This window comes from Ipomoea triloba, chromosome 1 (genome assembly GCF_003576645.1).
Source record: "Ipomoea triloba cultivar NCNSP0323 chromosome 1, ASM357664v1".
Classification (NCBI taxonomy): domain Eukaryota; kingdom Viridiplantae; phylum Streptophyta; class Magnoliopsida; order Solanales; family Convolvulaceae; genus Ipomoea; species Ipomoea triloba.
Genome location: NC_044916.1, coordinates 36,854,213 through 36,922,625, shown reverse-complemented (window position 1 = coordinate 36,922,625; position 68,413 = coordinate 36,854,213). Strand labels below are relative to the sequence as shown.

The window sequence follows — 68,413 nt, the reverse complement described above, 5'->3', positions numbered from 1 at the left end:
TTTTTTTTTTTTTTTTTGTTAATTGTTGTGAATTTTATGGTGTTTTTGTGTGTGGTAGTGTGGGTGGGTGTAAGCATGAATAGGGTCATTGTTGTATGCTCATATCATATTTAGGGTCATTGTTGTTAATTATTGTGTATCTTTTGAGGAGTGAATTGATGAAGTAGTGCAGTAGTTTGTTTTATTTATAAGTGTGTGCACCAGTTTGTTTTATTTAGTTTCGCCAAATTTGTTCAGAGATTTTCCAGCATTAATAGAAATCCACACAGAATTCATTTTTTTGACGAGATTGAAATATTTTGTTATTGAAAATGTACTTGGTTGTTTGTTGTTAATTAGTGTTTAATCTGAATTGGCATGCTTAATCTAACTTTCTAGTTATTAATTCCATTTTTAAAGCAATTAGTTCTTAATAACATGTTTTTTTTTTGTTTGTGCATGAATGGTATGCAGTGTGTGCTTCGATACCCAACAGTATTTCGGTCTGTGCTCTTCATGTTAAAAGTGTGTGCAACAGTCTGATTTATTTAGTTTTGCCAAACTAAAAGCCAAACGCATCAATGCTTAATTCCATGAACACACAAACATTTACATTCAGTATGCACACACTAGACTACACGCACACACACACCGTCGGAACCCCTAACAATTTCGCAAAACCGCCCTAATCAAATTATGCCAATCTTTCGTTTGCCCCACACTAACAAATAACCAACGGAACCTACAACAATACAACCCTCATGCAAAACGCAATTTTTAGCATTAATAGAACTTTCCACGCTCAAGAAATCTAAACCGCACACTGCTTCTACAGAATGCACACACCATAATCAGACAACGCACACACCTGCGTAACCAAGTACATTATTAATAAAATTTGATTTACGTATCAACAATGTTGGTGGCCATGGAAGACTCCTGGATAACTGAAATTTATTTTCTTCCTTTTCTTACGATTTTTGTGTAAAAATAAGACAAAAGATCCCAAAACAACTTGTACTGGTTTACTATGATTATGATTTCTTAATATATGGAAATTATTTTGCATACAATTAATTTCCTTAATCATAGATCCTAATCAAATTACAAGTTTACAACTCTAACCTTTTCTTTTTATTTTGTCCTAATATAATTCATATTTCAATATCAATCATAACCATTCATTCTAATTTTATAGATGGCTAAGATGGGATCTCACGATCTCATCTTATAGGGTGATCTCATTGGATCCAGCCCCTATATATATATATATATATATATATATATATATATATATATAAAATCGATTATCGGTCACCGACCGAACCGAAAAAGTGAAAAATCAAAAGTTTTTTAAGATCGATAACCGAAAATAGACTTTTCCGATTTCTATTATGGATTATCAGGCGGCGGATATTTTGTTCACTCCTAGGATAAACTCAGGGCTGGGGTGACCCATTATGTAATCAGTTTTGGTTTGCTGTGAAAATGTGTGCAAATGTTAGAGATGCAGAGAATGATAACCCACTGTCATCGCTGGTTTCTGGGTTGACATGGACATCTTTCTGGCAACAAGTTTGGTCAAACAGAATGACAGTGAAATGAAAACTCCCAATGTGTTTAAACACTGCGAAATCTTTAAGAGCTATGCCATGTTGTCGGACAAATTCATCCCACCCCTCTGTGAAACAGAGCCTTTCATCTTTGCATTCGTGGATTTTAACTTTGAAGCTACCATTTTGGCCTGTTAACACAACTTCTTCTGGCTTCTTTTCGTTAAGCTTCGTACACATAATTGGTGGCAGTTTCTATGCAGCAAGTAAAATTTCCAAACAAAATGAAAATAAGTAAACATCACATAATAAGAAAATGAATGAAATAGGAGAGAGAACAGCATACGAGTCTGGTTTGGAACCCTGGCTTCATAACCTTGAAGAAGTGGCAACCAATTGGAAGATTGTGTTCCATTCCAGAAGGAGAGAAATTTGGTGCTTAGATATGGCTTCTCAAAGGTTATATTGCAATGGAAATATAAGGTCAACAAAATATAGATTAATGTATCAAGTAATCTAGCTTAGCTTGGAAGAGTAATCGCGACTTGACAAGCATTTGTTGTTCATTAAAGAAGACAGCTAGAACAGGTAAACAGGTAGCCACCAGATTTTCTGTCTCATCACTGTCAGTAACGTATTTATGGATTAATACAGAGTATTTTACGTTCAAAGAGCTTTGAGATGGTCCATGTTCTATGAACTCACTAATCTAATAAGCTCTAAAGTCATTAACACTAATAACTTGTGATGTAAATAATAATTTTTATTAATTTGGAGTAGATTAGGAAATTATTTATTTTGTTTTATTTTTTTAAAATTATGTTGTATTTTCTAATATCAATATTATGTCGTATATATTTTAATTTTTATTACGTTGTAGTTATGTTTGATGTATTTAAAATTATTAATGTGTATTCAATATTAGTCTTGTTTCAATTTTCCACATAGAAGGAGGAGGAGAATAGCAAGGGGCTGTTGGTGCGGTGCTTACTATACATATTATTCTTCTCTTTCCCAAATTGGTTATACATAATAATGATATAATTAAGATTGAATTCTGGAATGATAAATTAATTAATTGATAATGTATAAATATTTAAATTTCGAATTTATTACATTTATTTATTCAAGACAAACAAATTTTCATGTCTATGTCAAAGACCTTGGGGCCAAGCAGCATAACTGTGGCCCTCCCAAGTGAGGGGTAACAGATGTCCATCTTAATTGAATTAATATTGATGTTAGAATTTTAACTACTTAAATGTTTTGGGGTAATAAATTGAAGAATTTTGATATTATAAATTTAAAACAACTAAAATTTGAATGATATTATAAAATTTCATTCTAACAAAGATTTTTATTACAAATCAATTCGTAAATTTAAAAAATAAAAAATTCTAAATAATTATGAGTCATAAAATAGAAAAAATTAAACATAATTTATACCTCTTCACGATCTAGGTTGGGAGCTGAATGAATCACCGCGGTTGCAGAAGCAATGAAAATCTTTTTGTTTCTAGCCTTCATTTGTATATATAATAAAGGCGTAGAAAAAAAATATAGTAAACCAAAAACAATTAGCATAATAATGTCAGAAGTTCTATCATCATCAACACCATTTGACTTGATCAAGTTCCATGCTCACTCAACTACAATCTCGATGGAATACATAGAAAGAGTTGCTAACATAACACAACCACCAAATCCATAAAGTCTAGCTTCAGCCATACTTAAATTGCTTGCATCATCTCCTATCGCATCACGCCATATTCCGAGAAAAAATCGTTGGTTTACTTGACGAACACGTTGAAGTTGAGCAGCTGGAGATAACTCCTTAATTTCCCTCTCAACTTTAATGAGAAAAAAGATACTAATATACCATCCAATGGATATTAATAATAGGAGTGGTGTAAATATATACAAATCTATCGTAGTTGCTTTATGAACTACAAAAATGTCATAAATGTAAATACAGTTGCAATACGGACAATTAGAAGCAACAAAGTGTTAAATAACGTGGGGGGGGGGGGGGAGGACGAGGATTATATGCCATTGCACATGTAATATTTGATCTCTAACTTAATTCAAAGCTAACAATGATTTGATCAACTGCACAAAGGCTTTAAAAAGATAAGAAAAATTATTATTATTTCTGATAGGTTTAGGAATTGAATATATTTACTTTCGTAATCCTATTGTAATTCTATCTAACTAGATTTGGATTTTGGTTAGGAATGGAATATATTTACTTTCCTAATCATATACTCTCTCCGTCCCGAATTGGAATTAGGGGTGGGAATAGGCCAGGCCCCTTGTAGGGGCCTATGGCCCGGCCTAGTTAAAGCCTAGTTAGGCCTAGCTCGTTTAGTAAAAAGGCTAGGCTTGAGCCAATTTCAAAAGCCTATTAAACTAAACAGGCCAGGCCTATATATACCAGGCTCGGCCTTCAGGCCTACAAGCCTGGCCTATATATATATGTGTGTGTGTGTGTGTATTCTATTTTATACCTAATATATATTTTTATATTTACAATACAATCGCAAGTATATATAATTCCCAAACTCTAACTATCCACCTCCTAAATCGTATTCTAAATTATGATTCAACTATAAACATTGTTGCTAATCCTACTGTATGTATTCTTATTGTTTAATTTTTTTATTAACTGTTCTTACTGTCATAATATTTAATGAAATATCGCAATTTAATTATGTGAGTTGATTGTTTATTATTTATGATATTATATAGGATAACAAATAATAATACAATTGAACTTAGGTATTTTTTGTAAATTATTTACAGGTATACTTTAAAGGGCTTAAAAATGGAGGCCTTAAATAGGTTCAAAGTCTATATATTTATGATCTATTTTGAAACCTTTTTAAAAGCCTATATATTAAATAGGCTTTTAAAAAGGCTTCAGGGCAGGCCAGGCCACCTGTAGGCTCAAGCTTGAGCCTAAAAAAAAGCCTACATGCAGGCCCAGGCCTAGGCTCAGGCTCTAGATTTCCATAGCAGGCCCAGGCCTAAGTTTCTAAAGCTTGGCTCGGCCTAGCCTATTTCCATCCCTAATTGGAATTTTGAAAAAATGACAACATTTTGGGACAAACTAAAAAGGAAAGTAAGACATGTAAAATGAGAATGGGGGAGTAGTAATTTGAATTTGTTAAAACCACTAGTACATTAGAGCACTGTTTGGAGGAATTGATGAACATTAAGCCTGAAGTCATCTTGACTGGTTTTCTATCAAAGTATATATAGTCTTGCAAAAAATCAAAATATATATAGTTAGAGATCGATATGCAGCAGAGAGATTAAAGGTAACTAACTGGTCTCATGGGTGGCCTAGCTAGCTAGCATCTCTCAATAAAAGTTCCAGAATTGTCTCTAGCCCTATCAGCTAAGAAGAGCTTCCTATAGTCTGAAATTGATGTACCAGCAGGTCGCTTTCTTGAGGTTCCAGCAACGTTAGAAGGGGCTTGCTCGTTAATTTGCCCAGTAGAAAGGAATCTAGCAGCTTTCTTTCATGTTTGCAAAAATGATCCAAAAAACAAATGGTGCATTTGACAAGATGATTCAGAATGGACAAAAAAAGAGGTCAACTTGGATTAGTGTCAGAGCTAGTGAACTTATTAACAGGAAGGATCTTCTTCACATCCAACATGAAAGATCATAGTAAAAAGAATGAAATAGTAGGATAGAGAACTAATAACCTTAAATTATACAAAGAAATTGCAATCGTGAATACTGATTTCTTCCAAAATCCTTTTAAGTCTAACCACATCATTGAAATTGTAGAAATATTTACCAGAACCTGGATTCAAAGAAAGCCAAACAGTAAAAATACGAACAAGAAAATACAAACAAAAAATCAAAATGCAAAGCCCTGCAAATTCTAGATCTCCTGAGAATAACATGAAAATGAATAAAAACAAGACTCATTGGTCAAGGCTTTATGACCTATGTCCTTCTGTAGTTCTGTTCCAGCCTATAGTGGAGCTCTTGTCAACTACGATCCAAACTTCCAGCCCATTTTGCAAGGCCCATTAGAAATGAGACTTCAAAGTGAAACCAGCAGCGGGCAAATTATTGTGTGGACCATACCATGGTCCACACAGCTGTGTGGACCATAATAAAATGTACATTTTTAATGTACTAAATGTACATTATTTTTGTACTGAATGTACATTATTTTTGTACTAAATGTACATTATTTTTGTACTGAATGTACATTATTTTTATACTATAAAAATAATGTACATTCAGTACACAAATAGTATAAAAATAATGTACATTCAGTACACAAATAATGTACATCCCCTGAATATAATGTACATTATTTTTATACTGAATGTACATTATTTTTATATTAAATGTGCATTATTTGATAGTATGGTCTACACAGCTGTGTGAACCATGGTCCACACAATAATGATTGCCAGCAGCGGGCTTGAGCACAGGAAAAAGAGGAAAGGCATGAATGATTTTTTTTTTTTGGGTTTAGGAAAGAGAGGCTAAGCCTCAAATTTATCTGGTTCTAGGAGAACTTGCACCACCGGCATCCTGATCAAGAAGAATTGTCAGGTCTCTCGGAGGATCGTCCAAAACATACGTGCCCCAATGAATGATGATGCTGAACAGAACCATGATTTGGAAATGACAGATGTTGAAGCTTCCCCGAGTCTCTCAAACAACTTGTTAGAGGCGGGACCTACCTAAATCAATGAGTTTTATTTCTTGGAACTGTCTGAGGTTTGGTAACTCTACAACAGTTCAAGTCCTTGTGGAAATAGTTCACTCAACGAAGTTGGTTCTTTTTTTTTTTTTAATGGAAACTAAACTTGGTTCATATAAAATTGAAATCTTATTTAATTAAATACATAGAAAAATGGTTTGATAAAAAAGAAACATGAAAAATGATAAAACCTATAGAATATTCATTATTTATCTCTTGAACTTAACATAATATAATACTGTGCCATAGGCCATAGGGGAGGGTGTAATAAGTGTTTAGTTATGATCGTAACTAGCAGCCAAAAGAAAAGAAAAGGAATTAACAGCCAAGGTTGTTTTAAGCTCATTTGTCTAGGGAAAATATTATGTGTACTTTTATTTTATACATCTCATTTTTACTTATACATATGAAATTTTAATGTACATATTTGTATTGAGACTTACTGTGCCATAGGCCATAGGGGAGGGTGTAATAAGTGTTTAGTTATGAATGTAACTAGCAGCCAAAAGAAAAGAAAAGGAACTTACAGACAAGGTTGTTTTAAGCTCATTTGTTTAGGAAAAATAGTATGTGTACTTTTATTTTTTTTGAAGGGAAACGTAGCTATTCCATTAAATCATAACATAAAACGTTTACATCAACAACGATCAATGAAATGGTAAACCATTCCTTACAGTTAAACATAGAAACAACTTTTCTAACTATTCTATAGAAAACTTGAATCGCAGACTGTTTCATAACTAGGAAGCTATGTTCCTTCAATGAGCTTAAAACTATGTGTACTTTTATTTTATACATCTCACTTTTATTTATACATATGAAATTTTAATGTACATATTTGTATCGGGACTTACATGAAAAAAAAAAAAAGAAAAAAAAATATCAAGTCTACCATATCGAAGTAAGATTAAGGGAGCCACATAATTTAAAATTATATTATGTTTATTCTCTTTTTGTTATTGTTTCTCATTTGTATTTTTCTATGAGGGTTGCAAGAACTTCCAATACGTGTGACCAATGAGACAAAAGTTGACACTACTTTCATGCATGGCAGTCGTGAATAAGCACAATGAGGATTACGACAAAGAGGAGGGTTCAGAACATGTGCATTATCCAGGGGATATGAGATCTCTGCCTGGGAATACCAACTGGGTGCAGTAATATTTAATGAAAAGCAAACAACGGCAGAAACTCACTTAGAGCATCCTTATCAGTGGAGTTTTTTCACGGTTTTTAAGGGGTTTTTGTAAGTATGATTAGGAAAGAGAAAGTTGACAGAAAAAAAAAGGAAAAAAAAAATAAAATCTGACAGAAACAACAAAAAAATTAAAAATAAAAAATTTATGTGAAGTCAGAGTGGCCGCCAGCTGACGGCCACTCTAACGCGCCCCAGCGGGCGCGTGGACAACACGCGCCCGCTCGGGCGTAATGTTGCGCCCAACGTGCAATTTTAGCGACTCTTTTTTTTTTTTTTTCCCTTGACATGATACCACCATTTGCAGGAGAATTAACTCCTCCCATTTTAACCTTCACATAAGTTCATTGAAGCAAGCCAAAGATAATTCCCTGACATGAACTCCACAATCTCCACAGATGGAGATGCTATTAATAAGAAGAGAAAATTGGGCAGACTCAATGAAGCCTTAATCAGTGAGGATCAACTGTTGTTGGATCAACCCGGTCTAGTTTATGTGCCAAAAAACTTGTTAGAAACGGGTCTAGTTTCCAGGCCCGCCTACACCAATGAGTCTCTTATCTTGGAACTATCGAAGCTTAAGCAACCCTTCAATTCGACGGTTCAGGTGCTTGTGGACCTTGTCCACCGAAAAAAAAAAGAAGTCTATTTTAATTTTTCTTATGGGAACTCTTTAATCAGTTGTGCTCTGATTTCCTTGCCCTATTAGACACTCTTGCATGTGTATTGGTTATATATAATGATGATCTTAATATGATGATCTAATTAAGATTGAATTCTGGAATGATAAATTAATTAATATATAATGTATAAACATTGAAAATTTGAATTTATTACATTTATTTATTTAAGACAAAAAAAAAATTCATGTCCATCTTAATTGAATTAATATTAATTCATTTAATTTTGATTTCGTGTTTGATGTTAGTATCCCAACTAATTAAATTTTGATATTATAAATTTAAAAATTATTCAATCTTTTGATAACTGTTAAAAAAAGTACAACTCAAACCAAAATTTTAATGATATTATAAAATTTCATTCTAACAAAGATTCTTACAAATCAGTTTTTAAATTTAAAAAAAAAATTATAAATAATTATAATTCATAAAATAGAAAAAACTAAACATAATTTACACCTCTTAACAGTCTAGTTTGGGAGTTAGATGAATTGACACAGTGGTTACAGAAGCAATGAAAATCTTTTTATTTCACTTTTATTTGTGTATATAACAAATACGTGCTTAAACAAAACACTAATCTAAAAACTATTATAAGAATATATGCAGTTGCACATGTAATATATGATCTCTAACTTAACTCAAAGGCATGCACGCAAATAGTGATTTGATCAACTGCACAAGGCTTTTAAAAAGCTGATAAGAAATATTATTACTCCATTATTTATGATAGGTTTAGAAATTGATTTTGGTTAGGAAATTGAATATATAGTAATTCTACCTAGCTGAAATTTGGTTTTGGTTAGGCCCATGACACTCAAGGGCTGAGAAGCTAGTCCTTTGACTTATGGTCCGTTGTTGATTCCGTGTTAAGCCCAGAGGGAATAGACAGTTGACATGCGTGGAAAACTGGAAATAGCCCCTATTAAATGCCTCTGGGTATCTGTCTTTTGCAGTTCTGCTCCCTCTCTTGGCTAAGCCTAGGATAATACATGTTTTTCATATTCATAGGAATTTTTACACAAGAGCAGGCTGGTACTATTTCACAGCATAGGTATTGACTATCCTTTTTTGCACAGTAGCTTAGATTGTTAAATTGATTTATTCCAACCATATAAATAATAGTTAAGAAATTTATATTTAGAAATCAAAATATGTAAATTTTAAATTCATAATAGTTTATTTAGACAATAATCCAAGGGCAATATATACAAAGTCCATTCAATCCATCTTGAAGAACAATTTCAGAATTTCAAATCTAAAGTATTTTCTTTAATGAACAGGAAAAGACTTAGTATTATATACGGTAATACGGAGCATATATATATTTCTCACTTGAAATTTAAGTTTTTATTTATTTTGACTTTAATTAAAAACTTATTTTTTCTAAAAGATTTTGCTTTTCATTTCTCACTTGCCGTTCTACTCTTTGTCTCTTTCCGAGTGTCCTCGTGTACGTTGGTAGGAGCGGGATCCGTAGTCGGTACCCACCATAGCAGTGTCCTGGGGTGCCAGGGTTGTGGTAGGACGATTTGTCCTATCTGTCACCAGCCATCTGTTGGGTGTGGAAGGTGTAAGATTTTGGGATACATAAAGTGGTTACAGACTCTCCATCTCCATTATATGCAACTGAATCACCCATATCCGGTTAGAGTGTACGTACGCCAGCCACCTCCTGACCTTATGTTTGTTTCCTTCCTTATTTGTGTCTGACCCAGCTGATACGTATAAAAGCTTTCCAGCTGGTTTCATGAAATTGTGGTGTGTTAACTTGATCTCTCCTAATATCAACTTAATAACAGCTATATATGCAGTCACAGGTTATTACTGTAACTTGTTCATGGATTAATACACATTGTTTTATCATTTCCAAAGAGTAAAATAACTTTTTTTTTTTCTATTTTTATAGGACAAATTTATAAAAATAAATATTTCACAATGTCAATAAAAATTCTACATCAAATGTTGATTATAACCATTTCATAATAAATATGAAATAATATGTAAATATGAAATAATATATAAGCATAAACACCTTCATTAACATTCAAACATTAATTTTAAACATTACAGTCGTAAGTTAGTAATAGTCTGCCGTAGGGATGACAATTTCAATCCGCCCCGCGGATATCCACCCGAATCCACCCCGCATGGGTCGGGTTTTTTTGGGTGATAGTGGGTGGTGGGAGGCGTATTATCCCAAACCATGGAGGAATTATGTCAGTTAACAAAACCATCAAATAAAGTATCAACCCCACAATGATGTTCAGAATTAGTATGAAATCAATAACTTGTGGTGGGATGTATGCAAATATCATGCAAAAGCCTATTGCTAAAGAAGTTGCACCAACCGGGGTTTTTAGGCGATATATCACCTTGTGGTTTGGGTCTTTTAGTCCGCTAAAAGTTCTCAAAGGGAAACAACAACCCCATAAACATCTGCAGCTATAGGAGAAGGAGTGGCCATGATGAATACTTGGAAAAAAATTGAATGTGTATTGAAGAACATATATATATATATATATATATATATATATATATATATATATATATATATATATATATGGCTCTGATACCAAATTGAAACATGCGCTATGATAGTTGGACTGCACATTTATGTTTATATTATATGACATTTAGCATGACTCTGATACCAAATTGAAGCATGTGCTCTAATAGTTCGACTGCACATTTATGTTTATATTATATGACATTTAGCATGACTCTGATACCAAATTGAAGAATGTGCTCTAATAGTTGGACTGCACATTTATGTTTATATTATATGACATTTAGCATGACTCTAATACCAAATTGAAGCATGTGCTGCTCTGATAGTTGGACGGCAAATTTATGTTTATATTATATGACCTTTAGCATGGCTCTTAACTTTTAAAAACAAAATAAAATGCCAGAGAATAAACAAAATAAAATCCCAGATAATAAAAGTCTAACTTTAATAGTCTGCTGGAACAATTTCAACGGCATTCAAACATTACAGTCAACAAGTTAGGTCTAACAATACCAAAAAAAACCCCTAACTTTCAAAACAAAATAAAATGCCAGAAAGGAATAAAAGCCTAACTCTAATCGTCGGCTGGAACAATTTATCAGCCTGCATATGCATTTTGAGGCTCAGAGAGGATGATGAGATCGTCAGCAGCAGGGGCAGCTTCATCTGCGTTGACATCCTCAGCTTGGTGGGGTTGAAGAAGAGAAGGAGGCATCATTTGCAACCACTCCTGGAAGCGGCCTGCATAGAAACCAACTAACATCCCCAAAAGCATGCTTTGTAAGGAGAATTTTTGTTTATGGCCTTCCACCTTAGTAGTTCGAAGGTAAGTGTTTCCAACAGTGACAAATATATTTATAAGAACTAGAGTTTCTACGATTGGGAGACGTATTTGTTGCGCCCGCGGAAGTGGGATAGATCAGATTGCAACAATAATTTGAGAAAGAAAAAATAAATGAGGCACAGATTTTACGTGGAAAACCCCTAAACAAATTAGGGTAAAAACCACGGGCAAGGGTAGAAGAATTTCACTATGAGAAAATAGGAGTTACAACCACTCTCTAACTAACAAGGAGAAAACAAGGATAATTCTCTCTTGCTAGGAAGGAGAAATACACTCAACAAACTCTCTAATATCTCTAGTATATGAGGGAAGAATAGAATGATTTGGGATGACTAGAATGACAAATGACCTCCCTATTTATAGTTGTAGATTTGGGGTCATTTTGTAATTAGCCTAAAATGTAAGGACCAAACAATAAATATTTTGTTCAACAAAGTTTGGCTACCTAACATTCTTGTTCAAAGTTGGTAACTTCCTAATTTGGCTGCTGCATGGATGTTGCCTAACTCCATTTGCCGACAATCTCCCACTTGAAGATCAGATTGTAACAATCATATCTTCACACCATTCTTTCTACCTTGCACTTTCCATGTCGCTTACGTCTCTATCAGGCCACAGGAAGATCGACACCAAGTAAACTTATCAACATTGATTACCTTTGTTAGGAAATCTGCTACGTTGTCCGTGGTATGGATTTTCTGCAAATCTACTGTCCCTTCTTCCACCTTCTCTCGAATGAAATGGTACTGCACTCGTATGTGTTTCGTCCTTGAATGAAATGCAGGATTCCTTGCTAGATGCAAGGCACTCTGACTGTCACAAAACAAAGAGACAAACTCTTGTTTGTGCCCGAGCTCCTCCAATAGCATTTTCAACCAAATTGCTTCTTTGCTGGCTTGTGTAGCTGCTACGTATTCTGCTTCTGTTGTTGACGTAGCCACAACTGCTTGCAGTTTTGAAACCCAGCTTACAGCTCCACCAGCAACTTTGAACACATATCCTGTCGTAGATTTACTTTTATCCAAATCCCCTGCATAGTCAGAATCCACATACTCGTTGATAATAAAGTCTGATCCTCCATAACATAATGCAACATCTGAGGTCCCCTTGATGTATCTTAGGATCCTCTTCACACAGTTCCAATGCTCTCTGCCTGGATTCGCCATGTACCGACTAACTACTCCCACTGCTTGCGCAATGTCTGGTTTTGTACATATCATAGCGAACATTAGACTCCCCACCGCTGATGCATACGGTACTCGAGACATCTCCATCCTCCCTTCTTCATTGCTAGGACTCATACTTGAGGATACTTTGAGATTAATAGGAAGAGGGGTAGAAATTGGCTTACAANAATGTCTGGTTTTGTACATATCATAGCGAACATTAGACTCCCCACCGCTGATGCATACGGTACTCGAGACATCTCCATCCTCCCTTCTTCATTGCTAGGACTCATACTTGAGGATACTTTGAGATTAATAGGAAGAGGGGTAGAAATTGGCTTACAATCTTGCATGCTGAAACGTGACAAGATTTTCTTTAAATAATTCTTTTGAGAAAGCCAAATCTTCCTATTACCTCTGTCTCGGTGAATTTGCATCCCTAGAATCTTGTTTGCTGGTCCCAAGTCCTTCATTTCGAATTCCCTAGCCAGTTGTGCCTTCAATTCATCAATGTGATCTTTGTTGGGGCCTGCGACCAACATGTCATCTACATACAACAGCAATATAACAAAGTTATTTTTTCCAAACCTCTTGAAATATGCACAAGGGTCTGCATTCAGTCTGTTGTATCCAAGGCACATGATGAAGGAATCAAATCTCTTATACCAACACCTTGGCGCCTGCTTTAAACCGTACAGAGATTTGTTCAACCTGCAAACCAAGTTCTGATTCTCTTTGTCTTCAAATCCTTCAGGCTGGAGCATATATATCTCTTCTTCAAGATCTCCATGAAGAAAAGCCGTTTTCACATCTAGCTGCTCTAGATGTAAGTTGAATGTAGCACACATCGCCAAAACTACACGAACTGTTGTTAGTCGAACCACAGGTGAAAATATTTCATTGAAATCAATACCTTCTTTCTGAGCATATCCCTTCACCACCAGTCTTGCACGATACCGCTCCACTTGATCGTCACCATTCCTTTTGATTTTGAAGACCCATTTGTTACCAATTGTCTTCCTTCCTTGTGGTAGTGGCACAAGTTCCCATGTATTATTTTTATGGAGAGCTTCTATTTCTTCCTGCATTGCTGCCGTCCATTGAGAAACATCTGAGCTGTTTATCGCCTCCTGAAAGGTTGATGGCTCACCATCCTCTGTTAGAAGGCAGTATGCAACATTCCCTTCCATAACATAATCTGAGTGCCAAGTGGGACGTCTTCTTTCACGGTCTGATTGACGAGTTGTTGGAGCTCTAGAGCGTTCTGGTTCTGGTTCCTCGTGCGCCGGTTCTGCTTCAGAAGAATCTTGTTCAAATTCCTCCTCTACCTGTATCTGAGTAGTTTCTGGCTTCTCCTTTTCCGTGCTATCATCAACTTCTCCTCTTTGTAGCTTGTCCTCTACAAAGATAACATCCCTGCTGATGACAACTTTGTGGGCAGTGGGATCCCACAAGCGATACCCCTTTACTCCATCAGCATACCCCAAGAATCTACATTTCCTGGACTTTGGATCCAACTTTGTAATTTCCTGGGCATTGTACATTGCATACACAATGCTTCCAAATATATGGAGGTCTGAATAATTAACTGGCTTACCAGTCCACATCTCCATTGGTGTTTTCAGCTCGATTGCAGTTGATAGAGCTCGATTCACCAAATAACAGGCGGTATTGACTGCTTCTGCCCAGAATGATTTTTCTAAGCCCGCAGCCCTCAACATTGCTCTTGTCCTTTCCAGCAAGGTTCTGTTCATCCGCTCTGCCACTCCATTTTGTTGAGGAGTGTATGCCACCGTGAACTGCCTTTTGATGCCTTCCTTCTTGCAGAAGTCATCAAATTCCTCACTTGTATATTCCCCTCCATTATCTGTCCTGAAACACTTGATCTTCTTCCCGGAATCAAGTTCCACCCGTGCTTTGAAGGCTTTGAAAGTCGCAAACACATCTGACTTTCTCTTGACAGGGTACACCCAGCATCTCCTAGAGTAATCGTCGATGAATGAGACAAAATACTTTGCCCCTCCTAGGGATGGAACCGGTGCTTGCCACACATCAGAGTGAACCAATTCTAGAACAACCTTGCCTCTAGAATTTGATGTGCTGAATTTAAGACGGTGCTGCTTACTTGTTATACAATGCTCACACAAAGGAAGTGATACCTTTGTTAACCCCGGAAGTAGCTTTTGCTCCACAAGAATCTTCATTCCTTGTTCTGACATGTGCCCAAGTTTCTGATGCCATAGCAGCGTAGAGTCTGGACTACATGCGGCAACCGATGCCTCTGCTTCTTGCAAAGTCTCTCCCTTCAGCATGTATAGATTTGCAGCTATCTTCTCCCCTTTCATCACCACAAGCGCTCCTTGGAAAATCTTCATGACTCCTTTCTGTGTTTCAATCTTGGTTGCACTATTATCCAATATTCCATAGGATAATAGATTTTTCTTCAGGCCCTTCACGTGCCGCACATCCTGAACAGTTTGGACTGTTCCATCGTACATCTTCAGCTTGATGGTTCCAATGCCGATAATCTCCAAGGCATGATCGTCGCAGCTGTACACAGATCCTCCTGAGATTGGTTCATAATGATGGAACCATTCTCTCCTTGAGGTCATATGATATGTGGCTCCCGAGTCTATAAGCCATATATCCGCGAACCTTTTTCTGCCTTCCCTGGCTATTGGTGCTTCGCAACAAAGAGCACTTCCATCATCCCTGGCTATTGGTGCTTCGCAACAAAGAGCACTTCCATCATCCCTGGCTATTGGTGCTTCGCAACAAAGAGCACTTCCATCATCTGAGGTACTTGCAACATTTCCTCAAAGAGCACTTCCATCATCTGAGGTACTTGCAACATTTCCTCGAGGATTGGAATTTTGAGGTAAATTCCAACAATCTTTCTTCAGGTGACCCTTCTTTCCACAATTGTAACACTTTAAATTCTTCTTACTTGATTTTGATCTACCACGACCACTGCTTTGGCCACGTTCTGTTGACCTTCCTCTCATCACCGTTAACGCCTCTGCTTGTTGCAGATTGACTTGTCTGTCCTCCTTGTTCTTGCGCCGACTTTCTTCTTCAAGAACCGCAGCTGCAACATCATCGAAGACTAGATATTCTGTAAGGATGTTGTTTGTTAAGTTGATGATGAGTTGATCATACGAATCAGGTAGACTCTGAAGTAGAAATTCCGCACGCTCCTGTGGCTCTATTTTACAGCTTAGAGATGTAAGCTGGGAAAATAGAGTATTCAGCGTATTTAAGTGTTCCGTCACTGAAGTAGATTCTGACATACGAAGAGTATATAATTTCCTCTTAAGGAAAATTTTGTTGTGCAGTGACTTGGCCTCGTACAACCGGTTGAGGTGATCCCAAATCTCCTTGGCCGTCTTCTTCTCCTCGATGCTTGACAATACTCCATCTGCTATTGATAGGTATAGATCCGCCATAGCATCCTCGTTCATCTCGCTCCATTTTTTGTCATCAGTAAAATCCACCAGCCTTTCACTAATAGCTGCTAGACAGTTGTCTTTCCTCAGGATAGCCTTCACCTTCAATTTCCACAATGAGAAATTTTTCCCATTGAATTTTTCAATCTCAAATTTCGCTGCCATATTGTTCTTGAAACAAATTCTGAACAATATATCTGAAGGCTCTGATACCAATTGTTGCGCCCGCGGAAGTGGGATAGATCAGATTGCAACAATAATTTGAGAAAGAAAAAATAAATGAGGCACAGATTTTACGTGGAAAACCCCTAAACAAATTAGGGTAAAAACCACGGGCAAGGGTAGAAGAATTTCACTATGAGAAAATAGGAGTTACAACCACTCTCTAACTAACAAGGAGAAAACAAGGATAATTCTCTCTTGCTAGGAAGGAGAAATACACTCAACAAACTCTCTAATATCTCTAGTATATGAGGGAAGAATAGAATGATTTGGGATGACTAGAATGACAAATGACCTCCCTATTTATAGTTGTAGATTTGGGGTCATTTTGTAATTAGCCTAAAATGTAAGGACCAAACAATAAATATTTTGTTCAACAAAGTTTGGCTACCTAACATTCTTGTTCAAAGTTGGCAACTTCCTAATTTGGCTGCTGCATGGATGTTGCCTAACTCCATTTGCCGACAGTATTATCCCAAACCATGGAGGAATTCTGTCCGTTAACAAAACCATCAAATAAAGTATCAACCCCAAAATGATGTTCAGAATTAGTATGAAATCAATGATTTGTGGTGGGATGTACGCAAATATCATGCAAAAGCCTATTGCTAAAGAAGTTGCGCCAACCGGGTTTTTAGGCGATATATCACCTTGGGGTTTGGGTCTTTTAGTCCGCTAAAAGTTTTCAAAGGGAAGCAACAACCCCATAAACATTTGCAGCTATGAGGCGGTAGTGTTCCATTTTTTTAAATATCTAGTTAGTTTTAATCTTTCGCTTCCACGGGAAAAGATTTCTGGATCCACCCTGTAATCTCACCCATTAATATAATAATGGAGAAAAGAAATGCATGTGATTTTTTTCTTAATTTTATTAAAATAAATGGTCGAGTATTTAGTTATTTTAATGAAAGTATATGAAGCACACCAACCACCAAGATTTTGTGATGGAAAAACACATGCTGCATTTGCCAAGATTCAAAATGGACAAATTAAAAAAAGATGTTCACATTAATGATATTATAAAATTTCATTCTAACAAAGATTTTTACAAATCAATTTGTAAATTTAAAAAATAATAATAAATTCTAAATAATTATGATACATAAAATAGAAAAAACTAAACATAATTTATACCTCTTCACAATCTAGTTTTGGAGGTAGATGAGTTGACATAGCGGTTATAGAAGCAATGAAAATCTTTTTATTTCGAACCTTCGTTCGTGTATATAACAAATACATGCTTAAACCAAACACTAATCTAACAACAATTATAAAAATATATGCCATTACACATGTAATATCTGATCTCTAACTTAACTCAAAGGCATATGCACCCAAATAATGATTTGATCAACTGCACAAGGCTTTTAAAAAGCTGATAAGAAATATTATTATTATTTATGATTGGTTTAGAAATTGATTTTGGTTAGGAATTTAATATATAGTAATTCTACCTAGCTGAAATTTGGTTTTGCTTAGGCCCATGACACTCAAGGGCTGAGAAGTGCTTTGACTAATGGTCCGTTGCTGATTTCGTGTTAACTCCGTTGACCTTAACTCGAGCCGTTTGACATTGACCCGACTAGAAAATGAGAGTGTGGACGTACCAGGAGATAGAAGCGGAGAATATTCCCTATAGATGATAAGCCAAAAACTAGTGTACTGTAATAAATGCTAAAAAGAAAAGCTGCACATTGATATGTATACATGCGTTTCATATTCATAGGAATTAACTATTGTACTGTAATCAAGAACTTGTTCGTCCGGTACGTCCACGCTCATTGGTCTTGGCGGGCCTGGGGTCCAGGTCCCGCCTCCAGCAAGTTTTTTGGCTCAGTAGACTGAAAAGAGAAGTCCATACCCATATTATCTTCGTTTGTGGACTCTTCATGGGTTCGGCCCACTTTCCGTTCCCTTTGCTCCAAGAGATTTGATCCATAAGTGAATTGAGAAAGGTCCAAGTTTGAACTTGACTCTGTGAGCATTAAATGGTTGGTCGGCTCCTTATGTTTTTTTTTGGGTAAATGTAAATATTTATATATACCCAAATACGGAATACAAATACGCATGACATACCCTAGGGAATACAATGGTGCACTAAAGGTGCAGGATAATGTAAATCAAGCATGAATCACGAACAATTATGGCCTAAAACCAAACAGAATCAAGGAACGGTCCTAACTACTATACAGAGGATGGCAACAAGCCTCTACAAAGGATAGTGGATCATCCTATATAAGGACTCCACTATGAGCAATAAAACTAACCAAACCAACCATTCACAAAAAGAGGTTGGTCAGCTCCTTATGCTTTTCATTTAATGTTGCAGCACTCTGAACAAAGTCAGCTTGGTTGCTTTGATCTGCTGGATAATGCCCTTCCTCTGACCTGTTCTTTTTGTCTGAATCTTCTCTCTGTCCATGCTCTTGATTAGCGTTCCCAAAAGTGATTCATGTATCTCCCACATTGGTCGACCGTCGGGGAAGTTCCTGTATGAATATGAAACGCATGCATCAATCCATGAACAAGCTTTTCTTTATCCATGAATTAACTATACATGCGTTTCATATTCATAGGAAAAGCTGCCGGGTTTGGTTGCTTGTCCCAAGGGATATCTGATCCGATCAACTACGTAAGCTGTAGCGCGCATACTCTTCCTTTTTATTTTATTAATTAATGAAAAGCTGCACATTGATATGTATACATGCGTTTCATATAATAGGAATTTTTACACAGGAGCAGGCCGTACTATTTGGCAGCATAGGCCTTGACTATCCATTTATGCACATTAGCTTAGATTGTTAAATTGATTTATTCCAACCATATAAATAATAGTTAAGAAAATTATATTTAGAAATCAAAATACGTAAATTTTAAATTCATAATAATTTATTTAGACGATAATCAAAGGGCAATATATACAAAGTCCATATATTATTATTCAATCCATCTTGAAGAACAATTTCATAATTTCAAAACTAAAGTATTTTTCTTTAATGGACAAGGAAAAGACTTAGTATAATATTCGGAGCATATATATATTTCTCACTTGAAAATTTAAGTTTTTATTTATTTTGACTTTAATTAAAAACTTATTTTTTCTAAAAGATTTTGCTTTTCATTTGTCTTAATTACTTGATGTGAAATATACAGGTTTAGGTTATTAGCTTTTTGTAAACAAAACATTATTGTTTCATATATTTATTATTGTATGAATTGAATGTTAAAATTATAATTGAAACATAAAAAGAAAATGTTCAAAGAAAAATTATTTGCATTTGCTATCTACTAAATTTAATACATTTTTAAAAAGTAATTTATTCTAAATATAATAATCTTTTTTATTATCATCTCCTAATAGTTAGCTAAACTCAAATATCTTAATGATATGGTACATATTTAATTAGCTAAGGTATTTATATATGTATTATAAAATGAACAAAACACTAGAGAACTCATGAGTACTTTCATTAATAAAAGGGATAAGGGTCAAATAGACCCTCAAACTATACTCCATTGTGCAATTAGGCCCTTCAACTTTAAAAAGCTTCAATTAGACCCTTAAACTTGTTATTTTGAAACAAATCAACCCTTTAACTTATTTGTTACTTGTGGTTGCAGGTCAATTAAAATTCCAACCAACTTCGACGAACCTCCTGCGAGCATTAGTCCAAATTCCAGTTACCAATTAAGTAAAAACAGGGCTGGCCGCCATCTCCAGTTCGGAGACCGCGACCGTCGGTCGCCATTCTCCGGGCGGATGCAACCGGCCCTGTTTTGACTTAATTGGTCGCCGAAATTTGGTCTGATGCTAGTTGGAGGTTCGTCGGAATTTTAATTAACCTGCAATCACAGGTCACAAATAAGTTAGAAGGTTTATTTGTTCCAAAATAACAAGTTTGAGGGCTTAATTGGAGCTTTTTTAAGTTGAAGGACGTAATTGCACATGGAGTATAGTTTGAGGGTCTATTTGGTAACTGATACATGCTCATTTTAGTTATGATTCCTAAGGTGTAAACCCATGAACCAAACACATCCTTAACTATTTAAATGAGGATGGTAATAAACAAAAAAATTTTGATATATTAAAAATTATTCAAATTCTTTTGATATACTAAAAAATAAAAAAATAATAATAACAAAGGAAAATTGTAATCCCAACTAATATTTAATGATATTGTAAAATATCACCATAACAAAAATTCTTTTAAAAGAATGGACAATAAGTCATTTTAAACAAATAAAAAGTTCTAAATAATTACTATAAATAAAATGAAAGGCTAATATGTTGAAATTTTTAACGCGAACACAACACGAATGTAAAAGGAGTAAACAGATTGACACGTTCTGTGAACAAATTTTGAGTTGTGTCAACACGATATAACACGAAACATATTTCAACCCGCTAAACCTATTAATACTTTTTTAAAAATAATAAAATTTGATATAAAGTTATACAAAAAAATATTATTCAATCCATCAAAAAAAACTAAAAATTATTCAAATCATACATTTATAAAACAATAAAATAACATCTACGAATAATAATTTAAAAAGTTCATAATAGTTTTTTAGAATAAAATTGTATACAATAAAATTTCAAATTTCATATTGTTGAAGATGTAGGATTTTGGCATGATTCATCCGTGTTCTTAGCGGGTGGTGCCTGGTAGATGCATATATGCATCCATTGGTTGAAGATCCTTCATTAATAAATGCTCCTGAATAGTGGATACCCATAGGCCCCATATCGTTATGCCAGCCACCTTTGCAGGCCAGGCATGCTCTCTTTTGTTTCCATAAATTGGAGTCCTCTTGATCTTGGGAGTCTTTTGTAGTGATGAAAGTATATTTGTTTCCTTCCTCATTTGTGTCTCATATTTTAGGTCGATCTATCTAGATAGCCCAGCCTCTTGGAGGTTGCACCTTCATAGGACGAGTAATGTTTAATCTGACCCAACTTATACGTATAAAACTTATTTTAAGTAGACATAGCAATTCCTGTATACAAGTTTGGTTAATGGGTCGACACGATAACGTTACGAACATGATAAGACTAGACACAAACACGACACATTAAGGTTAATATATAGGTTGAAATTCTAAACGCGAACCCAACACGAATGTAAAAGGAGTAAACAAATTGACATGATAGACACGCTCTATGAACAGATTTCGAGTTGTGTTGACACAATATAACACCAAACCTATTTAAACCCGCTAAACCTATTAATAGTTTTTTTTTTAAAATTAAAATTTGATATACAAAAAAAATTACTATGCAATCCATCAAACAAACTAAAAAAAAAAAATCAATTCATAATATTCATAAAATGATAAAATAACATCTACAAATCATTAATTTAAAAAGTTCATTATAGTTTTTTTTAGAATAAAATTGTATACAATAAAATTTCAAATTTCAGTTGAAGGTGTAGGATTTTGGAATGGTTCATCCTTGTTCTTAGGATTTTAGCAGGTGGTGCCTGGAGATGCATGTACCCATTGGATTTTAGCATGGTTCTCCGCTGTACCCATTGGATTTTAGCATGGTTCTCCGCCCTTCATTAAATGCTCTGAAAAGTGAATACCATATCTCTTGGTCAGTGTACCACGCCAGCCACCTTTATATTCTCCATTAATGGTGGAGATGTTGTCCATTGCATACATTTGTACTGTACTGTGTACCCTAATTTCTGGCAGCATTCTATACACAAAGAAGTAAAGAAACATCAGCTATACGTATACTGATATAAACGCATGCATACATACATATTATATATATATATCTACACCTCCTCAGATAACCTTCATTTTAGTTTGCATCGTTTTCAAAACTCCTAGTTCACACTCATTTTACCTTGCTTCAGTTTCAAAACTTTTCCACCCAAAAAAAACTATGGATCCTCAAAGGCAAGTTCCTGTTCCTTACCGCCGGTTCTTCCCATTGGAAGCTATTGGACCAGTGGAAAACCCCATATGTTTGTATTGGTTGAAGGTAATTTATATAATATTAGGTGGATTTTCCCTAGGAATGAGCTTCACTCTTATGTTTGCTTCCATCCCCAAAGAGCCATTGCGTGTAATACTATTTACGAACTTGGGAGCCGGAGCTGGGCTTTATATTATAGTCCATTTGTCCGATACCATTCCTCTAATCCCTTTATTCATAGGGAGATTCAGTTTACCACTACTTGAGAGTCTAGTTTTTTTTTAATTTATTTGCCAGTACTCTGAATATTCACAATCGATTGAAAAAGGATGATGACTTCAAGCCCGTATTTTCTCTTCAAAGTATGTGTCTTGGGATGTCGTTGGCCTTATATACAGCTAGATTTCAAGAATGGCTGCGTTTGGTTCCTCCCGGTCAAGCTCCACCTCCTCAAAATGGAAATGTCCATCGCCCTGCTGCTGCAGGTGCTCAAGCTGGTCAAAATGTAGATGGCTCTAGCGCTGCAGGTGATCAACCTCTTCAAAATGTCGGCGCTCCCCCTGCTCAACTTCAAAATGAATATGATCCTCTTCTTGAGGATGAAGATAACGCTGTGGATCAACTCGCTGTGGAAAGGGAAGTTGCTGCTCCATCAGATTATGCTGCCTTTGAGATTGAAAATTAGGCTTTGTTTCAATTTCTTGCTTTGTTTTCAATTCCTTGCTTCTTGTTTTTTGTTCTTCGACTTTCCCCTGTTTATCTTTGTTATCTTGTTTATTTTGTTATTGACCGTATTAATGAAGACTTTTTTTTTTTTAATCTGTTTATTAAGATTGAATTTTATGATATCATTAAAATATTAGTTGAAATTATCATATGGCTTATTGATGTAGCCTTTTATCTTCTTTTTATATGAGTTCTTGTCATTTTATTAATATATTGAGTTTGTTCTCCTGATTTGTATCCACATTTACTATTTTAATGAGAAGTTTGTTTCTGAAAAAAAAAAATGTATGCTAATATTTTATGTCTCAAATAAATAAATTTAATGTCTTATTGAAATTTAGAATATAAATTGTATTCATTATCATTGGGATAAATTTTAGTGTATTATTGGATTAACAAACAATATAATATTAAGTAAATTATTCGAATTTGTAATTTTCATATAACTTTCAAAAATTATTATAATCCCACTCGTACATTAATTAGATATTAGATTTGATAAAAATTGATCAAATAATTTTTGTATGAATACAATGTTTTTTTTTTCTTTTTCTTTTTGGGGTTAGATCATGCACGAAGTGTCGGATCATAATTATAAGAGACATTTTAAGCCCCTATCATACTGGACTAAACAACTAAATAATTATGAATTACCAAATGTTAGCTTTGGATGAATTCGTAAAACTTGCTTTTCAATGATGGATCACATTTACAATCTTAAAGCAGTACTCCCTCCATTAAATGCATTTCTGCGACGGGTCAGCCACCTCTTTGCCCCTGCTGCTAACATACTGAAGCCTGCGGATGAATTGTTTAGATGTTACCTTAAACTTGGAATGCTTTGCAGCCAGAGCATCAGTGTTGGTAAAGGTCAACTGTGATGTTTCTTCTTTCGTGTTTGGCTGCTAGTTCTTTTTCTTTTCTTTTGGCTGCTACTTCATGAGTATAATACTCTCTTCTTCTTCTTTTTTTTTTCTTTTTGAAAACTTGAGTATAATACTTATTACAACTCCCCTCTGGCACAACATTATATTATGTCAAGTTCAAGAGATAAATAATAAATATTTCACAGGTTTTATCATTTTTCATGTATTTAAGAGTTAATTCCACCAGAAATCTTGTCTTTGGGGCAATTATAAATTTAGTCCCAAACTGTGGTTGTTGTGTGAAGGGAGATTAAAAAAAAAGAGTTATTTTTTTTTAGTATTACTGACTCTGTTACAATGTAGTATCTGTTCATAGCTATTTTCTCAACCTATTGAAGCACAAAGAGTCAACAGTTGCCTCCACTGAGGCTCGAACCCACTCTCATTATTCATGTGGGAGTGTAAACTCTTTGAAAATGAGATGTGTATTAATCCATGGTGGATGTGAAGATCCCATCCTTCTTTTTTTGGTGAGAGAAGATCCATCCTTCTTGTTTATTAATTTGCATGGATGCGAACATCTTTTTTAATTTGACCATTTTGAATCTTGGCAAATGCAGCATGTGTTTTTAGGTTAGTCGTATGTTTTTTTTTTTTTATCATTTTGTTTTATTCATTTTGAAATGTCTTTCTTTCCAAATGGTTGTTTCCGGCTTGTCAATTATTAAAAGCTGCAGTAAACCAAAATTTATCCATATGTATACTAGTTAAAAACAAGTATAATATGCAATTGAAAAATGTCAAATGCACAAAAAACATAATAAAATCAATGATTGAAATGAATTAAAAAAATTATTAGTTAGCATAAATTTAATTAAACATGTATTAAAAAATATTATTTAGCATAATAATTAAATATATGAAACAACAACTTTTTGTTTACAAAAAGTCAATAATACATATATTTTACATCAAGTAAGAAACAAATGAGAAATAAAACTCTTTCAGAAACAAAAAATAAGTTTTTAATTAAAGTAAAAATTAATAAATATGTAACTCATCACACTCCTGGATCTTTGGTCTTTGTTTCTAAACTTTACTCACCAACTGAACTGCCTATATGAGGTTATTATTACCAAGTAACCTTAGTCCTATTAATGGTATAGTTACTCAAGTTTGGAAAAATTACTATATAATTAGGAAATTAAATATATTCAATTCCTAAATAAAATCAAATTCTATGTTTGTTAGAATTACTATGTGATTAGGAAAGTAAATATATTCAATTTCTAACCAAAATCAAATCCTAAACTTATCACGAATAATAAACAATAATATTAATATTTCCTATCTTTTTTAAAGCCTTTGTGCGGTTGATACTGATCAAACCATTATTTGTGGAAAAATAATGCTTGTACTCCCAACTTTTACTCTCTCCTACAAAATTTTCACTAACATCATGGAGTAAGAGTGAGGAAGTAGAAATAGATAGTCCAGATATTGCATTTACAATGGCTTCAGAATTGAAGCATCCTCCTCCTCAGCCTTCTCCCATCACCCGTTTATTGTGTGCAGTCGGCTCTATTGCATTTGCAAATACATGTGTTTTAATGAATGAGATTATTTGGGTGCCACTTGATGAAGAAAGTATAATTTTTAGTCTTCCCCTATCATTATTTTGTATTGGATGGTATATTACTCTATATTTTACCCTTAAATATAGGAGGGAAATTAAGGAGTTACCTCCGATTTCTCAAATTCAACATTGTCAACGAACAAACCTACTTTTTGTTGTTGGTGGATGGTGTTGTATACCAGAAGATGATGCACTCAATTTAAGTTTGACTGAAGCTAGACTTTATGGACTTGGTGTTTGTGTTTTTTTCGCACCTATTTCTGTGATGTCCCTCTTGAGTATGACTACCTTAACATGGGGCTTGATCAAATCAAATGCTGATAGAACTTCTAACGTTATTTCTCTAATTTGCTCTAGTTTAGTATTTTTTACAAGCACACCTTTATTATATATACAAATGAAGAATCGGAACAAAAAGATTTCTATTGCTTCTGCAGCCGCTGCTTCAATTTATTCCGCTCCCAAGTTAGATTGTGAAGAGGGTTGTGAAGATGTATAGATTATGTTTGATTTTTTCTATTTTATTTATAGTACGGAATAATTATTTAGAATTATTTAGTTTTTTAGGTTTTTTTTTAAATCAGTTTATTAAGATTGAATTTTATGATATCATTAAAATATTGGTTGGAATTGTCATGGCTGATTGTCGTAACCTTTTATCTCCATTTCGAACTTATTAACAGATCAGCAAACAAGGAGTTTGTTCCCCAGTTTTTGCATGCAACATTTACTATCTTAATGAGAAGTTTGTTTCTATTAAAAAAAATGTATGTGAATTTTATGTCTTAAATAAATAAATGTAATGTCTTATTGAAATTTAAAACATAAATTGTATTCATTATCATTGAGATAGCATTAACAAACAATATAATATTACAAAAGTAAATTAAATTTCATAATTTTTCAAACATCATATTAATTACCACTAGTATTTTTTTGTAATAATTGGTAAGTTTAGTGGCAGGGTAATTGGGTACCCGACCCGGAACCCTTGTCATGACCAAGGGAGTTGCCGTTCAAACTACCCAAGACACCTCACTCCTCAGCATCAATGCGCAACGGTCCAACTCCTCAGCACAACTCCTCAGCCTTGATGACATGCGCAACGGTCCAACTCCTCAGCACAACTCCTCAGCCTTGATGACAGACGTTCAGCTCCTCAGCATTCAACACCTCAGGTATTGATGTCCAACGGTCAACTCCTCATCAATGCTCCGTTACTGAGCTGAAAGGAATAAAAAGACTCACAACCACATAGTGAGGGGGGGAACTCACTTGCACTACGCTCAACATTGTATTCAAACATTCAAATACTCAAATAATATATCCGGTAACACATTATTACCGTCATTGGTGCTTTCATTGAGAGCCAAGATCATATCTCAGGCTAAAATCACAAAATCAAAAAACCACTCAGTTCATCTCATCACTATCAATAGCATCTGGATCCAGCAGCTCGCACACACCTAGTCAGGTGAACAAGGGTCACCCCTCGGGTGATCTTCGTGAGCAGCTCAACAGTAACCATGGAGGTGACCTTCGCAGCCAACTCAACAACAACAACCGCAGAGAAGGTGATCTCCGTACCCAACTCAACAACAACCATGGTGGTGGCCGCACTAGCCAACTCAACGACAACCATGGTGGTGGCTGTACTCCCCTCCCAGCAACTGCTGCTCCCGCCCAGGTGGTGGACCTTCAGGCAGCAGCGCAGGTAATCCAACAGGCGGCGGTGACGATGGCCCAACTAGTCGCAGGAATGCAAGGCCAGATCTTACCGCCACCACCCCCTCTGGAGGAAGAAGTGCAATCTCCGAGGCAAAACAGAACTCAACGACAGGAAGGTGGAACTCAACCAGTTTCCAGATCTGTTCGAGAACGACCGGAGGCTTCTAGATCTATCCAAGATCGGCTGGGGGTGCAAGGATCCTCCAATAGAGGTCCCCGTGCCCAAGCAGGAAAGGCAGTAACCAAACGACCATCCGGAGAAAGGATGGGCGAATCTGGTGGATTGGCTCCGCGTCACTCCACTAGACACAAAACACCACAGGAAGGCCTGATGGAAAGACTCCAAAGGCAGATAGATGATTTGGAAAAGAAAGTAGAAGCAAGAGAACACTCACCAGAACCGGAGGTGAGAATGGCCGCTCCATTCTCTCCTGACATAATGGAAGTTCCTCTTCCAAAAGACTTTCGACTACCCACCATCAAGGCCTACACTGGCACTTCAGATCCGCGTACCCATATGACAAGATACAAGGCAGCCATAGTCATGATTGGGGCAAGCGATGCCATAATGTGCAGAGCGTTCTTGTCCACTTTGGACGGGACTGCTCAAGATTGGTTTAACACAATCCCAGACGGATCAGTTCAGACTTTTGCAGAGCTATCCAAAAGTTTCTTGTCTTATTTCTCAGGGAGTATACAACATAAGAAACCATTCTCACATCTCGGTGGGGTAAAGCAGGATAAGGGAGAAAGCATGCGAGACTTCTTAAGCAAATGGAAAAAAGAAGTCAACAACGTATATGACTTCGATTCGAAGGCAGCAATTCTCATCTTCATCCAAGCACTGAGGTCAGGCGATTTCCACAAACAACTGAACACCCACCACCCACGCTCTTATGAAGAACTCATGAGAACGGCCAACCGATACGCAGACGCAGAAGAGGCTAACAGGAGAAAGAAGGATGAGGAGGAAGGACGAAAGAGTGAGCGACCTGATAAAGCTGGTCCGCCCAGCCAGGCACCACGACCAAACCAACCACCCTCAACGAAGGGAACAGATGAGCGACCTCATCTCGCCCCACCGCGGCACTTAACACCGCTTACTCACCCGGTTAGCGTGATTCTAAGTCACGCTGAGGAAATGGGAATGGTGCATTTTCCCTCAGCACCAGCATTCGTTGAGTGTCCGGGACAGTACCAGCATCAACAAAGCCTACCCGACAATGTGTAGCGAAAGGAAGAAGATCCTGAGCCTTCAGCTTCCAACACCAAGAAGAGGAGGTGCGACCTGGGCGAGGAAGCAAGAAATAGTGAACTAGAGGAAAAGTCCGTGCAACGCAAAAAACATGTAATTCGCTGATGGTCGGTCAAAAACTCTCCAATTTGGCCGAAGTCAGTCCTCGGCCAAGTTTTCGGCCAAGTTTGGCCGAGGTCAGTCTTCGTCCAAAATTTAAAACAAAAAAAAACAATAATAATAATATAATTGGCCGAGGTCAGTCCTCGGCCAACACTTGGTCGAGGCCTGACCTCGGCCAACACTTGGTTTGAAGTCGGCCACCTCATCAAGTGGCTCCTAAAGTAGCGTCACCTCATCAAGCTGGTGTCACCTCATCAAGTGGCGCTGCTCCTCATCAAATAAAAAACTCTATTCCCTTATGGCCGGCACGAGATCCGATCTTGCTAGCTACCTGACGGGAGAGTGTTTTCCTAGGTCAAGCCAGATGCTTGATTTCAAAAACACCACACTCTAGTCCCTTAGAGCTGGCACGAGATCCGATCTCACTAGCTACCTGACGGGAGAGCTGACCTTTGACCGAGCCTACGGCTGATCGAAGTGAACTCACACATAGAGCGACAAAAAAAAAAAACAAAAAAAAAAAAAACAAACAAAAAAAACGCACGGTCACGTACAGCGTGACTTCGGCCCAGCGCCGAGGTCACGCGACCTCGGCCCCGCGCCGAAGTAGTTCTTATATTTTTTTTTCCCCTTTTATTTTTTTTCATTTTTTTTTTGTTTTAATTTTGATTTTGATTTTTATTTATATAAATACTATTATTAGAGTTAATTATATTTTTGATCATAGATTTATAGACGATAGTCCACTTTTTGTTCTTTTTTAAGAGAGCATTCACTTTTGGTCCTAGTATGATTGTGACATGACTATTTTTGGTCATCTATCAATAAAATAGTCTAAATGTCGTTAAATACAAATGTATTTTGGTCTTTAATTGTGATTTTTTTTTAAAATAAACATAATAAATATAGTGGGTCAAACACTATGTTGTTTTTATTATTATTATTATTATTATTATTATTATTATTGTTGTTGTTGTTGTTGTTGTTGTTGTTGTTGTTGTTGTTATTGTTATGTATACCTATCTAGGTCATTTTACATGTATGTTAACCGCTAACCTAAACAGCTAATTTTACCAAACATTATTTTACAAAACGTTAATGCAATTCGCTGGTCAAACCCGCTAATACAATCTGGTAGTTAAATAAAACCGTTGTCTAAATTAAACACGAGTGCACAAAGACAACGTTTTTAATAAACCGTTGTCTTTGAAGTGTTGTCTATTCAAGTGTGTTTAAAGACAACACACAAACGACAACGGTTAAATAAAACCGTTGTCTTTTATTTAAACAAAAAACATACAAAGACAACAGTTTTAAAAAATCGTTGTCTTTGTAGTGTTGTCTATTCAAGTGTGTTTAAAGACAACACACAAATGACAACGGTCAAATGAAACCGTTGTCTAAATAAACAAAAGGGCTTACTTCAATGTATTCGCCAAGTAAGCCAACAATTTCTTTTTGGCGGAGTATGGTGTGATGTGGTAGAAGATGGTGCAGACAATTTAAGTATGACTGAAGCTAGACTTTATGGACTTGCTTTTTGTGTTGTATTTGCAACTGTTTCTCTGTTGTCCCTCTTGACCATGGTTCGCTTAGCATGGCACTTGATCAAATCAAATGTTGATAGAACTTCTAACATTATTTGTCTAATTGTTGTTAGTTCACTATTTTTTCAAGCACGCTTTTTTTATATATACAAATGAAGGATCGGAACAAAAAGATTTCCATTGCTTCCGCTGCTGTTGCATCAATTTATCCAGCTCCCAAGTTAGATTGTGAAGAAGTATAGATTATGTTTGTTTTTTTTATATTATTTTATTTATAGGATGGAGTAATTATTTAGAATTATTTAGTTTTCTTAGGTTTTCTTATTTATTTATGAATTTGTTTATTAAGATGGAATTTTATGATATCATTAAAATATTGGTTATTGGTAGCCTTTTGTCTTATTTCCTTATGAGTTCTTCTCATTTTACATGTCAACAAGTAGACTCATGTCTTAGCTAGTTAATTTGGCTCTCAGTTTGATCCTTCTTTTTCAGAGTTTGTTCCCCTGTTTTACATTCAATTATCTTGACAAATAAAATGGATGTGAATATTTTATGTCTCAAATAAATACTTGTAATGTCTTATTGAAATTTAGAACATAAATTGTATTCATTATCATTGAGATAAATTTTATTGAATTATTTCATTAACAAACAATATAATATTACACAAATAAATTATTACATATTTTAACATTGAGTAAATATTTGATGCACCGTCGATGTATAGATGTTATATACTGGCGGTTAATGAGAAGATGTCACATCATTGAAAAACAAAGTCAATATTAATCAGGTCATTTTTTGCAAAATATCTTAGATTTGTATTTTATTAGGAAACTTTTTATATCAAAGAAAAGTAACAGATTATGTACAATATAATTACTCGTTTGTATATATACACACATGTTTATTTTGACAGTGTTAAAATTGTAATATATACAATAGTAAACCACCAATTTGGTCCATATATATGCCATTATCATCTTGTCTTGTGAAATTTCCTTTATCAGACCGTCTCATGGTGAGACGGGTTGGGTCGGGTCAAGATGCAAATGTAACACTTATATGCACAAATATCATACTTATATGCTCAAATGTAATACTAATCAGGAATAAAATTTTTGTTACTTATAAGGGTAAATGTAATACTTTTAAGTGAAAATACAATACTTTTACATTTCGATTTAAAAGTATTACATTTGCCATCAAAAGTATTATATTTACCCTTATAAGTAAGGAGCACTTGTTAACATTACTTATTATGAAAAATGTATTACTTTTTCTCTTATAAATAACAAAAATTGTATTATTGATTAGTGTTATATTTGAGCATATAAGTATGACATTTGCACATATAAGTATGACATTTGCATGGTGCTTTGACCCGACTCGACCCGTCTCACGAACAAGGATCCGTGAGACAGTCTCACCCAAGTGTGACCCTTATCTTATTTAAAATTTTTGGTCTCATCCCAATGTTTTCATTTCAACCCTATCCAAATATGTATATTTTTAACTTAACTATTCTATATTATTATTCTAACCAACGACATATAACATTATTAAAAAAAAAAAAAAAAGCTCTTATGGTTATCTAGCAGCCCATAACATTTCTCCGTGTTGAAAAAGTAAACATTTTTTATTTTGTTTATATTTATATAGTTGACATATTAAAATATAATGGTTACATTGAAGGATAAAAAAAATCAAAGTTGTTTAAATGGATTATTAAATCAATAACAAGCCGGTTAAATTTATTGGGATATTTTGCAAAAAAAGCTTCCTAATGAAATACAATACAAATCTTAGATATTAATCCATATTATTATACTATACAAATCTTAGATATTAATCCATATTATTATACTATAAGAGTTGTATTATAATATTAATCCATATAGTAATAAAAAGGTTTCCTAATAAAATACAAATCTTAGATATTTTGGAAAAAAAAAAAAAGACCCGGTTAATATTAACTTTATTTTTTTAATGATGTGGCATCTTCTCATTAACCGCCGGTGTATAGCATCTATACATCGGCGGTGCATCAAATATTAATCCTTTAACTTTTATATGACTTTCAAACATTATATTAATCACCACTACATTGATGGGATTTTAGATTGTTAAAAATTGATTAAATAATTTTTTTATGAATACAGTCTGACACTATCTATAGTAGTTGATGAACCTGAAAGTTTGAGACCTGTAAACTTTATTTTTATTTTTTGGGTTAGACCATGAAGTGTCATGAGGAAACCATAACTGTAAGAGGCACTTTAAGTCCGTACCATACACACTGGTATAGTTACTCCTATTAATGGTATAGTTACTAAAGTTTGGAAAATTTACTATATAATTCGGGAATTAAATATATTCAATTCCTAAATAAAATCAAATTCTGTGTTTGGTAGAATTATTATGTGATTAGGAAAGTAAATATATTCAATTTCTAACCATAATCAAATCCTAATCTTATCACGAATAATAAATAATAAATAATATTATTAATATTTCCTATCTTTTTAAAGCCTTTGTGCGGCTGATACTGATCAAACCATTATTTGTGGAAAAATAACGCTTGTACTCCCAACTTTTACTCTCTTTCACAAAATTTTCCTTACATCAGGGAGTAGAAATAGATAGTCCAGGTAGATATTGCAGGCACAATGGCAGCAGAATTGAAGCATCCTCCTCCACAGCCTTCTCCCATCACCCGTTTATTGTGTGCAGTTGTCTCTATGGCATTTGCAAGTACATGTGTTTTGATGAATGAGATTATTTGGGTGCCAGATGAAGAAACTATAATTTTTAGTCTTCCTCTATCATTATTTTGTATTGGATGGTATATTAGTCTATATTTTACCCTTAAATATAGGAGGGAAATTAAGGAGTTACCTCCGATTTCCCAAATTCAACGTGGTCAACGAACAAACCTACTTTTTATTGTTGGTGGATGGTCTTGTATACCAGAAGATGATGCACTCAATTTAAGTTTGACTGAAGCTAGACTTTATGGACTTGGTTTTTGTGTTTTTTTCGCAACTATTTCTTTGATGTCCCTCTCGAGTATGACTACCTTAACATGGGGCTTGATCAAATCAAATGCTGGTAGAACTTTTAACATTATTTCTCTAATTATTTCTATTTTAGTATTTTTTACAAGCACGCCTTTTTTTTATATACAAATGAAGAATCGGAACAAAAAGATTTCCATTGCTTCTGCAGCCGCTGCTTCAATTTATTCCGCTCCCAAGTTAGATTGTGAAGAGGGTTGTGAAGATGTATAGATTATGTTTGGTTTTTTCTATTTTATTTATAGTACGGAGTAATTATTTAGTTTTTTAGGTTTTTTTATGAATCAGTTTATTAAGATTGAATTTTATGATATCATTAAAATATTGGTTGGAATTGTCATGGCTGATTGTCGTAGCTTTTTATTTCCATTAGTTTGTTCCCCAGTTTTTGCATCTAACATTTACGAGAAGTTTGTTTTTATTAAAAAAAATGTATGTGAATTTTATGTCTTAAATAAATAAATGTAATGTCTTATTGAAATTTAGAACATAAATTGTATTCATTATCATTGAGATAAATTTTAGTGTATTATTGCATTAACAAACAATATAATATTACAAAAGTAAATTTTATAATTTTTCAAACATTATATTAATTACCACTAATTTTTTCGTAATAATTGGTAAGTTTAGTTTTAAGTTTGTAACACAAATTTTAACTTTCACTTCAAAGTATGTGTATGTATTTTGGGATATCATTAGCCTTATATACAGCTAGGTTCTAAGAGGTTCCAGATCAAGCTCCTCGGGATAACCTCCGTCTTAGAAAGGAGGGAATAACCTCCCTCTTAGAAAGGAGGGAAGCTGCTTCCAGATTATGCAGTTTCGAAAGAAAGTTAGGGGCTTCCAGATTATGCAGTTTTGAAAGAAAGTTAGGTTTTAATTCCTTGCTTGTTATTTTTGTTCTTAGACTTTCACTTGTTTATCTTTGTTATTGACGGTATTAATGAAGACCAGTGTTTATGTTTATAAATTATGTGAGTTTTCAAAGACAACGGATATTTGGTGGAATTAACTCTGAATTATATTTGAATATTTATTTCGTTTTTATTACTTCAACTAATCAAAAAATGTAATATAATTCTATGAAATTAATTCTTTCTTTTTAATTTTGTATAAAATAGATTTGGTCATTCTTTTGCTAGAGACACCGTGGAGCGTGCCTGCCGTAATACCACATATGTAGTAGGAACTTTTCATGTTTTATAATTTTATTTTTTAAAGAAAGAAAATAAATTGAATTTTCTACCATATGTTTTCTATCTTTAGCGAACTATATATATCACAGATATACTATAAATTCAGTTAAGAGATTGGTGCCTAAGAACCCATAAAACATTTTCCAGCAGAAGTCATTTTCCTGCTTTCCAAACGCACCCTAAATATATTCAATTCTGTGTTTGGTAGAATTACTATATGATTAGGAAAGTAAATATATTCAATTCTTAACCAAAATCAAATCCTAAACTTATCACGAATAATAATAATATTTCCCATCTTTTTAAAGCCTTAGCTTTGTGCGGCTGATGTTGATCAAACCATTATTTGAGTGCCTTTGAGTAAGTTAAAGATATTGCATGTACAATGGCAGCAGAATTGAAGCATCCTCCTCAGCCTTCTCCCATCACATCTCAATATGAAGATTCTCCTACCGAATTATTTAACCCTTTATTGTCTATGGTTGTCTCTGGTGTATTTGTAAGTACATGTTCAGTGATGCTTTTCATAATTTGGGCGCCAGTTGATAAAGAAAGAATGATAAATTTGTATCCTCCAGTATCATTATTTTGTATTGGATGGTATATTAGTCTATATTTTACCCTTAAATTGGGAGGGAAATTAAGATGTTATCTCCAACTTCCCAACTTCAACGTATTCGCCAAATAAGCCAACAATTTCTTCTTGGCGGAATATGGTGTGATGTGGTAGAAGATGGTGCAGACAATTTAACCATGACTGAAGCTAGACTTTATGGACTTGGTTTTTGTGTTGTATTTGCAACTGTTTCTCTGTTGTCCCTCTTAACCATGGTTCTCTTAGCATGGCACTTGATCAAATCAAATGTTGATAGAACTTCTAACATTATTTCTCTAATTGTTATTAGTTCACTATTTTTTTTAAGCACCTTTTTTTATATATACAAATGAAGGATCGGAACAAAAAGATTTCCATTGCTTCTGCCGCTGCTTCAATTTATCCAGCTCCCAAGTTAGATTGTGAAGACGTATAGATTATGTTTGATTTTCTTTATTTTATTTATAGGACGGAGTAATTATTTAGAATTATTTAGTTTTTTTTTAAAGGTTTTCTTATTTATTTATGAATATGTTTATTAAGATGGAATTTTATGATATCATTAAAATATTGGTTATTGGTAGCCTTTTGTCTTATTTCCTTATGAGTTCTTCTTATTTTACATATCAACGAGTAGATGAAAGGTTTTGTCTAATAAGGAGATGAAAAGTTTTGTCTAATAAAACATAAAATAGGGTTTTCATCTGACATATTCCAAACCTGTCATTTTCATTTGGGAGACAAAACATTTGTGGTGCAAACAGTACTACTGTAGGAAGACATTTGGGGTTTCTGCTGCAATGATGGTTTGCAGCTATTTAAGGTCCTTCACCTCTCACTGCTCAAAACATTCAGTCTCATACACCATCCAGAGAGTATAGAGTAGAAGTGAGAGAAAAATCAGTTCATTTAAGCAAGCAGTTCAAATAGTTCAGAATGATTCAAACTACAACATCAACTATGGCTGGAGGTTAGATCCTATATGTTTCAGTTTTATTCTTACAGTTGGTATCAGAGCAAAAATATAATCTCTGCCTAGTTATTTGTTTGAATATGTATGCAGTTGAATATTATTATTCTGTTAAATGCATACATATATTTATGCTTTGCGATTTTTCCGTATGTACATATATATCTGGATTTCATATGTGTATATACATACACGAATTATTTTTTTTTCGAAATATAAAGAAAAATAATTTTGAAATAAAGTTATAAAAATAAATCTACTGCCTTCCCTTCATCGGAGTGTTCGTCGGATCTTTTGGTTGTTATCGACGTGCCGGCAACCTCTGTAGTCGACGGTGGCTGGAGTCACGAACGGCGACGGCGGATCTGGTTTTGGCGACGAAGTTGCTCTCCGTGGTCGGTGGTGGTGTGCGTCGGCAGTGGCGACGGCGGTGGCGCTGGCCGGCGGCCTCTTCCTCCGCGTCTCTCTCTCCCTCTCCGTTTTTCTTTTCTGTTGAAAGCTGCTGCAGTGCTGCGTATTGTTAATCATTTAGGAATGCTAGCCTGCTAGGTTTGCTTCTGGCAGATGGAGTATTATGGCTGAATTGAAGATGGAGAACAAGATATTAAGGTTTATGGGCTTGGGCCAATATTATAATGGCCTATTTTTATGGTTTATAGGCTTGGGCCTATTTATTATTGAACTAGATGAAGAAAATGATGATGGATTATAATTGATTGGGCTTTCTTTTATAATTTTATGGGCCTATTTGGACTATTTATGCTTGTTGTAAATTTTGGGCCCATCTAATTTGAGGATTGGATTAATTTTCCCAATTTCTTGGACGAACCTAATTTCTAAAATTCTTATTATAATTGGGCCCATTTGGTTTGTGTAAGACATTTGGTTTTGTTTTATATTTTGTGCTCATTATAATTATAAAAGGGCCTATATTTGTTGTTTGGCTAAATTAAGTGAACAAGATTGTTGGATTATTTATCTTGGACCAAATTAGACCCATTTCGGTCAATCCATCAACTATTAAAAATTGTTTAGGCCTATTTAGTTTATTTAAAGTATATGGATCGACTTTAAATTCTAGGCCTATATAATTTTGAGTTATTTGGACTTTTTGTTCTTGGGTTACTTATATATTTACCTACATCATTTGGACTTCTTCTATCCTTAATTGTTTAAAATTAATTCCTTTTTAATTTATTATTAAATTATATTCAATTTTGAGCAAATATTAAGTTTACATTTGCGATGTGAATTTTAATTTAATATTGAGAGTTATATTAAATTGCTTTCAGTATTGCAATTTAATTATGAAGTATGAGTTGATAATATGCATAATCTGAGCATGCTATAAGTATATTTGTTGCAATAATTATTTGACTGTTATAATTATTCCTTTAGAAAAGCATGTTCTTTAAGGATGAATTTAGAGCCTTCTAGGTCTGAATTAAATGTTTATTATGCATGATTTAGTGCCTTTTAGGTGAATTTAGTGCATTTAAGGATAGATTAAGCATATTATTACTCTCCAGTTGTGTCTATTTAAAGGGCACATTAAAGAACCCAAGAAAGTTCACCCCATTAAAAGCCTTATCCATAGGTGAACTCACAATCTTATAGATCTCTCAAACGATTTTACTTCAAATATGAGAACGCATGAATTAGGGAAGTTTCTTGGGGAGGAATACTAGTTATATGGCCCTGGCTTAAAACGCCTTGCTGGCTGAAACTGCCATAGTGCCTTCAGCCATATTGCTACTAGTCCCCTTGCGACGCTACTCTGTCTAAGGAGTTGGTTTTTAAAGGAGCCTTAGCACCTACCAACTTTCCTGGGAGTATACCTAATGATTGTCTATCATAATTTGGTTTAATTGGTTTGTTAGGCTCTTGATTAATTAAAGAGTAGCCACAGCATCTTTAATTGACTAAAAATTATTAAGTTTAATCACATAAAGATCGGCAATAATACGTCTAGTGATCTTATAATTTTAATTAATTGAGGAGTAGCCACAGCATCCTTGATCAATTAAATTTATATATTAAGTTGTTAGATCACATAAAGTTTTAGACGTATCAATTGTGATTAATTATATGTAATATAATGAAATTTAGCCCACAGGCAATTTTGTTATATTTATATGGTTAATCAGGATAAAATATCAAGTTATGATCATAATTTCGCCCACAGGCAATTATGTATCGGCATATAGTTTGATAGTTTTGTTATTAAGGGTGGAAAAATCGAATCAAAATCGTACCCATTCTGTTTCCACCATTCAGCCTGATGGATTCATTGTGCGTAAAAATTTTGCCCACAGGCAATTTTTATGGCATACGAATCTATCTTTTGCATAACTTACATTGGTAACAATATGCACTTCAGTCTCTCTCTCTCTCTCTATATTTTGCCTCGAAAATTTTAACCAAGCCTTTATTTCCTTACAGCATCTCAATCTCTTAATCATACAAATCTGAACATTGAAGTTCCAAAACTTAGGGGTTACAATTATAAAATATGGAAAGAAAGAATTCTCCTTAATTTAGGGTGGAATGACTTAGACTATGCTATACATAATGAGAAACCACCGGTCCCCACTAAAGACAGTACCCAAGATGACATTGTGTTATATGAGCGATGGGATATGTCCAATTCGCTCAGTACAATGTATATCAAGGTGAAAATATCTGATGGGATTCGAGGTTTTATTAGTGAAAAGCATAAATATGTCCGAGCATTACTTAAAACTATTGACGACCAGTTCGTCACTTTAGAAAAGTTTTTCGCTAGCACCCTTATTATGAGATTTTCTTCTCTCCGCCTCACTTCCGTTAAAGGTGTGCGTGAGCACATCATAGAATTACAGGACATCGTGGCTCAACTCAAAACTCTTGGGGTAGACATGGCAAATGATTTCGTGGTGTAGTATGCTTTGAATACCCTACCATCACCATATCAACCCTTTAAAATTTCTTATCACACACATAAGGGAAAATGGTCTATTTCTGATTTAATGACCATGTGTGCTCAAGAAGAAATAAGATTGGTGAATGAAATGGGTGATAGTACCATGCTGGCTACAGCACACAAGAAATCTAAATCTGGCAAATCTTTGGGTTCCACTTCAAAAGCTAAGCGGAAAAACAAAATTCCTTCTCAAGATAGCATAAAGAAGGTGCATAAGTGTTTCTTCTGTAAAAGGAAGGGGCACATGAAGAAAAATTGCATCAAGTGGATCAAGAAGAAAGGTAATCTATCCTCATTCGTATGTCATGAATCTAGTATGTCAAATGTTAATACTAATTCATTGGTGGATTGATTATGGTTAAACTATCCACATTGCAAATTCTTTACAAGATATGCAAAATTTGAAACAACCAATGGGAAGTAAGTGAACCATCTTATATGGAAACAAGATGGGCTCACCAGTTGAAGCAATTAGGACTTATACTTTAGTATTAAGAAAATGGATTTGTTTTGTAAATGGTTTGATTAGACCTTTTATATATCTAGTTTCTCTAGAAACTTGGTTTCAGTTTCAAGCCTTGTACCATTTTGATTCCAATTTAAGTTTCACAGCAAGTATTTTCAATTGTTTCACAATTCTACTTGTATTGGAAAAGGTACATTGTTTAATGGTCTTTATCATATTCTCTTACAAAACAATCCAATTTACAATTCCTTAAATGCTGAAACTACTACCAAACGTTGTAGTATTAACAAAAATTCCTCAATGTTATGACATCGGAGATTATGATATATCTCCCTTGAGCTTATTAAAAGATTAGTAAAGGATGGAGTACTTTCTACTCTAGACTATACTAATTTTGAGACTTGTATTGACTACATTAAGTGTAAGCAGAAAAACAAGTCAAAGAAAGATGCCAATAGAAGTTCAACATTGTTGGAAATTATACATACTGACATATATTGTCATGATATGGATATTCATAGTCAGAAATATTTCATCTACTTCATTGATAAACTTTTAAGATTTACTTATGTGTATTTACTTCATAAATAAGTATGAAGCATTGGATGTCTTTAAATTGTTTAAAGCTTAAATTGAAAACCAATGCGAGAAGCAAATACAAATAGTTAGATCTGATGAGGGATGTAAATATTATGGTAGATACACAGAAACTTAACCCAAAGACAATTAGTGCTTTCTTTTTTGGATAAGCACAATCTTCTAAGGGTTATAAGTTTTATTGTCCATCACATACTACTAGAATTGTGGAATCAATTAAGAAGTGCTTAAGTTTCTTGAAGATGACTTAATTAGTGGGAGAGATCAATTTAAGAACTTAGTTCCTACTTTCGATCATTTCGCCTCTCACCCTTTATGCCATCCAATAGAGTTGTACTTATGCGCAGTATTCCTTCATTATCTTTTGCGGTCATAAAACTCACTATTGATATTCCACAAGTTGTTGAAACTCAATCAATTCAGGATTTATAGTAAGTTCCTGAACCGATGTAGATTTAACCAATTCAAGAACTGTCCTCAGTTCCTGAAGAGGTAGTTGCCCCGCGAACTTTTTCAAGGTTTCAGTGGTTCAATATTAAAGATAATCTAATCGGGTATGACGTTAAACATTACCTAGTTACTATGTACCGTATCTACAATAATTTGACATTAGAGCCGAAAATGATCCTGAAATATTTTCACCAATCATGAATTATTCATAATCTAATTTGTGATAAGAAGCCGTGAAAGATGAAATGAATTTCATCAAGAGTAACGAAGTTTGGGATCTTGTTAAGTTACCTAATGGGGCTAAGGCTATTGCTTAAAAGAGATTCATTAGGTAAATTAAGAGATACAAGACCAGGCTTGTTGCTAAGGGATTCACTCATAAAGAAGGTATCGATTACAAGGAGACTTTTTCTCCTTTATCAAAGAAAGATTCTCTTCGAATTATTTTGGCTTTAGTTGCACATTTTAATCTTAAGTTGCAACAAATGGATGTGAAAATTATATCTAGAATAGGAAGTTTTATGTAACAATCTATAGGTTTATCTTCTAGAGGTGGTGAGAATTTAGTATGTAAGCTTAATAAATCCATATATGGCTTAAAACAAACCTCCCGCCAATGGTACATTAAGTTTAATAGGGTTATTTCTTCATTTGGTTTTGTTGAAGATCCCTTTAATCATTATATATACCAAAAGGTCAGTGGGAGTAAAATTTGGTTCCTTATTTTATACGTGGATAATATCTTACCTGCTACTGGAGATAGGGAATACTTCATGACGTGAAACAATTTCTTTCTAAGAACTTTGATATGAAGGATATGGGTAATGCATTTTATGTCATTTGCATGAAAATTCATAAGGATAGATCCCGGGACATAGTGATCTATCGCAAGAAACCCATATAGACAAAGTTTGGGAAAGATTCAGATTTAGAATTGTTCACCAACTCTAGCTCCCATAACAAAAGGAGATAAATTAAGTTTGAATCAATGTTCTAAAATTGACCTGGAGAAGTCCATGAAGGACATTCCATATGCTGAAGCAGTTGGGTGTCTTGGATACATTCAAGTATGTACAAGACCGAACATTGCTTTTGGAATGTTATGACGATACCTGCATAATCCAGGCATAGACCACTAGAAAGCTGTAAAGGAATTTTAAGATATCTCAAAGATACTAATATATATATATAAGCTTGGGTTTAGGAAGACGAATATCTTAAAGATGTCATTGGATATTCTAATGCGAACTTTGCTGGCTATGTTGATTCTCAAAAAAAAAAAAAAAAAAAAAAAAAAAAAAAAATCAACTTTAGGGTACATATTTATTATGGTCGGTAAGGCTATATCATGGAAAAGTGTTAAACAGTCTTTAATAATTACTTCTACCATGAAAGCCAAGTTCGTTTTCATATTTTGAGGCCATTTCATAAGGTGTATGGCTTAAGAATTTCTTCTCTAGGCTTAGAATTTTTGGATTTTGTATCTAAGCCATTAAGAATCTACTGCGACAACTCAACTACAGTTTTCCTAACTAAGAACGACAAAAGTGAGAGTCGAATTAAGCACATCGACATAAAGTTCTTAGCTATAAGGAAGCGTGTTAAAAAGTGAATTGTGGTCATTGAGCACATCAGTACTGAGTTGGTAATAACATATTCCTTGACTAAAGGCATGCCTACAGTTAAATTCAAGGATATTGCTGAAAGATGGGACTTTCACCCATTTTGTAATATTGTATATACATACAGTTTTAATGAATGAAATTCTTTCGCATTCAGAAATTTTCTCATAAAGTGTGTACACTCTAAATTCATTGAGAAAATATTTCAGTTGGACTTGAAATAAACATATGGTTTATTTCATAAAGTTTTTTAGTTTCCTAATTAAGAGCTTGAAGGCAGTTTGCATTTGATCATAATGGATATTATTCGCACTAATGAAAACATATCATTATGGTTGGTGTTATTCTATTCTTTAAGTTTAATGTTTGCACCAAGTGGGAGAATGAAAGGTTTTGTCTAATAAGGAGATGAAAAGTTTTGTCTAATAAAACATAAAATAGGGTTTTCATCTGACATATTCCAAACCTGTCATTTTCATTTGGGAGACAAAACATTTGTGGTGCAAACAGTACTACTGTAGGAAGACATTTGGGGTTTCTGCTGCAATGATGGTTTGCAGCTATTTAAGGTCCTTCACCTCTCACTGCTCAAAACATTCAGTCTCATACACCATCCAGAGAGTATAGAGTAGAAGTGAGAGAAAAATCAGTTCATTTAAGCAAGCAGTTCAAATAGTTCAGAATGATTCAAACTACAACATCAACTATGGCTGGAGGTTAGATCCTATATGTTTCAGTTTTATTCTTACAGTAGACTCATGTCTTAGCTAGTTAATTTGGCTCTCAGTTTGATCCTTCTTTTTCAGAGTTCGTTCCCCTGTTTTACATTCAACTATCTTGACAAATAAAATGGATGTGAATATTTTATGTCTCAAATAAATACTTGTAATGTCTTATTGAAATTTAGAACATAAATTGTATTCATTATCATTTGAGATAAATTTTATTGAATTATTGCATTAACAAACAATATAATATTAGACAAATAGATTATTACATTTTTAACTTTGAGTAAATATTTGATGCACCGCAGATGTATAGATGCTATACACCGGCAGTTAATGAGAAGATGTCATATCATTGAAAAACAAAGTCAATATTAACCAAGTCCTTTTTTTGCAAAAAAATCTAAGATTTGTATTTTATTATAAAACTTTTTTATATCAAAGAAAAGTAACACAATTATGTATAATATAATTACTCGTTTGTATATATACACACATGTTTATTTTGACGTGTTAAAATTGTAATATATACAATAGTAAACGGTCAATTTGGTCCATTTATATGCCATTATCATCTTGTCTTGTCAAATTTCCTTTATCTTATTTAAAATTTTTGGTCTCATCCCAATGTTTTCATTTCAACCCTATCCAAATATGTATTCATTATCATTGAGATAAATTTTAGTGTACTATTGCATTAACAAACTGGAATTTTATGATATCATTAAAATATTAGTTATTGGTAGCCTTTTGTCTTCTTACCTTATGAATTCTTGTCATTTTACATATCAGCCAGCAAGGTAGACTCATGTCTTAGCTAGTTAATTTGGCTCTCAGTTTAATCCTTCTTTTTCAGAGTTTGTTCCCCTAATTTACATTCAACTATCTTGACAAATAAAATGGATGTGAATATTTTATGTCTCAAATAAATACTTGTAATGTCTTATTGAAATTTAGAACATAAATTGTATTCATTATCATTGAGATAAATTTTATTGAATTATTTCATTAACAAACAATATAATATTACACAAATAAATTATTACATATTTTAACTGTGAGTAAATATTTGATTCAATGTCGATGTATAGATGCTATATACTGGCGGTTAATGAGAAGATGTCACATCACTGAAAAACAAAGTCAATATTAATCAGGTCCTTTTTTACAAAATACGGAGTATCTAATATTTGTATTTTATTAGTAAACTTTTTATATCAAAGAAAAGTAACACATTATGTATAATATAATTACTCGTTTGTATATATACACACATGTTTATTTTGACGTGTTAAAATTGTAATATATACAATAGTAAACCACCAATTTGGTCCATATATATGCCATTATCATCTTGTCTTGTGAAATTTCCTTTATCTTATGGCAAAAATTTGTGTGAGACCGTCTCACCATGAGACGGGTTGGGTCGGGTCAAGATGCAAATGTAACACTTATATGCACAAATGTCATACTTATATGCTCAAATGTAATACTAATCAGGAATAAAATTTTTGTTACTTATAAGGGTAAATGTAATACTTTTAAGGGAAAATACAATACTTTTACATTTCGATTTAAAAGTATTACATTTTCCATCAAAAGTATTATATTTACCCTTATAAGTGAGGAGCACTTGTCAACATTACTTATTATGAAAAATGTATTACTTTTTCTCTTATAAGTAACAAAAATTGTATTATTGATTAGTGTTATATTTGAGCATATAAGTATGACATTTGCACATATAAGTATGACATTTGTATGGTACTTTGACCCGACCCGACCCGTCTCACGAACAAGGATCCGTGAGACGGTCTCACCCTTGGGTGACCCTTATCTTATTTAAAATTTTTGGTCTCATCCCAATGTTTTCATTTCAACCCTATCCAAATATGTATATTTTTAACTTAACTATTCTATATTATTATTCTAACCAACGACATATAACATTAAACAACAACAACAACAACAACAACAAAAAAAAAAGAAGGAAAAAAAAAAAAAAAAAGCTCTTATGGTTATCTAGCAGCCCATAACATTTCTCCGTGTTGAAAAAGTAAACATTTTTTATTTTGTTTATATTTATATAGTTGACATATTAAAATATAATGGTTACATTGAAGGATAAAAAAAATCAAAGTTGTTTAAATGGATTATTAAATCAATAACAAGCCGGTTAGATTTATTGGGATATTTTGCAAAAAAAGCTTCCTAATGAAATACAATACAAATCTTAGATATTAATCCATATTATTATACTATACAAATCTTAGATATTAATCCATATTATTATACTATAAGAGTTGTATTATAATATTAATCCATATAGTAATAAAAAGGTTTCCTAATAAAATACAAATCTTAGATATTTTGCAAAAAAAAAAAAAAAAAANTTTTTTTAATGATGTGGCATCTTCTCATTAACCGCCGGTGTATAGCATCTATACATCGGCGGTGCATCAAATATTAATCCTTTAACTTTTATATGACTTTCAAACATTATATTAATCACCACTACATTGATGGGATTTTAGATTGTTAAAAATTGATCAAATAATTTTTTCATGAATACAGTCTGACACTATCTATAGGAGTTGATGAACCTGAAAGTTTGAGACCTGTAAACTTTATTTTTTTTTGGGTTAGACCATGAAGTATCATAAGGAAACCATAACTGTAGGAGGCACTTTAAGTCCGTACCATACACACTGGTATAGTTACTCCTATTAATGGTATAGTTACTAAAGTTTGAAAAATTTACTATATAATTCGGGAATTAAATATATTCAATTCCTAAATAAAATCAAATTCTGTGTGGTAGAATTATTATGTGATTAGGAAAGTAAATATATTCAATTTCTAACCATAATCAAATCCTAATCTTATCACGAATAATAAATAATAAATAATATTATTAATATTTCCTATCTTTTTAAAGCCTTTGTGCGGCTGATACTGATCAAACCATTATTTGTGGAAAAATAACGCTTGTACTCCCAACTTTTACTCTCTTCCACAAAATTTTCCTTACATCAGGGAGTAGAAATAGATAGTCCAGGTAGATATTGCAGGCACAATGGCAGCAGAATTGAAGCATCCTCCTCCACAGCCTTCTCCCATCACCCGTTTATTGTGTGCAGTTGTCTCTATGGCATTTGCAAGTACATGTGTTTTGATGAATGAGATTATTTGGGTGCCAGATGAAGAAAGTATAATTTTTAGTCTTCCCCTATCATTATTTTGTATTGGATGGTATATTAGTCTATATTTTACCCTTAAATATAGGAGGGAAATTAAGGAGTTACCTCCGATTTCCCAAATTCAACGTGGTCAACGAACAAACCTACTTTTTATTGTTGGTGGATGGTCTTGTATACCAGAAGATGATGCACTCAATTTAAGTTTGACTGAAGCTAGACTTTATGGACTCGGTTTTTTTGTTTTTTTAGCAACTATTTCTTTGATGTCCCTCTCGAGTATGACTACCTTAACATGGGGCTTGATCAAATCAAACGCTGGTAGAACTTTTAACATTATTTCTCTAATTATTTCTAGTTTAGTATTTTTTACAAGCACGCCTTTTTTATATATACAAATGAAGAAACGGAACAAAAAGATTTCCATTGCTTCTGCGGCCGCTGCTTCAATTCATCCCGCTCCCAAGTTAGATTGTGAAGAGGGTTGTGAAGATGTATAGATTATGTTTGATTTTTTCTATTTTATTTATAGTACGGAGTAGTTATTTAGAATTATTTAGTTTTTATAGATTTTTTTATGAATCTGTTTATTAAGATTAAATTTTATGATATCATTAAAATATTGGTTGGAATTGTCATGGCTGATTGTCGAGTTCTTGTCATTTTCAGATCAGTGAAAAAGGTTTAGAGTTTGTTCTTCTCTGTTTTGCATAACATTTACTATCTTAATGAGAATTTGTTTCTGAAAAAAGTGAATATTCTGTCTCAAATAAATAAATGTAATGCCTTAATTGAAATTTAGAACATAAATTGTATTCATTATCACTCAGATAAATTTTATTGTATTATTGCACTAACAAACAATATAATATTACAACTATACTCAGACTAAACAACTAAATAATTATTTAAAAAACTAAATAATTATTTAGTTGATAATTATTTAATTACCATATGTTAGCTGGATGAATTTGTAAAACTTGTTTTTCAATGATGGATAATGTATATATATATATGCATTTACAATCTTGAAGCATTGTATCCCTGCCATCATGGAGTGGATGACCCATCCACAATCATCACATAATTAAACCATTAAAGACATAAAAATAGTTGTTATCTTTTTGAAGTCCGATCCCATTATATACAAGTTGAAGGCAATATATGTATTTTCTCATCCTTCACAAGTTAACACGTATGATCTAGCGAATGGTAGAAAATACAAATTCTTTGAAAGAAACATCGAATCTTAATTCAGCAAAGCACAAATTAATGTGAATGTAACCTAGGTTGATGCTCGGAGAACCTCAACATCTAAAACAACAGCTGCATCAGAACTACTTCTTTTGCTGGGGAGTTTGAAGATGCAAGTATCTCCTTCTTCGAGATTGTTGCCTGCAATGAACTCGGGCCAACCCCTGGTGATGATGGCGTATTTCGTCTTCCCGCCTTTGCAAACCTTAAGGCTAACTTGCCTCTCATCGCTTGGACCTTTCAGAGTTATTCTTGCGTTTTGATACAGTTCATTTGCTACACAGAATTCCGCAGGTATATGCTGATGTCCACACATATCGATTGAAGTCAGTAATCAACATCAGGAAATTGTTGATCGATGATTCTTCCATGACAATAAATGGACTTCGTAAAAGACTTGAAAACTTACCATGTAAGGAGATCTGCTACGGACATGATATGGCTTCATTAATGTTGAAAATTGCAGACTTTGTTCCCGGGAAGATGTATTCACCTTAAGTTCTGTTTTTCCTACCAAAAATCAAACCAAACAAACTTCATTCAACTGTATTTTATTCTAATAAGACATTGTGTGTAGAGAGTAAACTAATGAATAAGTCATGTTAAATTCCTTTCATTAACATAAGTGGTGCTAAAAGTTAATAATGCAGATCAGAGAAACTCGAGAATTTGATTCAAAATTAGTTTCTGTTTTCAATGTGTAATTCATCTACTTGTGAAAATTAAAATCATGCATTCATTCAGCAGTATAAAAAAACGGCTGTCAGTGGAAGTTTCAACTTACTTTCAGTGTCCCCCTTCTTGTCCTGTGCACATCCTTTCGGTTTGGAAGGCACTTGATCTTTGTGATTTTTCTGTTTCAGAGTACTTTTGTTCTTGTCATTTTTCACTGGCGATTTGTTCTTTTCATGTTTTTGAGTTATGGCTGGGGAAGGTGCTCTATCATCATCATCTCTTGCCTGCTTCGTAGAACATTTGTTCATATCATGTTTCTGAGGTTTTGCTTGAGAAGGTGTTTTATCATCGTCCCTATTCTTCTTCGCAGAACATCTATTCATATCATGTTTCTGAGATTTTGCTTGAGAAGGTACTGTTTTATCATCCCTCTTCCGTTTCACAGAACATCTGCCCTTTCCAGGATTCCGAAGTTCTATTTGGGAAGGCACTTCATCTTCAACCTCGTCCACTTCAAATTTCGTGGGTACCTTGATGGCATGTTGTTCCTGAATTTTCACCTCGGAAGGGCAAGCCTCTTCGCGGTCTATCTCAGCTGGTGAGTCAAAGCTTGAATTCTCTTTATACCTTTCCTGATCTGCAATACGTTTATTGTTGTCATGTTTCGGTATATTTGATTGGGAATGCCCTCTATTGCTATCTTCTTCATGAATATTTGTACAGGAAGGGAGATCCTCATTGTCAATCTCAGCTAATATGGCATATAACGGAGCAAGACGAGCGTTGAGGTGAGAAGTTATCATGTCTTCATCCTCTTCCAACTTGACAGCAACAAGATTAACATCTTCACCTTCTTCAATTGGGCAAGGGGGCACTGTTTCCTCAAGGAGAACTTCATCTTGGCTTATCTGATGAGTTAATGGATTGAGCTTAGAAGCCATGTTCTGTCCTTGTTCAGAGTGGGAAAACACTTTCTCAGAGCCATTTTTATCCAGCAAAGAAACATTGAAGCAAATGCCACCACCTATGTATTCAAATACTGCAAATTCTCCAACTCTTAAGCCATGATTCTGCACAAAAACATCCCAACCCTTCTCAAAGTAAAAATTCCCTTTGCTGCCATGTCCAATCCCCACCTCCCATCTCCCCTTTTCAGTGACTAATGTTGCTGTTTCTAATAACTTATCATCCCCTTCAAGCTTTTGACAGACCAATGGCGGCAAAGTCTAGTGCCAAACAATAAAAATAAAAAGCATGAACAAAAAGAAACAATTGTTCTAGGCTTTAACATTTATTTATTCACCAAGAAAAGAACGAATATCAGAACACATACAGAGATGATCATAACATACATTGCAGCCAAAATCTCAGGTTGAAGGAGAGCAAAGAAAACCCAAAATCTCAGATTAAATGAGAGCAGGAAAAAAAACCACAAAATCCCAGAATTTAACAAATTCTTGAAGGAGCAAAAGTGAGAAAAAAGGAGAGATTTTGATCGAATCCCAGAATTCAAAAGTCAACTTATAAAAATATCAGAATGCAAATGTTAATTACAGGGAACATACCAGTTTAGTGTGGCACCCAATAGCCATGACTTTAAAGAAGCGCCACCCGACCTGAAGCTCGCCTTCCATACCAGGCGGCGGAGATTTCTAGCTAATACCCAGTTACGCTGTTCAATGTCTCCTGAAGACACCGAGGATTATGATCAAATTCAGAGGATCCCCCAGACCCTAAAAATACATATTTCTTCATCGCATTAAATTCGGACTATAGTACTCCAAGTCAAATTAGGAATTCCAGACAGCTTTGCTTTCTGCGCCACACTGCCACGACAGTATTTTGAAGATTTTAATGTTGGGCTTTATACACTAGGTAGTCCGATATTACCGTTGGCCCAGAAAATGAAATTTTATAGATTATTATTACTAGTTATTATTCGTTCAGTTTTAGACTAGATTTATTGGGCTATTGGCTTTATTTACTCGAATTTTTTAGTCAAACTTAAAATTGTTAATCCTAACCTTAAAATCTCAATTTATTAGACTGATAAGCAAACACAATTAAAAATTTTGACATTTTCAAATTAACATTCTAAACTTTTAATTTTAATAAATTAATACATTTACATTAATAAATATACACTTATGAGTTATGACAAAAACTCGTCTAAGACCGTCTTACCGATTTTTTTTCTATGAAACGTGTCAAGTCATAATGAAAATATAATACTTATGTTGCAAAATATGTAATAAATTGTCTTTTACTGATCATAAAGCTTATTAGGCTAAAAATTTTTAACCCTATTCCTAAAATTTTTAATCTTATTCGGTCAACCATTGATTTTGAGTTAATATTGAAATTTCTAGGCACGTCATATGATATATTATATTATAAATATTTAAAAATAAATATTATATATAAATTTATAAAATAAAATAAAAATAAAAACAACAACAACAACAACAAAAAAGAAGTAAGAAGTTTCTCCCTTATTTTACCTTGGTTGACTACTTGACTCGATGATGATTTTTTATGGCATACAGCAATTTAAGGTTTACCCTTAATTGGTTTTATGACACATTTACCTCTAATATATTTTTATTTTTTAAAATTTTAAATAAAGATATTATTATTCCCTACAAAATAATGGCTTTAGGAAATTCTTTTCTTTTTGGTTTATATATCCATGTTTTTTTTTTTTTGAAAACATATATCCATGTTAATTAACATTTAACATTGCATGTATGCAACTAGGAATGGCAGTATGTAACCATTGTTTTATCTTCATCCTATCTGTTTTCCTTTCTTTATCTGTTTCTCTATCGCTTTCCGATGCTGAAGCATCCTCTATTGCCAGACGCCAACTCATACACCTACACGAAAATGACAATTTGCCGGACGATTATGAATCCAAAGTTAAGGTGAATTATATGTTGCGCCCGCGGAAGTGGGATAGATCAGATTGCAACAATAATTTGAGAAAGAAAAATAAACGAGGCACAGATTTTACGTGGAAAACCCCTAAACAAATTAGGGTAAAAACCACGGGTAAGGGTAGAAGAATTTCACTATGAGAAAATAGGAGTTACAACCACTCTCTAACTAACAATGAGAAAACAATGATAATTCTCTCTTGCTAGGAAGGAGAAATACACTCAACAAACTCTCTAATATCTCTAGTATATGAGGGAAGAATAGAATGATTTGGGATGACAAGAATGGCAAATGACCTCCCTATTTATATTTGAGAAATTGGTGTCATTTTGTAGTTAGTCCAAAGTTTAGGGACCAAATAATAAATATTTTGGTATGTGCCTAACTCCATGCCTAACCCTTTTTGACTTGCCTAATTCTTTGTCAATTGTTGATATTTGCCTAATTATGGCTGCTGCAACATTCTTTACCGACAATCTCCCACTTGAAGATTAGATTGTAAAAATCATATCTTCACACTATTCTTTCTACCTTGCACTTTCCATGTCGCTTACGTCTCTATCAGGCCACAGGAAGATCGACACCAAGTAAACTTATCAACATTGATTACCTTTGTTAGGAAATCTGCTACGTTGTCTGTGGTATGGATTTTCTGTAAATCTACTGCCCCTTCTTCCACCTTCTCTCGGATGAAATGGTACTGCACTCGTATGTGTTTCGTCCTTGAATGAAATGCAGGATTCCTTGCTAGATGCAAGGCACTCTGACTATCACAAAACAAAGAGACAAACTCTTGTTTGTGCCCGAGCTCCTCCAATAGCATTTTCAACCAAATTGCTTCTTTACTGGCTTGTGTAGCTGCTACATATTCTGCTTCTGTTGTTGACGTAGCCACAACTGCTTGCAATTTTGAAACCCAGCTTACAGCTCCACCAGCAACTTTGAACACATACCCTGTCGTAGATTTACTTTTATCCAAATCCCCTGTATAGTCAGAATCCACATACTCGTTGATAAGAAAGTCTGATCCTCCATAACATAATGCAACATCTGAGGTCCCCTTGATGTATCTTAGGACCCTCTTCACACAGTTCCAATGCTCTTTGCCTGGATTCGCCATGTACCGACTAATTACTCCCACTGCTTGCGCAATGTCTGGTCTTGTACATATCATAGCGAACATTAGACTCCCCACCGCTGATGCATACGGTACTCGAGACATCTCCATCCTCCCTTCTTCATTGCTAGGACTCATACTTGAGGATACTTTGAGATTAATAGGAAGAGGTGTAGAAATTGGCTTACAATCTTGCATGCTGAAACGTGACAAGATTTTCTTTAAATAATTCTTTTGAGAAAGCCAAATCTTCCTATTACCTCTGTCTCGGTGAATTTGCATCCCTAGAATCTTGTTTGCTGGTCCCAAGTCCTTCATTTCGAATTCCCTAGCCAGTTGTGCCTTCAATTCATCAATGTGATCTTTGTTGGGGCCTGCGACCAACATGTCATCTACATACAACAGCAATATAACAAAGTTATTTTTTCCAAACCTCTTGAAATATGCACAAGGGTCTGCATTCAGTCTGTTGTATCCAAGGCACATGATGAAGGAATCAAATCTCATATACCAACACCTTGGCGCCTGCTTTAAACCGTACAGAGATTTGTTTAACCTGCAAACCAAGTTCTGATTCTCTTTGTCTTCAAATCCTTCAGGCTGGAGCATATATATCTCTTCTTCAAGATCTCCATGAAGAAAAGCCGTTTTCACATCTAGCTGCTCTAGATGTAAGTTGAATGTAGCACACATCGCCAAAACTACACGAACTGTTGTTACTCGAACCACAGGTGAAAATATTTCATTGAAATCAATACCTTCTTTCTGAGCATATCCCTTCACCACTAGTCTTGCACGATACCGCTCCACTTGATCGTCACCATTCCTTTTGATTTTGAAGACCCATTTGTTACCAATTGGCTTCCTTCCTTGTGATAGTGGTACAAGTTCCCATGTATTATTTTTATGGAGAGCTTCTATTTCTTCCTGCATTGCTGCCGTCCATTGAGAAACATCTGAGCTGTTTATCGCCTCCTGAAAGGTTGATGGCTCACCATCCTCTGTTAGAAGGCAGTATGCAACATTCCCTTCCATAACATAATCTGAGTGCCAAGTGGGACGTCTTCTTTCACGGTCTGATTGACGAGTTGTTGGAGCTCTAGAGCGTTCTGGTTCTGGTTCCTCGTGCGCCGGTTCTGCTTCAGAAGAATCTTGTTCAAATTCCTCCTCTACCTGTATCTGAGTAGTTTCTGGCTTTTCCTTTTCCGTGCTATCATCAACTTCTCCTCTTTGTAGCTTATCCTCTAAAAAGATAACATCCCTGCTGATGACAACTTTGTGGGCAGTGGGATCCCACAAGCGATACCCCTTTACTCCATCAGCATATCCCAATAATATACATCTCTTGGACTTTGGATCCAACTTTGTAATTTCTTGGGCATTGAACATTACATAAACAATGCTCCCAAATATATGGAGGTCTGAATAATTAACTGGCTTACCAGTCCACATCTCCATTGGTGTTTTCAGCTCGATTGCAGTTGATGGAGCTCGATTCACCAAATAACAGGCGGTATTGACTGCTTCTGCCCAGAATGATTTTTCTAAGCCCGCAGCCCTCAACATTGCTCTTGTCCTTTCCAGCAAGGTTCTGTTCATCCGCTCTGCCACTCCATTTTGTTGAGGAGTGTATGCCACCGTGAACTGCCTTTTGATGCCTTCCTTCTTGCAGAAGTCATCAAATTCCTCACTTGTATATTCCCCTCCATTATCTGTCCTGAAACACTTGATCTTCTTCCCGGAATCAAGTTCCACCCGTGCTTTGAAGGCTTTGAAAGTCGCAAACACATCTGACTTCTTCTTGATAGGGTACACCCAGCATCTCCTAGAGTAATCGTCGATGAATGAGACAAAATACTTTGCCCCTCCTAGGGATGGAACCGGTGCTTGCCACACATCAGAGTGAACCAGTTCTAGAACAACCTTGCCTCTAGAATTTGATGTGCTGAATTTAAGACGATGTTGCTTACTTGTTATACAATGCTCACACAAAGGAAGTGATACCTTTGTAACCCCGGAAGTAGCTTTTGCTCCACAAGAATCTTCATTCCTTGTTCTGACATGTGCCCAAGTTTCTGATGCCATAGCAGCGTAGAGTCTGGACTACATGCGGCAACCGATGCCTCTGCTTCTTGCAAAGTCTCTCCCTTCAGCATGTATAGATTTGCAGTTATCTTCTCCCCTTTCATCACCACAAGCGCTCCTTGGAAAATCTTCATGACTCCTTTTTGTGTTTCAATCTTGGTTGCACTATTATCCAATATTCCATAGGATAATAGATTTTTCTTCAGGCCCTTCATGTGCCGCACATCCTGAACAATTTGGACTGTTCCATCGTACATCTTCAGCTTGATGGTTCCAATGCCGATAATCTCCAAAGGCATGATCATCGCAGCTGTACACAGATCCTCCTGAGATTGGTTCATAATGATGGAACCATTCTCTCATTGAGGTCATGTGATATGTGGCTCCCGAGTCTATAAGCCATATATCCGCGAACCTTTTTCTGCCTTCCCTGGCTATTGATGCTTCGCAACAGAGAGCACTTCCATCATCCGAGGTACTTGCAACATTTCCTTGAGGATTGGAATTCTGAGGTAAATTCCAACAATCTTTCTTCAAGTGACCCTTCTTTCCACAGTTGTAACACTTTAAATTCTTCTTACTTGATTTTGATCTACCACGACCACTGCTTTGGCCACGTTCTGTTGACCTTCCTCTCATCACCGTTAACGCCTCTGCCTGTTGCAGATTGACTTGTCTGTCCTCTTTGTTCTTGCGCCGACTTTCTTCTTCAAGAACCGCAGCTGCAACATCATCGAAGACTAGATAGTCTGTAAGGATGTTGTTTATTAAGTTGATGATGAGCTGATCATACGAATCAGGTAGACTCTGAAGTAGAAATTCCGCACGCTCCTGTGGCTCTATTTTACAGCTTAGAGATGTAAGCTGGGAAAATAGAGTATTCAGCGTATTTAAGTGTTCCGTCACTGAAGTAGATTCTGACATACGAAGAGTATATAATTTCCTCTTAAGGAAAATTTTGTTATGTAGTGACTTAGCCTCATACAACCGGTTGAGGTGATCCCAAATCTCCTTGGCCGTCTTCTTCTCCTCGATGCTTGACAATACTCCATCTGCTATTGATAGGTATAGATCCGCCATAGCATCCTCGTTCATCTCGCTCCATTTTTTGTCATCAGTAAAATCCACCGGCCTTTCACTGATAGCTGCTAGACAGTTGTCTTTCCTCAAGATAGCCTTCACCTTCAATTTCCACAATGAGAAATTTTTCCCATTGAATTTTTCAATCTCAAATTTCGCTGCCATATTGTTCTTGAAACAAATTCTGAACAATATATCTGAAGGCTCTGATACCAATTGTTGCGCCCGTGGAAGTGGGATAGATCAGATTGCAACAATAATTTGAGAAAGAAAAATAAATGAGGCACAGATTTTACGTGGAAAACCCTTAAACAAATTAGGGTAAAAACCACGGGCAAGGGTAGAAGAATTTCACTATGAGAAAATAGGAGTTACAACCACTCTCTAACTAACAAGGAGAAAACAATGATAATTCTCTCTTGCTAGGAAGGAGAAATACACTCAACAAACTCTCTAATATCTCTAGTATATGAGGGAAGAATAGAATGATTTGGGATGACAAGAATGGCAAATGACCTCCCTATTTATAGTTGAGAAATTGGGATAATTTTGTAGTTAGTCCAAAATTTAGGGACCAAATAATAAATATTTTGGTAGGTGCCTAACTCCATGCCTAACCCTTTTTGACTTGCCTAATTCTTTGTCAATTGTTGATATTTGCATAGTTATGGCTGCTGCAACATTCTTTGCCGACATTTTACGTTTTCAAATCATCGGCTACGGCGCGCATATATTGCACTGCGTGCTTGGAAACGTGCGGTGTATTCAGACCCGTCGAAACTTACGAGGAATTGGAAAGGTCCCGAAGTTTGCAAATACAACGGCGTGTTTTGTTCCCCTGCTCTCGATGATCCCAAGGTTACCGTTGTCTCCGGCGTTGATCTAAACCACGCCGACATCGCCGGATTCCTCCCCGCCGAGCTTGGGTTAATGACGGACTTGGCGCTTCTCCATCTCAATTCCAATCGGTTTTGCGGGATTATTCCCAATAGTTTCTCGAAGCTTACGTTGTTGCACGAATTGGACGTGAGCAATAATCGATTTGTCGGGAAGTTTCCTGAGGTTGTTATTCAAATGCAGAGCCTGAGATATCTTGATTTGAGGTACAATAACTTCGAAGGGAAGCTCTCGGAGGAACTGTTTCACAAAGAGATGGACGCGATTTTCTTGAACAACAATCGATTCTCCTCCACGATCCCCGAAAGTATCGGGAATTCCTCGGCGTCTGTTGTGGTGTTCGCTAACAATAATTTCAAGGGGTGCATTCCCAGCAGCGTTGGGAGAATGGCGAATTTGAGGGAAATTGTGTTGTTGAACAATGATCTTATGGGGTGTATGCCGCCGGAGATTGGGAAACTGCAAAATGTGACGGTTTTCAGTGGCGCTGGGAATAAATTTTCTGGGATTTTGCCTGAGGGGTTTAGTGGGCTCGAGAAGGTTGTGGAATTGGATGTTTCTGGGAATGTTTTGACTGGGATTGTCCCGGAGGGGATTTGTAGGTTGCGGAATTTGAAAAATTTTACGTTTGCTTATAATTATTTTAATGGGGAGGAGAAAGGGTGTGATCCGAGTTTAAGAAAAGAGGTTGTGTTGGAGGATAAGAGCAATTGTTTGCCAGGACGGCCTAATCAGAAGGCTCAGAAAGATTGTCATAAGGTAGTGAGCAAACCGGTTGATTGTAGTAAGGCCAAATGTGGTGGTGGGAAATCTCATAAAACCCCACCAAAAGTTGCGCCGCCGCCGCCGCCACCACCACCGCCCTTCTTGTCTCCTCCGCCGCCCCCTCCGCCACCTCATCCGCCGCCACCAATGCAATCCCCACCCCCTCCGCCACCTCACTCGCCGCCGCCACCAACACCATTGCAATCCCCACCCCCTCCGCCACCTCACCCCCTCCGCCACCTAAGCACTACCATGATGTTATCATTCCTCCAGATATTGGTGCAGTTTACACCTCACCACCCCCACCTATTTTCAAAGGATATTAAATACTCGCTCGTATAAACAGTTCAACGGGTCATATGAATGAAATTTGGAACAATAAAATAATATTAAATATCCTGTTCTCGCTATAATCATTGCTAGATTTTGAAAGTGTTAGTTTAAGAGTAGGAAAATCCAAAATTACAACCCAAAAAAAAATTAAGATATCAAATGAATTAGAAGATATATAGTTAGAAGAAGTTCATCTACTACTGCAGAAATCACTTAGAACGTCAGGATTATGTAAATGCTAATTGTAAATGTATCATATCAAATGAATTAGATTAGATATCTTAATCTTTTGATCAGGATTGCTCACTTTAATTAACTTTTGTTTGGTAGAAATGTTCTGGGATTTTGTCAATAAATCTTTACTGAGAAAGGGATAGTTCATACTTGGCATGTTAGCCATTCAAGTTTGACTTTTTGGTGCCTGGTCCCCTACTCCACCTTCCTTCTTTGTCATGTTCTTCCTTCAAAGCCATGCCAAAATTGAAGTGTGTCAGAGTTATGTGTTACGTGCAGTTAGAATTGCTTGTCATTGAAAACCACTAGTACATCATGCTTAGTTTAAATCCAAATTGGTACAATATACTTTATACATGTGTTAGGCTTGTCGGTCCGTTTAAAATATCTTTATCAATTATTTTTGTATGACATATGGCATGTGATAATATTGTGGAATCTAATTTTTTAAGGCCAACAACTATACAGTGTTTAGGCACATGCTCTTAAAAATGGCTCAATTAACTATTTTTATGTAAAGAAGTATAATGTGTGATAATACTTTGCCTCAAACTGGTTTCAAAGTTCAGGTTCAAATAAATTTCGGGAGTTTTTTGTTTGAAGTCAAAATTTTGTGATGAAGAATATATGGATGGTAGATAAATTTGAATGTTGTGGTGTTAAGAATCATGTCTAGATCCCTATGTTATCATGTTTGCCTACAAAGTTACCCACATTAATCACAAAATCTCCTAACATGTCTACCCATTCCTTTTGCGAATGTGTGCTTGAAATCATGGCATATCTATCCTTCCTGTTTCAAGCTTTTTGACAAACCATAAAAGCCTTAAACCTTTTTTGCTGCAAAAGTATTTAGCCTTTTAAGTTGTTCCAATCTGTCATGGAAGGTAATCCTCACTTGTGATAAAAGTAAACTCGCAATAAGTGGCAATGATTATGAGTTCCATGAGATGGTAAAAGTAACATCCATTGACTAGTGTCTTAGGATCAAATTATAAGGCTAGTGTTCCTTAAATCACCATTTCACCGCTACCTAGGTTGTATCTGCAAACCTAAAAGGACAATTAAATTTCCCTCACCTCTAAAGTTATCACATCTTAATCCAACAAGATAGTGAAAGGAATAACCAATGTCTAATACCTGCTATAAGTCCACTACATTGCAATAGTCAATGTTTAATCTATATTTTTGTCCACAATTTACCACTAAAAATCTAACAGGATAGTGAAAGAATTAACAGATGTCTAATACTTGCAATAAGTCCACCACATTACGACAGTTAATGTTCAATTTATGTTCTTATCTACAATTTACCACTTAAGAGCCAACTGAATTGCATGTACGAGCTTAAAACCCGGAAATAGCGGTGGCTGTTCACCTAAAAGATGTATAGCGGGCGGGACCCAGAGAAGGCAGCTCTAGGAACTGCAGTGACTGTAGCAATTGGAAATGGTCAAGCCGTCCTACTGAGGTCGATTGAAATTTTGTCCCATTTTGTGTACCCACTGCACGCACCACCGGGACACATAGAGAGAAAAATCCTGACAGAGAATCACTACAACCTTGAATTCTAAATCCACACACAAGAATAAGAATAATAAAAACCGGTTCTCGGGGCGAATGGTTTTCGTCGTCGCGAAATCGCAAGAGATTGGCTCCGATCCATTTCGTCAAACAATAGTGGCGGTCGCCCAGATTCTCAATCAGAGTGGCGTGGTCAATTAGAATCGCAGGCTTATTCGCGATGATTTGAAAGATCACCATCCCCACAGGTCACCAACAACAAACATTATTATTCAAACTCTAAACGTTTGCTAGGGTCCGTTTGATGGAATTAATGATAGCCCCATGTCGTTTGTCACATGTGCCATTATTTTCATTTTCTGGGATCCCGGTTTTAGCCTTGCCATAATGGTCCAACCAGGCGAACAAACCCCAGGTAGAAGGTTAAAAAAAGAATAATAGAGAACAGCACTATAGCAGAAGAAAGATAAGAACCCTTGAAAGCGACATTTCATCCCAGCAGTAGCCTCAGAGAATCGCAGTGCAAGAGACGTTTCAATACAAGTCTGAGTCTCCGACTACATAGATAGATCAGTCACAGAGTCTCTCTTTCTATGACTCAACCCATCCCACAATACATGTCTTTTGGTTGCGTTTAACATTATCTAATTTGAGAAATATTTTTATAACATGGTATAATTTTAAAGGAGACTAATAATATTTTTTAAGTACTACTGACTCTGTTACAATATAATATATATTCATAATATTTTCTCTAACTTACTAAACAACTAGAACTCATGATCTTCCATTTACGAGAGTCACTCTGGAACTTGAGATTACAAGAGTGCCTATTGACCATTCAGATGGTGATTTATTCTAAAAAATTGGTCATACATAAAGAAAACTCGTACTATGAAGTGAAGAACATGATGAAAGGAAACAAAGAAAAAACAAAAAACATGCAGGTACTGTGAAGTCGTCGTCTTGTACAGTAGAAGAAAAATGAAAGTGTAAAATAATAGGGGAAGTGGGAAGTGGTGGCAAGAAGGGGATGATGAGATGAGAGGGGGCAGGAGAATCATGGACAGTGGGAAGAGAAGAATTGCAGAGACCGAGAAATCCGGCAAATACGCAGAGAGAAAGAGAGAGAGAAAGAGATGCGCAGAGATCGAAAAGGAATAGGAAGACGAAAGTGAGCCAATTATTGCCCCCCACGCTAGCCCGACAGCAATTATGCTGTCGCCTTCTCTCTATAGTCTCTAATCCCCAAAAACCCCTTCACATTTTAATTCCTTTTTTCCATGCGCCTTCTTCTTGGTGGTTTAGCTCAACACGCCAAAACCCACCCCGGCCCCCAACTCCCCGCGCTCCCCATTTTAATTTACGAATGATTATTTGCCAATATCGAGAATATTGAAATTTTGGTAGAGAATTTAAATTTTGATAGGTTATTTAATGATTTATATCGCTTATTTAAATAATTTACTTATAATTATATTTTTAACGGGTTTAATGAGTATATATAGATACTATCAACTTATATCGACTATATTTGTGCACTTTCTAATTAGTACATAATGTGATTAATCTGATCAATTAGTAACCAAGCGCCACATCCCTTTGTAGAGAGGGATTTTGACTTCTTATTCCCTACTTTACTTTTGGCTCCCCGTCTTGATTTCTAGTAATTTGTTGTACACTAAGGTTCTTTGATATATGAAATAGAACTTTTGTACTCATATTATAATTTCACTATTGAAACTTACGTGTTGGTTTTATGACTAATGAGTAGTTGATGACATACCAACATTACCGTCAATAAACAAAGTAAAAACACCCAGAATAATAGTACTATATGAATTGCCCTAAGTTCCATGAAATTTAGATCTACTTTACACCCAGGGGAGAGCATATATACACAAGGATTACTTGTACAAAAAAAAAAAAAAAACAAGGAATCCTTAGCCTCTCGGGACTTAATGTAAGGTCATGAAGGGCCGGGAGACAATAGTGTTGGGATTCGAATCCCACTATAAACATATATGGAAAAAATGCACAAAGATGCTAGAAAGTCTAGATTGGATCCTTTGTGCGTACATGAAGATTATGATCTAATTAATTAGTAGGTTGATTGCACGACTTTTAATTACCTCCACAATAATTATAGGGATAGGTTCCTATGAGTTGTCCTCTGAACACTCGAATAATCTTCCATATACACTGTCGTAGACGAGAACTAGTAATCGAAACAGGTCTTTGATTGTGGAGCGATTAATTGCTTCTAGGTTAACCGTTCGATAACTAATATCACCTCAATACTACGTGTATTATATTGTACCTATATAATTAAAGCATTAGGATAAAGTTTTAAAGAATGATGAAATACATCATCCTGATTACCGTTTGTCATGAAGAAGGAAGATTTTGGCATAAAGTGTGTGTGCTTTTTTATTTTTATTATTTGTTGTTTTTTTTTTTTTAGTGCCTTAAATTTTAACCCCATGCAAGCATTATTGAGCGCCGTTGTACTAGCAGGATGCAATAAAAAATATAGTAGTTAATGGATAATGAGTACTAGTAATGCACTATGCACCCACTAAAGAATTCATTATGCATGTACCACCACTGATTACATTACAACATCAACGTCTCAAATTGTAGCACCCAATAATCAATCCACGATTCAGGAATTTAGATTAGCCATCATTGTACATAGCAACAAAAGCAGTAGCAACCCCCCGCTGATTTTGGATGAATAATGATTTGCTACACCATATTTTATTGTTTTGTTTTGTTTTGTTTGCTGGCTTGTTTGTTTGTTTGGTTTTTTTTTTTGTTTTTTGTTTTTTCAATTAAGAGGAGAGATTCCAAGACAAATAGGAGAGTCTCAATTTCTTATTGTCAATATAGCACAAGATTGAATCATCAATTATGTCAACCCAATTCTCTCATGAAAGTCATTACCAAAACATATAATAATGAACCATTCAAATTTTTTAGCACCCGTCTATATACACTCCTGTTATGTTCTCTAAACACATGCTTAACTCTTACTTTATAATCTCCTTTCATTACACGTTGCACTCAAAAAAAAATTTCACAATTGTCCACAAATTCTGTCTCCCCCGTCAAACATTTAACCACTATAACACACTATTCTATCTTAATTAATACATTGACTACACCACTAAATACTATACCTTATTATATAATTTTTTTTTTCCTTTTTAAAGTTTAGACTAAGTTATATAATAGCTTTAACTTTTATTTTGAAAATGACAAGTACTATATTTCATTAATTTTGAAATTGATAGCTAAAAAAAAAAGATTGGATAAATTAGTAAATAATTAAATTGTTTAATAGAATCCCCTAGTCCTAAAAGTAGGCTGAGCAAGAAAAGAGTGATTTTAGGAAAGCGGGTCAGGCCCCCCTTCTTTCTCTCTGAATATAAATTCCACTCGCCACTCTAATCCAAACACAACTTTATCTTTTCTCAAACTCTCCAACCAAAAACAAATATTTGTCTTCTTCACTACCAATCTGCTTTTTTCCCATTCCTCCATTTCGCCTGAAATCTCTGCAAGAAGCCAAAACCCAGAAAATTCCAAGTAGTTAAATTGCCTTAGCTCCTGAAGGGAAGATTCAGGGAAACAGGAGAGAAGAGAAGGGCACAAATGTCTTCCGACAGCGGAGAGAGACGGCCGGGGAGGATGACGACGGGAACGGCGCAGAAGTCAACGGAGCCGGAGAATCTGCCATGTCCGCGCTGCGATTCTACGAACACTAAGTTCTGTTACTACAACAACTACAACCTCTCTCAGCCTCGCCACTTTTGCAAGTCGTGCCGCCGTTACTGGACGCGCGGTGGGACCCTGCGGAACGTTCCCGTCGGCGGCGGGACCCGCAAGCAGCCCTCCAACAAGCGGCCCCGGACCACCACGCTCGCCGCCGCCTCGTCCCCGCCTGAAATGCCGCGCGACCCGTTCCACGCTGCCGGGTCGGGTTGCGAGGTGAACCTGAACGAGGCGGTGCCGGACCCCGCCACCGCCTCCTTCACGTCATTGCTGGGCTCCCCCGTCGGCGGCGACGGCGCGGGGTTTATGTCGCTCGGCGGGTTCGGTCTCGGGCTTGGAGAGGCCGGCATGCATGGATTCGGGTTCGGATTGGGCATGGTGGACTGGCCCGCGGAGACAGTAGGTGCAGCTCCCTCTGGAAATGTGAACGGAGGCGGGCATACCGTGGGTGGACCTGTGGGCTCTTCAAGTTGCAACACGTGGCAAATGGGCGGTGGTCTTGTCGACGGCGACGGTGGAGATTATTTCGGCTGGCCGGACCTCGCAATATCGGCGCCGGGCAGAAGATCTTGAAATTATTGTACGCGGTACACAAAAACAAGTTCGCTTTTGTTTCTGTTTCTTAGTAGCTTAGTATAACAGGAATTTGAACTCTGTTAATCATGTTTTGGTTCTTGTTTCTTTATATTATTAATTATCATTAGTCGTGGTAATTAAGGTACCGCCACCTTAAAACTATTTCATCGACTCTATTTGTGCTGGATTTCGGATTGGTGTGACTGTAGATTTTCCCTTGTTATTTTACAGGAGCTTTTGTTAATGTAAATGCTTAAAAAAAATCATCTTTTTTTTGACGAGTTTAAGATGAAAAAAGAATCTGGTTCTTGGTTTGTTTTATATACTATTGTCTTCCCAACATCTTCATATCTAGTTTATCTTCTACTTTCGGTTACACGGTGGGGGAGGTTTGGGCATATTTTAGTTGACAGTGATGCCCTTTTCATTGCTGTCTCTTGGAAACTTCCTATGAGAGCGTGTGGGGGCCTAGAAACAAAGAAATTGCAACGTTGTATTTTAGTGTGTTTAGTACAATTTTGTCATTTTAAAGAATCACATTTTAGTGGCAAATGTGTGACACGATCAAATCTCGTCTCTTACGGGTAAAGAGTCACAGAAGGATAGACGATTCCATCATACGAACTCTTTCTTAATCTGATAACTCTGGTAGGCAAAGAATCATAAAACATAATAAATTAACTTAACAAATTGATTAGGTTGTCGTGAGCTTGAATTTTATCAATGTTTGTGTAACACTTTGTCAATCGGTCGCGTTGTGGCAAAGGAAGAGTGGAGGGCAGCCAAGTGCGACCATAGAAACAAGGGTGTTGGGGTTTGGTACAGTAGTGGAAAATGGTAAAAGTGCAATGAATGCTACTACGACTAGGAATTAGCCAGCAAGGCAGGTAGACCTACTGGCACTAGTACTATACTATACTGCATTTGAGTTGCGTGGGGCGGGATTCTACTCTGATGAAATCTGATTATTTAAGGTAACAAAAAATTTGGGACTATTTGATGACTAAAGATATGTTTAATTCTATGGTTTTCAATAATGTACTGTCTATAATCCAATTGACAAGAAAGGGTTAGGCAGGGACGACAACTGTGGATAAGAAAGATTGAATATATTCTTGTTTGGCGCTGGAATATATTGTATACGAACCATATCTAAAGCCAAATTGTTCTTCAACTTGGAACAGCATTTCATTTCATGGGAAAAGCATAAGAATCAACACGATTTTGGTAGCTAAATAGACATCATGATCAGATCAAAATTATGCATTATTGCAAAAGCAAACAGATACAATGCAGCCTCCACCCATGCTGTCTCTTTCCGTCTGCATTTTTTTAAGCTGCATTTTTTTTCCCATGAGAATGTGCACTGAGTAAAACCTGCCTTTCATATGCATTTTACCATACCTCCCCAGATCAACATGACAACATGTACATTCCAACAGCATCTATAGTCGTAGTTTCAGCCGGGAGGGTTGAAGAACTTCAGCTTTAGCCCGCTGTTCACCATGCTCCAAATACCTCCAATGGAGAGTGTCACGCTTAGAGCCACGCCTAACCAGCCAAGAATCCAGTTGAAATACCAGTTGAAGCTGTACTTGGTTGGCTTCTTTATGAGCACCCACATGAAGCACGGGTAGGCAAATGTGACGGGGAGAGTGAGCCCTCCTAGCAACCCGGTGAGGCTTGACAGGAACGGGAGTGCAACTCCGATGAAGAACGAGAAGAACCCATAGAACACTCGGAAACCAGAGCGAACCCAGACTGAGCAGGGGCGGTTTGTGCGGCTGGTGTAGCTTGCTTCAAAGCTGTCGAAAACTGGCATTGAGTATATCTGGAAGCTACTCAGGCAGTTGAACACGACCAAGAGGAATGTCATTGCAAGAAGGCCTCTCGGGATATCGTGAATGTGGAATTCGAATAAGGCACTGAGAATTCCCTCTGGAGGCATCTGAAAGGAATCAAATAGGGATAACTTATACACGAGCAGCATAAGCACATGGAATGTGAAATGATCAGAAAACTTACAAGGTTTCCATAAGCCCAGAAACCGCCAATGGCAATTGGGAACAAACTCATGGCAATTAAGGAATACGCAACCTTGGCTCCCTTCCACATTGGCACGTGAGCTGGGTGTTTGAACGTTGATGGCATTGTTGACTGTAGAGCCAATAAAGAATCAAATTCATTTTACAATAGAGGATTAGTCGAAGAAGTGGATTATATAGTATGTACCTGAATTTCCAGAGCCAAGTTGTGACCTCTAAATGCAAATGCTACAATGCCAAGAGCATTCAAGACTGTAAAGGCCGAAGCTGTGAAGGAAGGCAAGGAAATGGGGTCATAGGAGATTGACGGGGGTCTTGGTTTGCTGACAGAGAGGACCCACGCCATGGTAGAGTATATGATGGCGGTCACTGCTCCTACAAGTGACAGCCCCGCAATCGAATTGAGGTTTGGTAGCTGGGATAGAACTATGCAGAGAGAGGTGAACACCAGATACCATTCGATACTGGTCAAAGGATTTGAAGAACAAACCGAACCACAAACAATCTGAAAGAACAACTTCATGGTTTCCCCTCCTATGAGAATCAACGCTGTTGCAGTTCCAGCTGACAGATAAACAGTGGGGAAGACAGCAAGCCAAACGCCTAATTTTTCCCCTTAAAGATTCAAAACATACAATTATTTCACACGTCATTTCAAAGTTTAAGTGAAACTCAGTCTATTGGATGCAATCTCACCAAAAGCTGCCTGTGAAAGTTCTACATATCTATTATATCGCTTCCCAGGAACAGCTTCATGAAGCTGAACCAGAATCCAGAGTGTGTATAGCTGCCAGACGTAGGCTATGGTTAAAGAAATTATGCCCCAGCTCCTTCAATTAGAAGACAAAAGGACAAGTTCTCATCACTTATTTTTTTATGAATATTATCAAAATAAATCGCATAGTCCATTAACATAATAAAATGGAAACCTAGAGTGCTGCTAACCATCTGGGATAAACTATGGAGTGTACATAAACAAAGACCTGCAGTAAAAGATCCCTTCTTTTATCACACTCTTTTATATGGCTAACTTTGAAGGGCTATAAGTCAGAAATCACTATCAGGTCCTTGGCTCAGTGTTTCATAAATCCAGGCAATATTTTCAACTTAATACTGAAGAATGCAATCACACTGTAACTATGCGTTCCCAGATAAATGCTCAAACAGAGGAAAAGTGGAAACCTACACAAAAAGTGATGAATATGCAGTGCATGAAAGAAAAGAAATGTCCAAGGTAATAAGACTAATGCACATTGGCAATGCAAATACCAATGAAGCACAAAGCTGCAACAAACTGTACCTTGTCAAAAGACATGAAAACAGAATCATGGGTGACTCATTCTTGCCATCCTAATAACGAAAATGAAAACAATGAAATGAATGACAAGACAAGCTTCAACCTTTAAGGATCTTTCTTGCTCCTACACTGAAACTAATTCAGGTCAAGCATGAAGAAAAAAATCCAAAAAATCAGTCAAGAACCTACACAAATTAGGCACATTTATGAACTTTTTCCCCAAAAACAGCAAAAGCAAATGAGAGAGTTGCAGTAAACATTGTACTCCATGCCATTAGTACAACTGTACAAGTAAATTTTAGATAAATTTGATGCAATTAAAGAAATGGATGGTTCAAAGCATTACTAATTGAGGCAGAGAAGAAAAGGGCAGGGAGATTTAGATTTTAGATTTTAGATACCATCCAAGAAAAGAGAAAGCAACAGGCAAGACCAAAGCTTGGAACCCCACACCAGCATTGAGGTTATGGAAAGCAGCATAGTAAGCATTGCCATTGCGGGATTCAGTGATGGGAAGCCACGCGTCTTGTGGGTTGAGCTTAGTCAAGTGCCCCACCTCCTCCAAGTAACCCTTCATGTTAATCAATGCCCTCTTCATCGGCGTACCAATGGGGCTAATAAACCGTGGCGATATGAACGAAGAGGGCGTCCATGACTTGGCCTCCTTCCTCGGCGACCTCTGCCCGGACGGAGTCAAAATCTCCGGCGTCGACGCGCGTGGCGTCGCCGGGATTGAAATTAGCTCCGTTTCCGGCCTCTCCTCCATCGCAGGCTGCTTTTCCCTCAGTAGCGACTAGCGAGACAATAATGTGTATACTATATATTGCGTGGTACGAGAAAAGGGGAAACTTTCGAAGTCTTATCAGTGGGTTTTCTCCTTTCTTTTCGTTTGTTGTTTAGTTGGTGTTGGTTTCTTTCTAGTTTTTCTTGGGGTGGTCAGAGAATATGGACAGGGTTGCACATGCAATTATGGGTGTAGGCTGAGACTGTGCAGTGAGCCGAAATGAACGGCGTTATGAGAGAGAGCAAAGCCGAAATCTTGGCCGTTGGTGGGTGCTCTAAGCAGCGATCTCGAGGTGGTTGCAATGGTGTTGGTGGCGGCTCCACACGGCTTCTCCAACACTGCAGCCTGCAACCCTGCAGGGTGGGTGGTGTGAGACTCTGAGATGAGGTGACAACTTTTGTTTTTGTTTTTATTTTTTCAACTTAAATCAAATTAATCTTAAATTTTAGAACTACTGTCCAAGAATCATTAAAGAAGGCAAGTTGCAAGTTACATACTTACATTTTTTTTTTTGAACAAAGTTACATACTTACATAGTACCAAGTTCTCACCCTTTGTCTATACAAGTTATGCTCACAAGTCACAAGGTCTTCATCACCTATTTTTCCATTTCTTTTTTTTTTTTTTGGATTCATTAAGTTCTTAGTTTGCAGTTTAACTAATTCTAAATCCTCTCAAGAATCATTAAAGGAGATAAATTGCAAATCTATTTAAACAACCTCTTAATCCGCTGTCATTGACTCTAGTACAAGAAATTTAGTCATATACTATATAGTTATGTCAACTTTAAGGAGTCTAATATCCAACATATGAAGCCGAATAATTTAAATTTTAGAGCTCTTATCGAAAAAAGTCTAATCGTAACTAATATTGAGCATTTCCAACTCATTTAACACAAAAACAAAACAAAAAATTTACTAAATGTCACATCAAAGAGATTATTTCAACATATTAAGTTTTATTTATTTCTAACCCATTATATCAAAACTTCAAATTTTTGCATCAAATATTATTCTACACTAAAATAATATGCCTTCTCTAATTTC

General features: G+C 35.6%; 4 protein-coding genes across 4 annotated transcripts; 2 read left to right on the top strand and 2 right to left on the bottom strand.

Annotated features, from left to right (window-relative positions):
• Positions 1 to 47,074: 47,074 nt before the first annotated feature.
• Positions 47,075 to 49,725, bottom strand: LOC116014512. Its single transcript, XM_031254586.1, has 4 exons — positions 49,482 to 49,725; positions 48,026 to 49,142; positions 47,651 to 47,751; positions 47,075 to 47,542 (listed from the first exon to the last, which is right to left on the bottom strand). Exons 1-4 carry the CDS (start codon positions 49,548 to 49,550, stop codon positions 47,273 to 47,275), a joined length of 1,557 nt encoding a protein of 518 aa, XP_031110446.1. The 5' UTR covers positions 49,551 to 49,725; the 3' UTR covers positions 47,075 to 47,272.
• A 950-nt stretch (positions 49,726 to 50,675) lies between these two features.
• LOC116013386 (pollen-specific leucine-rich repeat extensin-like protein 3) lies at positions 50,676 to 57,123 on the top strand. Its single transcript, XM_031253109.1, is given in 3 exon segments — positions 50,676 to 50,844; positions 55,830 to 57,023; positions 57,026 to 57,123. Coding segments are annotated over 3 exon segments (1,461 nt in total).
• Positions 57,124 to 62,342: 5,219 nt separating this feature from the next.
• On the top strand, positions 62,343 to 63,560 carry LOC116019044 (dof zinc finger protein DOF3.4-like). The gene has a single exon (XM_031259116.1). It carries the CDS (start codon positions 62,546 to 62,548, stop codon positions 63,236 to 63,238), a length of 693 nt encoding a protein of 230 aa, XP_031114976.1. The 5' UTR covers positions 62,343 to 62,545; the 3' UTR covers positions 63,239 to 63,560.
• An 816-nt stretch (positions 63,561 to 64,376) lies between these two features.
• On the bottom strand, positions 64,377 to 67,545 carry LOC116020157 (lysine histidine transporter-like 8). The gene is made up of 5 exons (XM_031260642.1): positions 66,985 to 67,545; positions 65,983 to 66,116; positions 65,474 to 65,901; positions 65,267 to 65,398; positions 64,377 to 65,189 (listed from the first exon to the last, which is right to left on the bottom strand). The coding sequence occupies exons 1-5, from the start codon at positions 67,347 to 67,349 to the stop codon at positions 64,701 to 64,703; spliced, it is 1,548 nt and encodes a 515-aa protein (XP_031116502.1). The 5' UTR covers positions 67,350 to 67,545; the 3' UTR covers positions 64,377 to 64,700.
• Positions 67,546 to 68,413: the final 868 nt, after the last annotated feature.

What these genes read in the sequence shown, in the direction of transcription:
- LOC116014512 (XM_031254586.1), bottom strand. Translation starts at nt 49,550, where the DNA reads ATGGAAGGCGAGCTTCAGGTCGGGTGGCGCTTCTTTAAAGTCATGGCT. An exon ending in TTGGGTGCCACACTAAACTG is followed by an intron (nt 49,143 to 49,481) that starts GTATGTTCCCTG and finishes GTTTGGCACTAG; the next exon opens with ACTTTGCCGCCATTGGTCTG. An exon ending in CAAGAAGGGGGACACTGAAA is followed by an intron (nt 47,752 to 48,025) that starts GTAAGTTGAAAC and finishes GATTTTTGGTAG; the next exon opens with GAAAAACAGAACTTAAGGTG.
- LOC116019044 (XM_031259116.1), top strand. Translation starts at nt 62,546, where the DNA reads ATGTCTTCCGACAGCGGAGAGAGACGGCCGGGGAGGATGACGACGGGA.
- LOC116020157 (XM_031260642.1), bottom strand. Translation starts at nt 67,349, where the DNA reads ATGGAGGAGAGGCCGGAAACGGAGCTAATTTCAATCCCGGCGACGCCA. An exon ending in ACTTGGCTCTGGAAATTCAG is followed by an intron (nt 65,399 to 65,473) that starts GTACATACTATA and finishes TTGGCTCTACAG; the next exon opens with TCAACAATGCCATCAACGTT. An exon ending in TCTGGGCTTATGGAAACCTT is followed by an intron (nt 65,190 to 65,266) that starts GTAAGTTTTCTG and finishes GATTCCTTTCAG; the next exon opens with ATGCCTCCAGAGGGAATTCT.